The 72,089-nt window shown below is 40.0% G+C and overlaps 1 protein-coding gene and 1 pseudogene across 1 annotated transcript; both read right to left on the bottom strand.

Moving 5' to 3' along the window:
* Positions 1 to 19,729: 19,729 nt before the first annotated feature.
* Positions 19,730 to 20,418, bottom strand: LOC115507797 (diphosphoinositol polyphosphate phosphohydrolase 3-beta). The gene has a single exon (XM_032592174.1). The coding sequence runs from the start codon at positions 20,400 to 20,402 to the stop codon at positions 19,908 to 19,910; it is 495 nt and encodes a 164-aa protein (XP_032448065.1). The 5' UTR covers positions 20,403 to 20,418; the 3' UTR covers positions 19,730 to 19,907.
* An 8,153-nt stretch (positions 20,419 to 28,571) lies between these two features.
* LOC115506769 lies at positions 28,572 to 44,720 on the bottom strand (annotated as a pseudogene).
* Between the last annotated feature and the right edge of the window lie 27,369 nt (positions 44,721 to 72,089).

Below are 72,089 nucleotides of genomic sequence, written 5' to 3'. Positions count from 1 at the left end.
AACAGGCTGTGTATGCTCTGAATCAGCATCCAATATATGATGCTGATTCTCCCATAGCCAGGATTCATAGGTCCAGGAATCAAGGGGTTGAATGGTAGTGGTACTACTCACTATACTCCTGGTGATCCACTAGCAAAACTTTAGCTTCTTCTTCATGCAACCTCATGCTCTGCTGGCCTAGAGGTCTTAGTTCCAAAAAATTGATTTCTTTTTCTTCTAGGAGGCACAACAATAATTTCATTGAACTAGAAACTAAGACTGCAACCTGTCCCTTTTGGACTCATCCCACTGTATCAATAGGAAAAAAAAGGAGTTACTGTGTTGGCTGGGGTGTCTGATCCTGACTATCAAGGGGAAATTGGACTGCTACTCCACAACAGAGGTAAGGAAGATCATGTTTGGAATAAGGAGGTCCCTTCAGGGAGTCTCTTAGTATTACTATGCCCTGTGATTAAAATCAGTGGAAAACGACAACCCAATCCAGGCAGGAAAGTCCAAAAGATTTGGGTCACTATCTTCCAACCCCAAATAAAGAACCACAACCAGCTGAGGTGCTTGTTGAAGGCAAAGGAAATATGGGATGGTTAGAGGAAGAAGGTATTTATAAATACCATTTATAATCATGTGGTCTATTACAGAAATGAGAACTTTAATTATCATGAGTATTTCTTCCTTGTTATGAATATGTTTTTGTGTTTGGGTGTGTATATTTAATACTCATATTTCTTCTCTGTTTTAATGCCTTATCATATAAGATATATTAGACTTTATATCCTACTATTTAACTATTGTATTTAAGTTATGGGATATCAAGGAGAAGAGTAAACATCATTCAAGGACTTTACCTCCTCTTCTAGGGAAGGGGTTAATGTGTTTGTGGTTATATGTAGGATGATTGTATCATGTTAGGTGGAAGGATGATCTTGCTATTGACCTCATTTGGAAATTAAGTATGGCTTAAGGATATGTGTATGGGTGTCATATTGACAAGACATAGACCTGTGATGCTTAATTTTTTTGTGTCAACTTGGAGGTGGTTTTTGGATGGATTAACACTTTATTTTATTTTTTTTATATATATGAAATTTATTGACAAGTTGGTTTCCATACAACACCCAGTGCTCATCCCAAAAGGTGCCCTCCTCAATACCCATCACCCACCCTCCCCTCCCTCCCACCCCCCATCAACCCTCAGTTTGTTCTCAGTTTTTAAGAGTCTCTTATGCTTTGGCTCTCTCCCACTCTAAACTCTTTTTTTTTTCCTTCCCCTCCGCCATGGGTTCCTGTTAAGTTTCTCAGGATCCACATAAGAGTGAAAACATATGGTATCTGTCTTTCTCTGTATGGCTTATTTCACTTAGCATAACACTCTCCAGTTCCATCCACGTTGCTACAAACGGCCATATTTCATTTTTTCTCATTGCCATGTAGTATTCCATTGTGTATATAAACCACAATTTCTTTATCCATTCATCAGTTGATGGACATTTAGGCGCTTTCCATAATTTGGCTATTGTTGAGAGTGCTGCTATGAACATTGGGGTACAAGTGCCCCTATGCATCAGTACTCCTGTATCCCTTGGATAAATTCCTAGCAGTGCTATTGCTGGGTCATAGGGTAGGTCTATTTTTAATTTTCTGAGGAACCTCCACACTGCTTTCCAGAGCGGCTGCACCAATTTGCATTCCCACCAACAGGGCAAGAGGGTTCCCGTTTCTTCACATCCTCCCCAGCATCTATAGTCTCCTGATTTGTTCATTTTGGCCACTCTGACTGGCGTGAGGTGATACCTGAGTGTGGTTTTGATTTGTATTTCCCTGATAAGGAGCGACGCTGAACATCTTTTCATGTGCCTGTTGGCCATCTGGATGTCTTCTTTAGAGAAGTGTCTATTCATGTTTTCTGCCCATTTCTTCACTGGGTTATTTGTTTTTCGGGTGTGGAGTTTGGTGAGCTCTTTATAGATTTTAGATACTAGCCCTTTGTCCGATATGTCATTTGCAAATATCTTTTCCCATTCCATTGGTTGCCTTTTAGTTTTGTTGGTTGTTTCCTTTGCTGTGCAGAAGCTTTTTATCTTCATAAGGTCCCAGTAATTCACTTTTGCTTTTAATTCCCTTGCCTTTGGGGATGTGTCGAGTAAGAGATTGCTACGGCTGAGGTCAGAGAGGTCTTTTCCTGCTTTCTCCTCTAAGGTTGTGATGGTTTCCTGTCTCACATTTAGGTCCTTTATCCATTTTGAGTTTATTTTTGTAAATGGTGTGAGAAAGTGGTCTAGTTTCAACCTTCTGCATGTTGCTGTCCAGTTCTCCCAGCACCATTTGTTAAAGAGGCTGTCTTTTTTCCATTGGATGTTCTTTCCTGCTTTGTCAAAGATGAGATGGCCATACGTTTGTGGGTCTAGTTCTGGGGTTTCTATTCTATTCCATTGGTCTGTGTGTCTGTTTTTGTGCCAATACCATGCTGTCTTGATGATGACAGCTTTGTAGTAGAGGCTGAAGTCTGGGATTGTGATGCCTCCTGCTTTGGTCTTCTTCTTCAAAATTCCTTTGGCTATTCGGGGCCTTTTGTGGTTCCATATGAATTTTAGGATTGCTTGTTCTAGTTTCGAGAAGAATGCTGGTGCAATTTTGATTGGAATTGCATTGAATGTGTAGATAGCTTTGGGGAGTATTGACATTTTGACAATATTTATTCTTCCAATCCATGAGCAGGGAATGTCTTTCCATTTCTTTAAATCTTCTTCAATTACCTTCATAAGGTTTCTATAGTTTTCAGCATACAGATCCTTTACATCTTTGGTTAGATTTATTCCCAGGTATTTTATGCTTCTTGGTGCAATTGTGAATGGGATCAGTTTCCTTATTTGTCTTTCTGTTGCTTTGTTGTTAGTGTATAAGAATGCAACTGATTTCTGTACATTGATTTTGTATCCTGCAACTTTGCTGAATTCATGTATCAGTTCTAGCAGACTTTTGGTGGAGTCTATCGGATTTTCCATGTATAATATCATGTCATCTGCAAAAAGCGAAAGGTTGACTTCATCTTTGCCAATTTTGATGCCTTTGATTTCCTTTTGTTGTCTGATTGCTGATGCTAGAACTTCCAGCACTATGTTAAACAACAGCGGTGAGAGTGGGCATCCCTGTCGTGTTCCTGATCTCAGGGAAAAAGCTCTCAGTTTTTCCCCGTTGAGGATGATGTTAGCTGTGGGCTTTTCATAAATGGCTTTTATGATCTTTAAGTATGTTCCTTCTATCCCGACTTTCTCAAGGGTTTTTATTAAGAAAGGGTGCTGGATTTTGTCAAAGGCCTTTTCTGCATCGATTGACAGGATCATATGGTTCTTCTCTTTTTTTTTGTTAATGTGATGGATCACGTTGATTGATTTGCGAATGTTGAACCAGCCCTGCATCCCAGGAATGAATCCCACTTGATCATGGTGAATCATTCTTTTTATATGCTGTTGAATTCGATTTACTAGTATCTTATTGAGAATTTTTGCATCCATATTCATCAGGGATATTGGCCTGTAGTTCTCTTTTTTTACTGGGTCTCTGTCTGGTTTAGGAATCAAAGTAATACTGGCTTCATAGAATGAGTCTGGAAGTTTTCCTTCCCTTTCTATTTCTTGGAATAGCTTGAGAAGGATAGGTATTATCTCTGCTTTAAACGTCTGGTAGAACTCCCCTGGGAAGCCATCTGGTCCTGGACTCTTATTTGTTGGGAGATTTTTGATAACCGATTCAATTTCTTCGCTGGTTATGGGTCTGTTCAAGCTTTCTATTTCCTTCTGATTGAGTTTTGGAAGAGTGTGGGTGTTTAGGAATTTGTCCATTTCTTCCAGGTTGTCCAATTTGTTGGCATATAATTTTTCATAGTATTCCCTGATAATTGTTTGTATCTCTGAGGGATTGGTTGTAATAATTCCATTTTCATTCATGATTTTATCTATTTGGGTCATCTCCCTTTTCTTTTTGAGAAGCCTGGCTAGAGGTTTGTCAATTTTGTTTATTTTTTCAAAAAACCAACTATTGGTTTGGTTGATCTGCTCTACAGTTTTTTTAGATTCTATATTGTTTATTTCTGCTCTGATCTTTATTATTTCTCTTCTTCTGCTGGGTTTAGGCTGCCTTTGCTGTTCTGCTTCTATTTCCTTTAGGTGTGCTGTTAGATTTTGTATTTGGGATTTTTCTTGTTTCTTGAGATAGGCCTGGATTGCAATGTATTTTCCTTTCAGGACTGCCTTCGCTGCGTCCCAAAGCGTTTGGATTGTTGTATTTTCATTTTCGTTTGTTTCCATATATTTTTTGATTTCTTCTCTAATTGCCTGGTTGACCCACTCATTCGTTAGTAGGGTGTTCTTTAACCTCCATGCTTTTGGAGGTTTTCCAGACTTTTTCCTGTGGTTGATTTCAAGCTTCATAGCATTGTGGTCTGAAAGTATGCATGGTATAATTTCAATTCTTGTATACTTATGAAGGGCTGTTTTGTGACCCAGTATATGATCTCTCTTGGAGAATGTTCCATGTGCACTCGAGAAGAAAGTATATTCTGTTGCTTTGGGATGCAGAGTTCTAAATATATCTGTCAAGTCCATCTGATCCAATGTGTCATTCAGGGCCGTTGTTTCTTTATTGACCGTGTGTCTAGATGATCTATCCATTTCTGTAAGTGGGGTGTTAAAGTCCCCTGCAATTACCACATTCTTATCAATAAGGTTGCTTCTGTTTATGAGTAATTGTTTTATATATTTGGGGGCTCTGGTATTCGGCGCATAGACATTTATAATTGTTAGCTCTTCCTGATGGATAGACCCTGTAACTATTATATAATGTCCTTCTTCATCTCTTGTTACAGCCTTTAATTTAAAGTCTAGTTTGTCTGATATAAGTATGGCTACTCCAGCTTTCTTTTGGCTTCCAGTAGCATGATAAATAGTTCTCCATCCCCTCATTTTGAATCTAAAGGTGTCCTCAGGTCTAAAATGAGTCTCTTGTAGACAGCAAATAGATGGGTCTTGTTTTTTTATCCATTCTGATACCCTATGTCTTTTGGTTGGCGCATTTAATCCATTTACATTCAGTATTATTACAGAAAGATACGGGTTTAGAGTCATTGTGATGTCTGCATGTTTTATGCTTGTAGCGATGTCTCTGGTACTTTGTCTCACAGGGTCCCCCTTAGGATCTCTTGTAGGGCTGGTTTAGTGGTGACAAATTCCTTCAGTTTTTGTTTGTTTGGGAAGACCTTTATCTCTCCTTCTATTCTAAATGACAGACTTGCTGGATAAAGGATTCTCGGCTGCATATTTTTTCTGTCTAGCACACTGAAAATCTCGTGCCAATTCTTTCTGGCCTGCCAAGTTTCAAAAGAGAGATCAGTCACGAGTCTTATAGGTCTCCCTTTATATGTGAGGGCACGTTTACCCCTTGCTGCTTTCAGAATTTTCTCTTTATCCTTGTATTTTGCCAGTTTCACTATGATATGTCGTGCAGAAGATCGATTCAAGTTACGTCTGAAGGGAGTTCTCTGTGCCTCTTGGATTTCAATGCCTTTGTCCTTCCCCAGTTCAGGGAAGTTCTCAGCTATTATTTCTTCAAGTACCCCTTCAGCACCTTTCCCTCTCTCTTCCTCCTCTGGGATACTAATTATGCGTATATTATTTCTTTTTAGTGTATCACTTAGTTCTCTAATTTTCCCCTCATACTCCTGGATTTTTTTATCTCTCTTTTTCTCAGCTTCCTCTTTTTCCATAACTTTATCTTCTAGTTCACCTATTCTCTCCTCTGCCTCTTCCCTCCGAGCCGTGGTGGTTTCCATTTTGCTTTGCATTTCATTTAAAGCATTTTTCAGCTCCTCGTGACTGTTCCATAGTCCCTTGATCTCTGTAGCAAGAGATTCTCTGCTGTCCTGTATACTGTTTTCAAGCCCAGCGATTAATTTTATGACTATTATTCTAAATTCACTTTCTGTTATATTATTTAAATCCTTTTTGATCAGTTCATTAGCTGTTGTTATTTCCTGGAGATTCTTCTGAGGGGAATTCTTCCGTTTGGTCATTTTGGATAGTCCCTGGTGTGGTGAGGACCTGCAGGGCACTTCCCCTGTGCTGTGGTGTATAACTGGAGTTGGTGGGCGGGGCCGCAGTCAGTCCTGATGTCTGCCCCCAGCCCACCGCTGGAGCCACAGTCAGACTGGTGTGTGCCTTCTCTTCCCCTCTCCTTGGGGCGGGATTCACTGTGGGGTGGCGTGGCCCGTCTGGGCTACTTGCACACTGCCAGGCTTGTGATGCTGGGGATCTGGCGTATTAGCTGGGGTGGGTAGGCAAGGTGCACGGCGGCAGGGGGGGCAGGCTTAGCTCGCTTCTCCTTAGGTGAGCCACTTCAGGAGGGGCCCTGTGGCAGCCGGAGGGAGTCAGATCCGCTGTCTGAGGTTTGGCTCCACAGAAGCATAGAGTTGGGTGTTTGCGCGGAGCGAGCAATTTCCCTGGCAGGAACCGGTTCCCTTTGGGATTTTGGCTGGGGGATGGGCGGGGGAGATGGCGCTGGCGAGCGCCTTTGTTCCCCACCAAACTGAGCTCTGTCGTCCGGGGGCTCCGCAGCTCTCCCTCCCTTTGTCCTCCAGCCTTCCCGCTTTCTGAGCAGAGCTGTTAACTTATGACCTCCCAGATGCTAAGTCGCGCTTGCTGTCGGAACACAGTCCGTCAGGCCCCTCCGCTTTTGCAAGCCGGACTCGGGGGCTCTGCTTGGCCGGCGAGCCGCCCCTCTGCTCCGGCTCCCTCCCGCCAGTCCGTGGAGCGCGCACCGCCTCGCCGCCCTTCCTACCCTCTTCCGTGGGCCTCTCGTCTGCGCTTGGCTCCGGAGACTCCGTTCTGCTAATCCTCTGGCGGTTTTCTGGGTTATTTAGGCAGGTGTAGGTGGAATCTAAGTGATCAGCAGGACGCGAGGTGAGCCCAGCATCCTCCTATGCCGCCATCTTCCCTTCCTCCATGGATTAACACTTTAATTAGTGAACTTTGTTTAAGATTGTCTTCCATGATGTGAGTGGGCCTCATTTAATCAGTTGAAGCCTGAATAGGACAACAAGACTGACTTCCTTGAGCAAAAGGGAATTCTCCAACAAATGTTATTCAAACATAATGTAATACCAGCCTTCAGATTGGAACTGCACCATTAGCTCTTCTTCATTTGGCTGTCAGCCCACACTGCAAATTTTGGATTTACTAGTCTCCATAATCTTGTAAGTCAATTCTGTATAGTAAGTCTCCTTCTAAACATATACATATCCTACTGGCTGCTTCTCTGGAGAACCTTGACCAGTAAATATGGTAAGACCTATAATCTTAGGGTAGTTTGTAGAGTTATTTCTAGAGAGTGTAGTATAAGCCCTGCGAAAGTGAATGGGGTAATTGCTGAAACATCAGCGATGTTCTGTTCTCAAGGATGTCAAAAGTGTGATAGCATGATGAGATCCAGAGCCCCATGATCTTCCAGGAGCCAGTTAGGGAACAGACCCACTATAATTGCCTAGCAGTCCTTGAAACTGCACATCTTCCCTGCATGCTTTCCCGTAAACATCAGATGTGTGTTTGGTCTATGTTTGGAGGCTCTTTGTGTTTTCCTCCCACACTTTGACATTCCTCGATATTTATACCTGGCGAACATGAAATAAAGTCTATGTGCAGTTTGCTGCTGCTGCTGTAGGGCAGAGGCAGCCCTACACATCCCCTCATTTTAAGTGTCTGAGGACTTTTTCTTCAGTGCGTGGCTACAGTAGTTACTTAATATTAAATAGAGGACAAATAGGTATGCCTTATTTTAACCATCGTAATTGTTGCCTTGACTAAATTCCCCGTGGTAATAGTACCCGTTGCCCTTAAATATCCAATAGTGGGCATGGACACTCTGACCCATTAATAAACCAAAATTAAATTAAGTCTTTGGCACGTACAAACTGGTTTGAAGAAACAGAATGTTGTGGATATCCTCCTCACCTTTTTCTAGTTAATATGGCCCAATGTAAATTAAAACATAGCCTTTCAAGGATTGAAACCCATTATACAAGACCTATTTAGAGAAGGGTTGAGCCTCAATACCTTTAAAAACTTTTTTTAATGTTTATTTTTGAGACAGAGAGAGACAGAGCATGAGCAGGGCAGAGGCAGAGAGAGAGAGGAAGACACAGAATCGGAAGCAGGTTCCAGGCTCTGAGCTGTCAGCACAGAGCCCAATGCGGGTCTTGAACTCATCAACTGCGAGATCATGACCTGAGCTGAAGTCGGATGCTCAACCTACTGAGCCACTCAGGCACCCTGAGCCTCACTACTTCTTCATTTGGCCTGTTCTTCACTTGGGAAGAACAAATGGGACTTCACAATGGATTACTAGTCTTAATGCCATAGTACCACCCATTAAAAGCCCCCATAATTAATATTATGGAACTTACTGACCTTGTACAATCAGCAACTGATAAATATTTTTCTATTATAGATTTGGCCAATATGTTCTGCTTAGTGCCTATTTCAAATGCTTCTCACCCCAGTTTTCCTTCCCTTTCAAAGGGAAATGATACACGTCTACCTGGCTACCCATAGGGTACCTTGACAGTTCTTCTATCTCACACAGTCTTTGCAGGCAAGACCTTAACTGAACACAGCTTTCTCCATGGGCACAAATATGCCATTGATGCCATTGCATTGATGCCATTCTCTTCTGAGGGGATTCCTTAGAAACACTTATTCAGGATATTTAAATATTCAAAAAGGTGTTCACAAAAGAGTGGGGGCCATTGACCCACACTTAAGTGCAATGTCTCACCATTTCAGATAAGTTCCTGAAAATTAGTAATCCGAGAGCTTCCAATTCTTGACACTGCCAAAAAAGCACAACTCACCCTCTCAGCACTCACATTAAAACAAGCCCAAAATCTTCTAGTCCTTTTTGGGTTCTGGAGGTAACATATTCCTCAAATTTTATTTTAGCCTATTTATGCTGTTATCTGCAAATAGGTTCAACTTGAATGGCATCCCCACCCCCTAACAAATATAGGCACTCCTATTAGTGTCTCCCAGAGACTTTCACTTTAAGGCTTAGCAACCTACTCTTAAGCATCTTAGAATCTCTGCACCAACCATGATAGCCATAAATTGCCTGTGGCATTTTGACACAAGAAACTGCACTACTAGGTCCCATGCTATGTATCATTAGAATGCAATTGCTGGCTGAATACTGGGATCTCCTGGAAGCAGAGGCTCCCACAGGCCCTGAGTTTGTGACCCTCCATATCCAGCTAATTATGCCTTAGGCCTTGGAAGAGATGCCCTGCAGACTCATCAGTCACCAAAGCCTCTTTGCTATGGTATGGGGCCAAACCTGAGTCCTCTAGCATATCACAGTTGCACATGGCAATGGTCTTCCCTGTCTTCAGTCTCTTGCCAGATGTCATGGTACTGGAAGATGTCACCCCTTGGTTTCCTGAAGATCATCTTGGGATCAATTTAGTGGATAGCAGTGGGAGTTTGTACACTTTATGGATACACTGTCCTAATCAAACATGATGGAACTAAGTGGATTATTGCTGCTTTTCATCTCTTAACCCATATGTATCTGACAAAGTACTAGACTCAAAGATCAGCACAATTAGCCAAACCTCAGGCAGTTGTTTTAGCACTGGATGCCCTGGGCAATAATTGGCCCCTTCTGAAAATTTTAAATACTTTAAAAAATGTTTATTTATTTATTTTGAGCTAGGGGGAAGAGGGAACAGGAGAGGGGAAAGAGAGAGAGAGAGAGAGAGAGAGAGAGAGAGAGAGAGAGAGAGAGAATCCCAAGCAGGCTCCATGCTGTCAGCACGGAGCCTAATGTGGGGCTTAATCCCACGAACCATGAGATCATGACCTGAGCTGAGATCACGAGTCAGAGTCTTTACTGACTGAGCCACCCAGGTGCCTCACTTCTGCAAATTTTTAGACCCCTAGGCCATTTTCAATGGTCTGGTTATCTGGTTTGGCCAATGGCAGCAACATAAATTTTTTTTATTCAAGATTGTCCCTTTTGGAAGATGTGGTGTGTGTGTGTGTGTGTGTGTGTGTAATGGAGTATTACTTGGCAATCAAACAAAATGAAATCTTGCCATTTGCAACAATGTGGATGGAACTAGAGTGTATTATGCTAAGCAAGATTAGTCAGAGAAAGAAAAATATCATATGATTTCACTCATATGTGGAATTTAAGATACAAAACAGATGAACATAAGGGAAGGGAAGCAAAAATAATATAAAAACAGGGAGGGGGACAAAACGTAAAAGAGTCTTAAATATAGAGAGCAACATGAGGGTTGCTGGAGGGGTTGTGAGTGAGGGGTTTGGCTAAATGGGCAAGAGGCATTAAGGAGGACACTTGTTGGGATGAGCACTCGGTGTTATATGTAGGGGATGAGTCACTGGATTTTACTCATGAAATCATTATTGCACTATATGCTAACTAACTTGGGTGTAAGTTAAAAAAAAATTTTTAAAAAAAAGGAAAAAAAGAAAAAAAAAGTCCCTTTTGGGGTAAAGACTCTGGGAATCTCTTGCTTCACAAATAAGAAAATATAAGTTAACATCCACACACATCTCTACATATACTGAAGCTATAATACAAGCCCTCATCAATAGAGTCCTTATCCCCTTCAGAGTTCTGGGCATTGCTGACTATGACCAAGGTATTCATTTCATTTCTCAGAATACACAAGCTGGGCAAGACATTTGACGGACGTTTCATTGTCCTTACAGGCCTCAGGCTCCAGACCTCACAGAATACCTTAATGGCTTATTAAACCTGCTCAGATTCAATTAAAGAAACAATACATTTTAGTCATCAAACATCAGGGATTAATTTTAATAAAGTATGTCTCCATTTTATTTTGATGTTTGCTGACAGCTCTGAAACATCACGCCTCACTCTTCCCTTTCAGCTGTACATCTGGGCAAGCTAATAAAAACCCTGGGTGCGCTCTCCTTTGATGGCAGAGAGTTTCAAACCATTTATGCCCCTGGCTGTGTATTAGAGCCTTCACCTCGGTGTCACCCTCTAGCCACAACAAAAATCCAAGCCAATCTCCTTTCCTTGTTTTCTCAAGACATTTTCACACCAGCTTTGGAAGCCTGTTCTGCGTTCCCTGTAAAGCCTCATTATGTGAGTAATAAACCTCCGAATATCCTCTTGGTGTGTAAGTGACATCATCAGTCTAAACATCTGAACTAAATTTTGGATAAGGGTGGGGCCCATTCTGTATCTGTAGAGTAGTCACAACTGGTGGCCTGTTTATAGACAGAATTCCTAGTGGGATATGTGAAAGGAAAGTGGAATTGTGGAATCTCCATGGTGTCTGGCACACTTGCATGTATTCATATAGGTTTGAACTGCAGCTAATCTAAGTTAAATGCCCTGTGGCCTCCCAGAACACAGTCATATAGCACCCCCCTCTTTTTTCTCCAAGTTTTTATTTATTTTTTTTTTAATTTTTTTTTCAACGTTTATTTTCTGGACAGAGAGAGACAGAGCATGAACGGGGGACGGGCAGAGAGAGAGGGAGACACAGAATCGGAAACAGGCTCCAGGCTCCGAGCCATCAGCCCAGAGCCGGACGCGGGGCTCGAACTCACGGACCGCGAGATCGTGACCTGGCTGAAGTCGGACGCTCAACCGACTGCGCCACCCAGGCGCCCCTCCAAGTTTTTATTTAAATTCCAGCTTGTTAACACAGTGCAATATTAGTTTCTGGTATAGAATTTAGTGATTCATCACTTCCATACAACACCCAATGCTCATCAAAACAGGTGTACTCCTTAATACCTATCACCTATATAACCCATCCCCCCACCCACTCCTCCAGTGACCATCTGTTTGTTCTCAATAGCTAACAGTCTGTTTCTTGGTTTGCCTCTTTTTTCCCCATTTGTTTTGCTTCTTAAATTCTGAATATGAGTCAAATCATATAGTATTTGTATGACTTATTTCACTTAGCATAATACTCTCTAGCTCCCTCCACATTGTTGCAAGTGTCAAGATTTCATTCTTTTTTATGGCTGAGTCAAATTCTGTTATATGTATATATATATATATATATATATATAATCTTTATCCATTCACCAGTTGATGGACATGTGGGCTTTTTCCATAGTTTGGCTATTGTTGATAAGGCTGCTATAAACATTGAGGTGCATGTACCCCTTCGAATCATATTTTTGTATCCTTTGGGCAAATAGTAGTACAATTGCTGGGCCGTAGAGTAGTTCTACTTTTAACTTTTTGAGGAACCATACTATTTTTCCAGAGTGGCTGCACCAGTTTGCATTCCCACCAACCATGCAAGAGGGTTCCTCTTTCTCTGCATTCTTGCCTACACCTGTTGTTTCCTGTGTTGTTAATTTTAGTCATTCTGACAGGTGTGAGGTAATATCTCATTGTAGTTTTGATTTGTATTTCCCTGATGATGAGTGATGTTGAACATATTTTCATTTGTCTGTTAGCCATCTGTAGGTCTTCTTTGGAAAAATTTCTATTCACATACAATCCCTTTTATTTCTTTGTTTTCATTTAGGGTATGTGGGACAAGAACCTGGGGAGCTGGCACCATTTGCTCATTCTTCTTTGCATTTTATATTTAAGTAATACACTGTATAAATCTTAAAGTAGCTCATTATATCTTTACCAATAGAATCAGTCAGGCCTTGGACTTGCCTTGTCTTGTATATGTGAATTTGTTACCATATAATCCTAATTGCTATCTTTTATCCATAAAATAATTGGCATAATTATATTCATTTAATAGTTACTAAACTGAATAAATACCAAGGGCTTATCATGTCTTTCAATCATTTGTATTATCCTATAGTACTTTATGAAGCTAAGAAGTTAGGAATAATTGTTACTGGAAGATTCTGAAAAATGGAACCATGATTGATAGACAAAATTTTTTTCCCAATTAAGAGAAATTGGAGTATAGACCAGTCTTATGGCATCTCAATTTTCACATTTTCCAGCAAATACCTGGTAAAATAACACCAATATATTTTTGACAAGTAGGAGGTATGACAATCATTTATATAACAAATGTGTTATGAGCACCTGTGTGGTACCATGTTCCAGGCTCTGTGCCAGACTCTGTGGACACAGAGACAATCTAGTCTCAGTCCCAAAGCCAGGGGACTTCAGAGTTCAGAAGGCAGAAACATTTAGGCTAAGAAGTATAACGTAATTTTGGTAAGAACTATGAAATAACAAAGTAGTGGGGTACCTGGAAACACAGGAGTATACTGTACCCCCAAGAGATCAAGGACTTCTCAGAAGCAGTGCTGTTTGCAAAGGTAGGGTCTATGATTGCCCCCATTTTATGGAAGGGAAAATTGAAGATTACAGAGGTAAAGTAACTTGGAAGAGAGCACACAACCGGTTTTGAGCCATGGCCTATTGGATTCCAAGCCACTGTTTGTTTTACAACCACCACCAACAGTTCCATTCCCCTGGTGCTTTCTGCCTCCAAACTTTAAAAACCTGCTAAAATCAGAGTAAACTCAAGTTAAGAAACAACTTCCAGGAAAATATGGATGAAAAATTTTATGGAATTTTTCTGTTCCTTTTAGCAGAGGAATCCTGGAAGGGAAAGCTCTGTCCAGCTGTGGGGGGAGTAAGGTGCACTCTAAGGTAAACCTTTCATCTCTCCTTTTCCAGGAAACAGCTGTTTCTGGGAAACTGCTTGCTCTTGGAATTGAAACACTTTGAGAGCAGCAGAATGAGCAGCTTCAGCTTTACAGTTCTTCACACGTATAAAGATACTCATCTTTCTTAGAAGGGACCTTCAATATTTTTCTTCCTGTCTGCTCCTTCTTTACCCGCAAAAGTTGGGACAGACCACGTGTCTGTTGATTTCAGCACAGCTTCACTAACTCTGAGTTAGCAGGCTTTAGCCTTCACAGGAATTCTAAACACAGTGCAAAGCAGAAGGAATATCTCCAGTCAGGAGTGTGTGCTTACTTTCCTATGTCACCTACCTTCAAATATACAGTTAATGAGTATGCAACTAACAAGTTTACAGCCACTATTCTCCTAAAAAATACTATTTGAAAATGGCATTTTATTGATTTTTATAAAATTCCATAAATTTGTTCCCTGGAGACTCCATACCTTTGCTCTTTCACAGTGATATGAACTACACTGTGTCAAATATCCTGCTCAATAGGAGAATCCATTCCCATTTTCCAATAAGAATTTAACTCTTCCTATTTAAATGAGCCAAATTAAGAGGGAAAAAAAAACCTCCTGACAGTGGTCTGTAGCAAGATAAACACTAGCCACTCCAGAGTTTGTCAGCCCTCTCTTTTTGGGCATTTGACTTCCTGGCTTAGAAGAGGCACCTGAGAGCAAACATTCTCTACACAATCTAAAATTTTTCTTCCTCCTCTTTTTTCTCTGTGCCTAATATATTAGCTTTAACAAGAACTCTGAAAACTATTTTCATTAACTTTTTATTATGGAAAATGTCAAACATACAAAAGTAGAGAAGAATATATATATAATGAACCATCATTTAACCATCACCCAGCTTTAAATCAAGTCAAGGCCAATCTTGTTATATTGATCTAATGCACTTAACATCCACTTATTATGAAGCAAATTCCAGATATCATTTCAACCATAAATATTTAAGAATGGATCTCTAAAAGTTAAGGACTCTTGTTTTTGACATAATCTCCATTATCCCAATGAATATCAAATATCAAGTCAATTTTATAATTATCTGGATTGTCTCATAAATGTATTTATTTTACAGTTTGGTCAAATCAGGATCCCCAAAATATCCATATATTACAATTGATTTATATGTCTCAAGTCCATTTTAATCTATAGGTTCTTCTTCCATTTCTTTCTTTCATCCTGGCGATCTGTTTACTGAAGAAACTGGATCATTTGTCCTACAGTTTCCTACAGCCTGGATTCTGCAGACATCAACTCTGGGCTGTAATGTTTCTCTATTTCCTGTATTTTCTATAGATCAGGAATGTCTAGAGGCACAGGTTGATTTAGGTTCAAAATTGTGGCAAATATATTTCATAGGTGGTGTAGTATACTACCATTAGGAGGCACATGTCTGGGATGATAGAGACATAGGAGTAAGAAGTTTTGCTTTCTAATATTTCACAGCCTAGAAACGGTATGTGACACCTAATATACAAAAAACATGTATATGCTAGACAGCAATTTAGTGTGCTAACACCAGATTAGAAGGTGAATGCTTTACATGATACTCTGTATCATTACAAAATATTATTTAGACAAATCTTCAGTAATATCTACCATATTTCAAGTGATGTCTTGTATGCTAGATACATAAAAAGACTATGGAAACAAGGCCCTTGCACTATAACCAAGCTGGTGGGAAATACAGATAATCATAAAAGCACAAAAAAAGGCCATAGGTGCCAAATTAGAAGTCCATACAGAGATAGTGGTAGTGCAACAATCTGGAGAACGGTCATTGCAATAAACAGAGAAGTGTTCAAAAGCATAGGATGAGCTTGTCCTCGGGAGTGTGAAAGAGCTCATCTGTGTTTCACAATTCCATTCATCATTGGGTGCACATATTTCTTTCAAAGTACATCTGAATCACATCTGTGCCATTCACCTAAAAAAAAATCTTATTAATAGTTTTATTGGTTCATCAATTCCTCCAGTCAACAAATATTTATTGAGACTCTTGTAAAAGCTTTCAGTGAATTATCCAATGCAGTTCCATTCTGAGGCCAGGTGAAAATAAGAGACTGTCCAGATAAAACATGAAGCTAAGAAATCAAGAATACACTAGTAGTAGACATTTCTAATCTGTGGTTCAGTGACAAATGTCTCCAAACTTTAGCCACTTTTCTAGGCTCTGAGAATATGGACAGGATTCAGGCTGGGTCCTACTCCTCAAAGAGTTCATAGTCTAACAGGCCAACAATCATTCAGAAAGATGGGTACAATACTAGAATGGTCCTGAAAATATTTCCTGTTTCTCTTGGTGCTTCCACAAAAGGGACCCTGAAAAAGAAAACTCTAGCCAGCTGTTAGTACTTAGGCTCTAAGGCAGATTTTTCACTTCACTTTTCCCAGTTAACAACTTTTGATAAAGGAATTGTCTTTCTTACAATTGGACTCCATGTAATGGGAAGTGAGAGGAGCAGCTCCAGCTTCAGAGCCCTTTAAACCATCTGTCCCAGAAAGGCCCTCTAATGTTGCTACCTTAAAAACTGCCTGTTCCTGCTTTTAAACACACACACAAACACTCTCTTTCTTATTTGATGTTTCTTAATACAAAACATTTCTTAATACAAAAATGTTGAAATCTTTACAATTCTCTTATGAAACCCTACAAAGGAATTCATAATATTTATAGCTACCCCCATCCCTTTCAGAGTTAGTTCTTCCAACAGTGATTTGATACACAAAAAAATAGGTTTCTTAGAAAATATAATACTTTATACATCCAGGGAAATTTATATATCAAACATATTGATATTACCTTTACTCCAGCATGTCTTTTAAAAATGTTTTTAAAAAGATAATAGGTACTTGTCCAGGTGGGGGGGGGGGAACCCAGCCTTTACAAAAACATGCTAGAAACAAATTCTACCTCATATTTGAAAGTCTTAATTATCTTTGATCAATGCTCTGTTTATTGGGGGGGAGGTATGAGCAGAAAGATTCATCTGTTCATTTTTTGTAAATCATCACATAAATATGGGTGCTATATACTGACTCTCCAGGGAAAAAATTTCAACTGTGCATCAAACTCTTAAAAGATGTAAGTTATTGACACGATTAGGTTTGTTAGCTCTGTGTCAACTGTTTTGGCCTGAATTGTTTGGATTTCTCTTTTAAAATGAAAGGCTTTTTGGGTTCTTTGGGCGCCCGGGTGGCTTAGTCACTTAAGCATCTGACTCTAGATCTCAAGCCATGATCTCATGGTTCATGAGTTTGAGCCCCGCATTGGGCTCCCTGCTGGCAATGTGTAGTCTGCTTGGGATTCTCTCTCTCTCCCTCTCTCTGCCCTTTCCCAGCTCACGGTCTCTCTCTAAAAAGTAAATAAACATTTAAAAATTAAAAAAAAAAATGAAAGGCTTGGGTTCTTTCACTTAAATTCTTCTAGACTGAACTCCAGAAGTATATATAACAAGAACTGCCTATGTGAATCTGAAAGCTTAACTTATTGTGATAACTGTAAAATGTTCTGCTACAACTTAGAAATGCAAGGCTTGGGGGGAACCTGGATGGCTCAGTCAGTTAAGTGTTGTACTTTGGCTCAGGTCATGAGCTCCTGGTTTGTGGGTTCGAGCCCCACGTCGGCCTCTGTGCTGACAGCTTGTAGCCTGCTTTGGATTCTGTGTCTCCAGCTTCTCTCTGCCCCTCCTTCACTCTCACTCTATCTCTCTGTCATAAATAAACATTACAAGAAAAGAAGTGCAAGCCTTGGAAGTTTTACAAATTACATAAATTAAAGACCTTGGCAGTGAAGAAAATTCTAGCAAGTGACAGACTCAATCCAAATGTTTCTAAATAAAATACAGCAAATATTTACAGGCTAACAATTCTTAAGTCTTGATTAATATCAACACTATACTATCTACACTTGCCAAATACATAGTTCAAAAGTCAAAACATGAGATTGTGCATTATTCTAAGAATTCCATGTATAGGTTATACCCAGGTATTTGTAGCAGTATTTTTATTTATTTTTTTATTTTTTTAAACATTTATTTATTATTAAGAGACAGAGAGAGGCAGAGTATGAGCATGGGAGGGGCAGAGAGAGGAGGAGACACAGAATCCGAAGCAGGCTCCAGACTCTGAGCTGTCAGCACAGAGCCCAACGCAGGGCTTGAACCCACAGACCGTGAGAGCATGACCTAAGCCGAAGTAGGATGTTCAACCGACTGAGCCACCCAGGTGCCCCTGTGGCAGCATTTTAGATGAGGGCAGTCTTATGTATGAAACAGGTGTAAAGCAATGATCCAGTTCCTTTGCTATTAGTGTATACCTTGAAAAATCTCGAGTTACCAGGAATACCTATTAGTTGATTTGGACTACTGTAATAAAAGGCCAAGAGGTAGGATTTAGAAAGTTTTTTTTAAATTATGTCTTTCTGTATAAAGAAATATATTTTTGAAAAACAGATGATCTGCATAATTTACAATATGAAATTATATAATTGTTTTTTAAAAGCCATTGGTTTTCTACTCATTCCTTTGATAATATTAACTTTTCTTAAATATGTGCTTTATTCAGACATATTTATATATGGCAAAGATTTAAAAAAAAAAACAATTGCATCAAAGTTTTAAAAAATATAACAATAGTCAATACTACCAGCCAGCGTTTGTATTCTTTTTAAATGTTACTATGCAAAATAACAAAATATTTGAATTATAGTTATTACCCACTTATATTTATTATTAGCCTATAGAATATTTTCTAGTTGTTAATTATTATATGTAAAAAGATATCACCCACCTATACTCTCTTCACAATATAGACTTTTTCTCAACCTTCCTAAGAGAAGATAAGGAGTTCTAAGAAGAATCAAGACTTTCAAAATTTTTTAATACAGAGTTCATAAAAGTGATCCCCCCAAATTAGCTGAGAGTCGTGGTCCTAGGCAAGTTAACAAGGCAAATGTATGAGTTTTTAGTTTGGCACCCAAAAGAGTTTGTCTTGTGACAGAAAACATTTATCCTAAATCTTTAATAGAGATTGTTCAGGTGTCCTGACAGTTTAAGAAGTCTGTACCAGCCAAGTATCAAGAAAGGTACATCACTGGATTGGAATGTAATCACCATTTAAATCCCATGCCTATGGTTATTGGTAGTCAGGAAGGTTAACTGGAATGTCCACTCAATTCAAATATGTGAAATAACTTTCTTTCAAAGACTAGTTAATATTGGGAGAACCATGGTTATTCTAGGGTATTAAGAAATGGGCAATGAAGTTGCAAGTTGAACACGAATCACTCCCTACGAATACAGTTTTCATGATAACATGTACACATCAGGATGTGTTTGGCTAACAATACTTATCCAAGAAGATATTCACTGTCTAAAGTAATATTTGTTAAAGTACACTTGGGCTGTATGGGAAATGGCCACTTCAAATAAGCAGCAAAAAATTACCACTGGTGAATTTTTTTTGAAAATCAAATTATGTACCTATGAGTAAAGAAACTTCTGAAAAGGCCAAATTAGATCACATCACTAAACACAAAATTATTGCCCAGTAAGGAAAGACCATAAGATGTGAAATTTCTTAAATATTAAAAAAAAAAAATCCATCAATGATCTTTAAACCAACTGCCATCACAGAAGGGCTGGCGCTAATGCTGTGAATGAGAAAGGAGGTCAAGAAAAAAAAAAAAATTAAAGATGCCACACCATCAAGATGTTCAGATTTAAAAGGCCTTCACTACAAAACAAACCGCGAAGCTACGGTACTAAAAATGCACACGTGCATACACACGTGTGTGGAAACGTAAAAGAAAAGAACAACCCACAGCGTGAACACACTTGTACACACACACACACTAAGAGCTGAGCAAGCGGTTAAGGCACCTTAAAAAAAAAACAACAAACAAACCCACGTGGTTTAGGCTTACCGAAATCTGTTACAGTCCTACGAAGCAGCGATTTTCAAAGCATCTGAAAAACGTGCAAATTGTCTGAAAACAGTGCCTGGCAACTGAGACAGTTTGCAAGCGTGATTCAGAGGTCTGCCAAGGAAACAAAAGAAGCCCCCCTCCTCCCCGAGAGACCGCACTAGGCAGCAGAGGTGCTCCGGGCACTATTTATTCTAAGGTAGGCGGAAAGCAGAAGTCTGTGCAGGAGCGGTACATACTAGGGATCGCTCTGTGGCAGAGACGGGGCCACCGAGTTTCCATTGGTTGGGGAGCCGCCCAGCTTTAGTTTCTCCAGATATTCGGCATGCACGGGCTTGTGGCACTGGAGAACCTTGATCGCATCTTCGATTTTGAACCACTCTCGCTTCCTTCCAATGCTAACCGAATCTTCCCAATCCTCCAGAATCTCGGTGACGGTCAGTACGTACACGTACGTTCTGTGCTTGCGGTCTTGGTTCTGTTCGAAAATGCCCAGGAGCCGGCCTAACTTCCCCTTGACTCCCGCCTCTTCGAACACCTCTCGGACAGCCGCACTGCCCGGCTCCTCCTCGGGCTCCATGCCCCCGCCCGGCACGATCCAGCGGTCCGGGTACCGACTGCTACTCACTAACAGCACCTCGTCCTCGCGCTCGCTCCGGAAGCACAGGCACGCCGCCCGCTTCTTGAACCCCTCCGGGTCGTAGGTGCGCGTCTGGTTGGGCTTGCACTTCATCGTCACGGCCACCCGCTCCCGCCGCTGGCTGCTGCTGGGGTCGCTGTCGCCGCTGCCACCGCAGCCGCCCGAGGTGCCAGAGAGAGAAAGGGCCGAAGAGAGGAGCAGCCAGAGAAAGCGCTCTGGCCAGGAGCCCCGGGAGCCCCGGGTAGATGAGGCAGGGGCGGGGGCGGGGACGGGGGCGGGCGAGATACGTCAGTCAGTTCGTCCCCCGTGCGGCCAGAGGGTCCCGAGCGCCGCCGCCTGACTGGACGAGGCGCCGCCGCCCCCGCGCCCGCGCCGGAGCCGGAGCCCGCGACCCCGGCCCTGCGCCGCCGCCAGCGGGTCCGCCACTCCGCACAGAGCCCACCCGCGACTCCCGCGCGCGCCCCCCTCCCTCCTCAGCCGCCGGGCAGGGGTTGAGCGAGGTGAGGCGCATTCGCGTGCGCGTCCGTGTCCCCATTCACGTGCGCGTTCACGTTGGAGGGCGAGGGGCGGGGGCGGGGGTCTCGCGGCTCCCGCAGCGCGCGCGGCGGCGCCGGGGGCCCACTGCGCAGGCGCCCCGCACCTCGCGGGCTGGGAATCTCCTGCCAGCGGGACTTCGGTTCGCCAATCGCTGCACTGTGACTTGGGCCGGGATCGTTTCCACGTGCGCCTTTTGAGTCGAACTTGGCCGTGGCACGGCCAGACGTTTCTCCTCACCCTGCCCAGCAGGTTGCATGAAACACGTGCACTTATTTTACCCGTGATAAGGTAAAGGGCATCATCACCGTCCATAACAAATGGTACCTCCTTACGTTTTAGGAGGGCCCAGGGTTGTCTAAATGATCCTCAGTATTCCTGGCAAAACAGTACCTAATCTTTGCTGAGTCATAGCATGCCGTTTTATTTCTTCAACGGGTTTGTCCACCTTAAAGGTCAAACAGCCAGTTCGTTTATCAGCAAAATGGGGTTATTTGGGAGTAGCAGAGGAATTGCGATTCGGGACACGCAAAGCGTGGCACACCTTGGACAAGTCTGGAGATCCGAGCAGGGGAACCTTCCTTTGTAGGAAAAAGAGGAAGTTGGGAGGGAGTCCTGCGAAGGAAAAGTCCATCGCAGGAAAACGACAGTTCAGAGTGATGACAGTTTCTCAAGTGGCAGAGTTGTGGTATTTTCTTATTGGCTGAGCTTGTTGCTGGGGCAGGAGAAATTCCTCCTTCCTTCTGCTGGAGTAGGAAAGTAAACTTCTTCCTGCTGGGAATGCAAGGCACTGTTTGTCCTTGTTGGGGTCCACAATTGATTGCAGTGGTAGGGTGTGAAAGCTCCCCCTGCTGGCCTATGGACTCCCGTTTTAATAAGGTTTCCTTGAGGCGCTTGGGTGGCAAGGTCAGTTAAGCCTCCAGCTGTGGATTCCCACTCAGGTCTTGATCTCAAGATGGTGAGACCGAGCCACAGTCTTGCTCTGCGCTGAGTGTAGAGACTGCTTACGATTCTCTCTCTCTCTCCCTCTGCCCTGCTCCCCCCACCCCCCACCGCACTCCCCCCCCCCACCTTCCAAAATGAGGTTTCCTTTGTTCAGGGTGGCAGGTTCTTCACCTTGCCTGGCATGTTGGCACAGCCCATCACTTAACACTTTTCTTGAACCCCTACTGACATCTTTCCTCAGTTTCCTATCAGTAAACTTCTCGCCTACTTGTTTCAGCCCTTTGCACTTGGAGTCCTATTCACCCAACAGCTGCAGAACCACCCCAATTAGCCTTTTATTAAATGCCAACAGTCTCCACCCTCCACCGACTCCACCCTCCTCTCTCTTTCTCATTGAGAAGTACCGCTTGGGGTTTTGGAAAACATGCCTATGGAAATCCCTTCTCATTTTACAATGCGATGTTTACAAGCCTTCTGGGGTGGGCCTCCAACAAGGCCACTTGGTGCTCTGTCACCTCTTTGTGTGCTCAAGCTGTCCTCTTGGCCAGGAAGTGGCCCCTCACAGCCCAATATGTAACAACCCCAAAGGCTTCCCCCACTTTTTCATTTTTTCTTACTGTTTCCCTGCTCTAACAGTAGCCTTATGGAGAAGGCCTCTGATGTCCCCCAACTTTTGCCATACTGCAACTTAGGCATCTCTGCCTCTCTCTTACCCACAGACGCTCTGCTGGCATCAAGCAAGCAGGATCTTGAAAACTCACTTTTCCAGTGAAAGAATCCCTGCATCAAAGGGAAACTGAATCTGAAATGTAAGTGCAAAGTACTGAGGAAACATACAGCCCCAGTTTTAAATAACAAGTTAGATCAGCTTTCCAGGGTCTGCTCTACTCCATTTATACCCAGAATAGCTCATACAAACGATCCTGTTCCCAGTGGCAACAGACACCTGTGATATCTAGAGCATAATATGACACAAATGTGTGGGTTGCATATGAAGAAAATGGTAGAATGGAGACATAAAGAGAATGACTTCAACCAATAGAGATACTACTACTACTGACCATATTTTAAGGATAAATGGACGATGAAAGAACATTTGAAGGAATGTGACACCCTGTAATTAAAAACAAACTGGGAAAATAGATATTAGAAGGTTGTAGTCCTCAGTGTGTCTAATACACAAATACACCAGTGATGTTGAACAACTAGAAAAAAATTCCATCACAATCAGGATTTAGGCAAATATACCTATTATCACCAATATTATTAAAGCTCGCTTTAGATCGTTGTTCCAGTGCAATTAGATTGTAAAGAGAAAAAAAAAAGTATTGTTTTAGTAAAGAAGACAACATTTTCATTATTTCCAAGCGATGGGAATATATTCTTGGGAAAAGCCTAAGAAATGATATAAAAGTGAATTCCTTTAAGTGGTAGAATGAAATACTAATATTGAAAATACCAAAGCTTTCATGTATGCCAGCAATAATCATATAGAAAATATAATGGGGAAATGATGGCATTCATAGTAGCAGTTATCAGCCACCACACAATACATAAAATACCAAGGGATCCTGAACAGCGTAGGTAAAGACATTGTAGTAGGAAATGATAGAACTTGGACTCAGCTTTGAAAGATGATTTGAATGAATCAAGAGGAACTCTAGCAAAGCTGGGAGATTGGGCTGGTGTCTGCGGGAAGGGGTGGCCCAACTCGGCCCCAGCCACATCACAAGTTCCTTCACTATTACCAGTACCTATCTCCTTGTCCTTGTCTCAGCAGAGGTGCTGCCTTCTAGTCTAGTCCATCACTTGCACATCAGAGTGTGCCTATGCAGTAGGCTTCTGTTGGAGGCATATTTTTTTGGAAGGGAGAGTAGAGCAACTTTATAGTATGGAGAGAGGTACAGGCTGGGTTCCTACTGGCAAAGTCATAGCACACTTCTGGATAAAGAGATCCACAGCTTACAGATTTAGTACAATTCCAGAATGTTTTCAAATGTGTTTTTTTTTTTAGAATTTCATACAATGATTTTATTATTCACCTGTTAGAGAATAGGGCAAGATAGCTTTGATTTTTTTCTATAGAAGAATAAAAATCCTTTTCGAGAGACTGCATTCTAGTATCTGGTGTACCCATAGTTAACTATTTTTCTGATGATAAACATGGTCATTTCACAAACTATTTTAACAGTAGACTGTTACAGTAACAACTGTAATATGTGAATGCCTGCCTGTATCTCCTCCCACATTGTCCTTGGCCTTGGCGAGGAAATTCGCTATGTCCAATGGAACAATAGCAAGTGTGAAGCAAGCAGAGAATTGAAAACTGCTTGCACACCGGAGTTTGCCCTCTCTTGCTGCTCTTGACACAAGATAACAAGAAGCATGAGTTAGGTGGGTGATGAGAGACCCGGGGCCCATGCATCCCCTTCACCATAGCTGACAGTGAACCAGTTGCCAGAAATGTGGGTGGGTGAAGCCGTCATAGACCATCTAGCCCCCAGCAGAGCCTTCTAGCAGACAGGGCACTGACCACAGATGCATAAACAGACCTTCTGAGAACAGCAAAAGGTCCACTCAGCTAAGCCCAGCTGAAATTGTCGAGCTGCGGAATTGTGACCAAAAGAATTGGTTGTTTACAGTCACTAGATTTTGGATGGTTTGTTGTGCATCAGAAACTGGCTGGTACAACCAGTAACTGCCACCCATCAAAATACAACCAAAAACAAAAGAGAGGGAAAATAAGGTTCATAGTGGAAATTTAACCTCTGCTTGGAAAGGTTGACAGTGAACTTGCCCTGGAAAGGGATGAATTAAAACCTGATAGTTGTCGAGGACAGTCTGTATGCCAAGCCCTGTGTTGATCTCTGTATCCTATTTAACTAACAGCCCATTAAATCTTAAAGAGGAGGTTACTAGTTGCAATTCATAGAAGAGAAAGACTTAGAGTGCAGTTTGTATTTGAATTCAAGCCTTCGTGTCTCTACAGCCTGTGCTCTCACAACATCACCATGTCTTATCAAAAGGATTATTTTTGCCAAGAGCTATGGTTTGTTGTGTCATTTTTTGATGATGTTCAGAGTTGACTTCTTATGTAAGGTGTTCATTTGCTAAGAGTCACTGGGTTCAAAGAAAGGTATTTTCCATTTCCCGCACAATATAGGGAAAAGAACACCTGAGTGCCTACCTCACTCCCAGCAATCAAGTGTGTCACCTTGACATGTTACTTGACAACTTGAAGTTCAATAACTTCTACACACAGAAAATGGAATTAAGTGATACAGAATAGAAGATATTCTATTTTGTCATCACTCTAGACATTGCTTTTGATTTATTGATGGTCTGATTGTTTTTACACACTTAATATTTATCTACTAACAAACCTGAACAATGAGTATCAAAATTCCCCTTCAACAGATTAAGAAACAGGCTGAGATGGGTTTAAGTAAGACAGTAAGTGAGGGAGCCAAGGTTCACACCTTGGTCTGTCTGACTCTAGAGGTAATCCCCTTCCTTTCACTGTGACAAATTTCACGTATGTTGAGAGTTGCTGAGATGCACAGTACGTGCCATTCCTGTGGTACAGACTTACTCTTCTCTCCTTTTTTTTTCCTTCCAGGAAGACCCAGGCACCCAGGAGAACATAGCTGCTCTGTAATGTTCTAACACTGGGGGGATCTGTTCTGAGACCAACAGTCCGATACATATTTCTGCCTTTTTTCTCAGGTAGGAAGGAGCAGGCAGATGGGAAAGTGACAGCAACATGAGAAGCATCGTTGTGGAAAGTCGAGCACCTTACTTAGTGAGATGATAGATTACAATTCTAAGAGAGATGGGCTCTCCAGACCCGCTGTTTCCTGGGATAGAGAATGTTACAGACATTCCCAGAGCCTTTTAGTACCCACAGCTGGAACCAGCTTTCAGGCGAGCGACCACAATATACCTGAAAAGATTGCAAGATGTATTAAAGGGAGAGGAGCATGATTCAGTTGGTTAATAACGTGTCTGACTCTTGGTTTTGGCTCGGGTCATGATCTTACGGTTTCATGAGTTTGAGTCTGAGTCCTGCTCTGTGATGGCAGCATGAAGCCTTCTTAAGAATCTCTCGCTCCCTCTATCTCTGCCCCTCCCCTACTCGCGCTGTCTCTGTCTTTCTCAAAATAAATAAGTAAACTTAAAAAAAAAAAAAGATGTACTAAAGTAAATCGTTTCAGTGATTTTAGTAGTAGTCAATGAGAGAAACATACAGTGTTTTAGAAATCAAATGACCTAGAATTTTAAATCTGGCTCTTTCAAGTAGTTATGCAGCCTTTAGCAAGAGACTATTTCTGACTATGTTATTTCTCGTCTGTGAAGTGGGGATTACAAATGTACCTACTTCACCAACCTCACATTGCCTGGAAAGATATTCCTGACCATGTGTGCTCACCCTCCCTTTACACTGGGATTAAATTATCTCCCTCTTTTTCTTCCTTTCCAGGCTCCCTTGACGTTAATTCTGTCATCACTCTAATCAAGGAGCTCTGTAATGATTGGCCTGTGTGTTTGTAAGAAATTTCAAGACTGGGAGCCAACCTGAAGCATACCTGTTGCCCCTGAGTCAGCACAGTGCCTGGAACTTGGTGTCCAGGAGGGATTCAAAATACATTGTTTGAGCGAGAGAGTGTGCCAGAAGCTACGTGGATCAAAGGCCAGTTATTACTGTACCTGTTAACTCTTTATCGGTGATAGAAAGTGAAAGATGGGTGAACATAGGTATCTCCACATTGCAGAGGTTGGGTGAGTTGTGTCTTTCAAATCACTCCCCATGTGTTCCCAGAGTCTTTGCTTCTTTGTGTATCTTGGATGCTCTGTTTTTCCCTCAAATACAGAATTGGCTTCATAGTGTGTCTGTGCTCGAAAATTCAGTAAAATCTCCCAAATACAAAGTGATCTGAGCAAAAAATACCTCTCAAATTTTTCCCTTTGATCCATGAGTGTATCACAGGGTAAATACAGGACTTTTACTTCTGTGTTCTGTGAGTAATGGCACAGATGGGCAACCAAGGGCGTGAACACAAAGATGAATGGATGTCAAATCCAGGTGAGTCCTTCCGTTCTCTCCAAGAGGCAGCACTCCTTTATTTCTCCTGCTTCTTTGGTCACTACCTCTAGTTCCCTGACTGCTCTGTCTCTCCTTTTCACTGACATTGTCCCTGTGCATTCTTCTCATTCAGCACCTAAACCCTTTCTAGTGTTCCTCTGTCACGTGTCAGAGTGGAATGCTAAATCCTCAGGAAGGAACTGTAAGCACCCTCCACCCCTATTGTATATTGCTAAGTGCATTCATCTCCCCCCCCCCACCCCATATTCCTGATCCCCTTTACCTTGGCCTGAATTGCCTCTTAGTTACACTTATCACCCAAAACACTGTGTTATTTACTTGTTTATTATGTTGATTGCTTATTTCTCTCTCCTCCCCCCACCGTAGCTCCTGCTTGACTAGAACCTCTTGATCTTAGGAATCTTTGTCTCTTGCCCACTGGGCAAAAGCAGCTCAGAACATTGCTGAGCACACATTGTAGTCATCCGGACCCTATCTGTTGGTATAATGGACCTATCTGTCTCCCTTGCTACATTGTGACACCCTTGAAGGCAAGGGCCATGTTTCATTGTTCTTTGTCAGTCCACCATCCAGAACAATTTCTGATACAAGTGGAAAGGCATCGCTGAATATTTGTTGAATTAATTAGTTAATTGATCCTTTGAAAGTGACACTGGTAGGGCAAACATTCTGTTTCCAAACTGCAGTTATTCTAGTAGGTGCCATTGGTGTCAGCACCATGTATGTATCAGCTGCCATGCTAACTAGGCTAGTCAGCTGGGAGATGTCTGCTGGCTAGAAGTCTGCCTCATTTTTTGTGGATCCCTCATAGGGCTAGCACTGTTCTTCCTGCACAGCAGGATGTAGAGTGGTGTTTCCAGATCTTTGTCATTCATCACTGGATGGCTTTATCTGTGCAGGACATGTACCATAATTTACATAATATGTTTCAAAATAAAACTGTATCTTTGGGAATAAAAGATAATTATATAATTAAACAGACAAAATGAAGGCAATGAACTGATGTAGTTGAAATAAATGTTGAGGTTCATGTTAAGTAATAGTGTACATAATGATGGCCACTGCACTAGGCTCTTCATTGATCTTTCATTTGATCCTACAAAAAAATGCTTCAAAGGAAATATCCTCATTCCTATTTCTCTTTTTCAGGGAAGATATTGAGATCAAGGACATAGTGGAAATTGCCCAGGATCTGAAAGCTAATGGTAGCTACATGAGGTGGAAACGTGGGGCTCATTGATGATAACACCCCAGAAAGTCTGCAGTGGAGGCCGACCCTGCTTAACTTGCCCCCAGCAGTCCTGTTTGTTCCCCTTCCATTTTCTGCTGTTTCACCTCCACCATTTCATCCACCATTTCATCGTGTCTGCCAGCATTTCAGAAGCCCTCTTCCCAGGAATCTGTCCCCTGCTTCTTTGGCACAGTGTTGATATATTCAACACTGGTTCTGGTTGTGGCAGATGAAAGTTGACTGTTTTGCGTCCTTCTGAAGGAACAGAGTAATTGTGATTTATAACTCTTTCATGACTTTTGATGATTGTGGATCCTGAGGAAGGTCCTTGGCTGCAGAGCTGGTTTCCTTGTGCAAGAACCCTATTCTTAAAACAAACAAACAAACAAACAAACAAACAAACAAAAACCCTATTTTTGGCAGGACGCCCTTCTCTTCCACAAAGGTATCAGACCTGCCCAGGAGGAAAGATAGCTTCCTTATCAATGACACTGAGCACCCACAGGCCCGGACACCAGGAGACCAGTTCCCCCAGAGGCAAAACAGGTTTCTCAGGGTCACCGAGCTGTTCCACAAATTTCATAGGCTCCTTAGATAAAGATAACAAGGCACATGCAAATGATGTTTGGCATCAATTTGGGAAAAGGAAAACAGCTGCATCCCTTCTTTCAGAGTAAAAGCTTTGAGTACCCCCAGTAAAATCAGCCTGTGTGGAAAGATGCACCGTTAGAGAGCACTGTGGTAGAGTAGCTATGACCAGGGGTTCTGAGCCAAGCACTTTCTCTGAAATTTGATATTGTTAAGAAAACGGCATTTCCTTTTCTTTTTTTCCATCTTCCTTTGGGTTACTTACTTCAAGGCAAGTTAAAAAATTATTGGTTTTGTTCTTTTTCCCAAAGTACAATATTGTATCTCCTAGTAGAGGACACCAATTAGACTCTTAGCTTCTGAAGTTCACTTTAACTTTGATCAAATAGCTTTTTCTACCAGCCTACATCTCAAAGGAAGTATCCTGGATTTGTTGCTTTGGATGAACTTTCTGATGTCTATAATTCTTAAAATCCTCATAAAGGAATCCTACTTGGTTTTTTGTTTCTTAGCTACTATAACAGAAGACCCAATAAAAGCTCTTCGAGGGCCTACCATGTTTCAGGTCTTTTGCTTATCTTGCTGATAATTGTCATACAATTCCTATGACATAAGTACCGTTACTCCAATTTCACAAATGAGGATATTGAAGCCCAGAAAGATAGATACGTTGGCCCTGACACGTGAGTAGAGTGGCAGAGCTGACATTTAGGACTGCAGTCACAATCCATTGACTGCATTGGTCAGCGTATCCTGACATTTAAAAAAAAAATGAAAAAAAAAATTTGTGTTTGTGAAAGTCATCGTTAATTAAAACATTCTCTACTATTGTGATGTTATCACTCTATTTTACTTTTAGAGTTTTGCTCTTGCAAGTAATACTTTTCCTTTACATGAAATACTAAGTTTATAACATTACAGTTGGGGGTGGCAGATATGGAAAGGCGTAGACATGACTAAGTCCTGGGAATTGTTGCTGTAAGCTATATTGTGTGATGAAAAGTATGCTATGTGCTATGTAGAGGCACATGGACAGATGGACCAGATTTCTATTCCCCCAACACATCCCACCTTCTAGAAGGGTTTGCATGGCACCTGACACTCAAAAGCCACACGTATGGTACTAATATAGAAAGCATCTACTGCACTACATCCAGACTGGAAGTGGGTGTTTTTGCTGTCAATGTTTCTGTGTGAAATAGATGAATTCAACAAACCTTCAATGCCTACCATGTTTCATGCAGTGTGCTTCATACAAGATATGCAAAGAAGAAATAAAACATGGTTCCAGCACTTAAGTACATTATAGGATAAAAAACAAAAAGTGGAATGTAATTTGTGAATTAGAAGTCACCACAGGGTACATTTGCAGTGCGGAACAGGAAAAGAGGAAGAGGAGAGAAAGAATTGGACTGAGAAAGAATAAAGGCAATAGGAGCAGGAGTCCGATCAGGGGAACTCAGTCCTTGGGACTGTGAACATGCATGCCTGTAGCTGAAAATTGCAGTCTTTGGGGACTCACAGACTTGATTCCATGTTCCTGAATGTACATAATTTTCACCAAAACAATAATCACATTACCAGTCTTATATTTATTGATTAATTTCTTCAGTTAAATTTCTTGATATGTGTGTTTTTTGTGTATAGATCAGTTTGCATTTGCAAAGCCTAGGGGAATTGCAGAACTTCTCCGACCGAGAGGACGTTTCAGAAACTGAGAGATTATTAGAAAGGCCGACACTGATTATAAGGCCTGGAGGTCATACACTAGTACTAGAAGCTATTGAGCATAGGGAACTGAGATGAAAGTCAGAAAATCCGTATGTCCCACACACTGTGGAAGGCTCTGGGATTAGAGGGATCATTCAAGCTGATCCAGCTGTCTTAGTACAGAAAATCATGCAGGCAGATCTTAACCCCAGGGATCCGTAAAGATTTGTCAACATTGTTTATCAAGGAAGTGTTTTACACACACACACACACACACACACACACACACACCTAACAAATTAGAATTCTGGAACTCAGCTGGGATCACAGAGTGCTGGAGCCAGTCTGTCTGACTCTAAAGCCTCAAAGAATGTCTATGACATCAGACCCTTTTTCATAATAATCTATTTGAAATTAATTCAGAGCCACTACCTGCAATTCCCCTGGCTGTGCATGTCAGTTGTTGCCCCATAAGGGATCCTTGGAACTTAATGTTCTGCCTTATCTGAAGGGCAGGGGCTGAATGGGCAGCTCTAGCGTGCAAGTCCTTCACACTGAGTATGGCACACATCTTGCCAGGAAATGTCCTCGTTGTTACTGTCACACTTCAAGCTGTCTGTTCTTGCCTCTAAATTGCAATTAGTTTTTACTACACAAGAATTAGAATTCTCTGCACTGTGACTCTGGCTGTGCTTATTTTAATTTGCACCTTAGAGCTACATGCAGCTATGGCTGGGTCAGAAATTATTTCTCATTCTCTCCAGGAAGTTGGATGATAGAGAATTACCTTAACCACAACAGATTCAATACACTAATAATTTAAGTGCCTGATACCAGTTTTCTATTGCTGCATAACAAGTTGCCACAACTTTAGCATCTTTTAAATCAACCCATGTGTATTATTTCACAGTTCCTATAGGTCAGACATGTGTGGATCCAGCGAGTTCTCTGCTTAGGGTCACACAAGGCTGAAATCAAGGCGTCAGCTGGGCTGGGATCTTACCTGGAGGCTCTGGAGAGGAAGCTCTTTCCAAGCTCATCCAGGTGGTTGTAGGAATTCAGCTCCTGTGGTGCAGGATGTTGTTGGGGTTGCTCTCAGATTCTAGAGGTTGCCTGTTTCTCCTCATGTGGTTCTCTGCATCTTCAAGCAAGCAATAGTGTGTCAAATCCTTGTGCTTCAGATCTCTCTTGCTTCCCTTCTGCTGCCGGCCACAGAAAAGTGTGTGCCTTTAAGGAGCTCCTGTGATTAGATTAGGCTCTTTTGGATAATCTCTCTCTTTAAGGTCAGTTGTTTAGTAACCTTCATTGTAACTGGAAAATCCCTTTAGCCATGTAACCGAACACAAATATGTACAAAATAACTCGTCTTATTCATGGTACCTGGGATTATGATGGGAAATCTTGGGAGACCATTCTTACAATTCTACCCACCACAACCTTTAATAACCATGAGGAATTACTTATGAAGGCCTTTTTTGTGACCCTGATGATCTGAGTCTTGTGAACATTACTGAGTTACATCATGTCATCATGTAGTTGTACTTCAACAAGTGGCTTGTACCTTCCAAAGTGTAATAATCAGAGTCTTCCAGATGAACTGATTCAATAGGATTACTTATATATTTATACATATACCTATATCTATATCATCTATATCTGTCTATCTGTCGAGAGAGAGAGAGAGAAAGACATTTGTTATAAGAATTTGGCTCACAAGATTATGAGGCTGGGAAGACCCAACACGTTTGTGGGCATGGTGGAGAGCTAGGAGAGCAGGAGTAGTTCCAGTCCAAGTCAAAATTCCTGAGACCCAGAACAGGCAGTGATGTGAGTTGCAGTCCAAAAGCTGCTGGGATCAGGTGTCATGAATTCTGATCTTCAGTTTGAGTCTAGAGGCAGGACAACAAGACCAATGTCCCACTTCAAGCAGTCAGGCAGGAGGGGTTCCCTCCTGCTTGAGGGAAAGTCAGCCTTTTTGTTCCATGTAGGCCTTAAGCTGATTGGATACAGGACACCCACATTAGAGAAGGCAATTTTTTTTTTTTACTTTTTTACTGTTTTACTCAGTATACCTATTCAAATATTACCTTCCCTGCCAGACACACTCAGAATAGTGTTTGACCTAATATCTGGCCACCCTCTGGGTGAGTCATGTTGACATATAATTTTTTTTTAAATTTTTTTCAACGTTTTTTATTTATTTTTGGGACAGAGAGAGACAGAGCATGAACGGGGGAGGGGCAGAGAGAGAGGGAGACACAGAATCGGAAACAGGCTCCAGGCTCCGAGCCATCGGCCCAGAGCCTGACGCGGGGCTCGAACTCACGGACCGCGAGATCGTGACCTGGCTGAAGTCGGACGCTTAACCGACTGCGCCACCCAGGCGCCCCGTTGACATACAAATTTATACATAACATGAAGCCTCTTGACACAGTCCATCGATTAACATTTCTTTTTAAATTTCCTTTGTATCTTAGTTAAATACTCTACTTCCATGTTTCCTAACTATAAAATGCATCTGTTAATGATTTCACATTTAGTTGCATGTTAATTACCTTTAAGGTTATATGTATGAAAGGGAAGATTGATCCACGAGCAGTTTACATTCTTTACTGCAAAGGGGAAATTTGCATCATGTTGCATGCAAATTTAATAATACCGTATATTTAGGACATGTTTACCATATTTGGCAAATCCTTTTTGTAAGCTCCATAGGTGTTTTACCTCATTTGGTCAGCAAAATGCCACGACATATGTGTCATCAGTAGCCCCATTTTCATATGAAGAACCTGAACACAGACATTAAGTAATTTTTTCTGTCATGACAGCTTGTAAGTGACAGGCCCAGGATCGGAATCTATGGCTTCAGTACCGATATTCCTAACTAATTCATGTGACTATGTAATTTGTCATCCAAACTAATTCATAATATTTATCATCTGAGCCAGAATGAGAGTACTTTTATAAATTATACCTGCTCAATAAGCATAAAATAGCAAAGTCCTAGACATACCAGTACATTGCTGACTCGCTTAGTGAATATTCTTTTAGTTGCAAGTATCAGGGAATTCTCATGTAGATTGGCTAAATCAAAAAAGAAATCCATGATCTCATGGCATTTGTATGATATTCATCACTTTTCCACCCTCTGCTAGATTATTCCTGTCAGCATACAAACTGATGTTATTTTCCTCTTAAAAACAAAAGACAACAGGGGCGCCTGGGTGGCGCAGTCGGTTAAGCGTCCGACTTCAGCCAGGTCACGATCTCGCGGTCCGTGAGTTCGAGCCCCGCGTCGGGCTCTGGGCTGATGGCTCAGAGCTTGGAGCCTGTTTCCGATTCTGTGTCTCCCTCTCTCTCTGCCCCTCCCCCGTTCATGCTCTGTCTCTCTCTGTCCCAAAAATAAATAAACGTTGAAAAAAAAAATTAAAAAAAAAAAACAGAAAAAAACGAAAGACAACAAAACCCAAAACTAAACAAACAAAAAACCTTTTTACCTACTCCCTCCACCACCTGCAGGACCTTTTATCCTCCTCTTGATAGCAAACCTCCCAGAGAGAGAGTTTTCTATACTCACTGCTTCCACTTTTCCCATTCTGTCTTAATCACATGCCAATCAGGCTTATACAACTTCTATGGAAAGGAAACTGTGTGGTCAAGGTAGCAATGTCATCAGTATTTCTAAATCAAATGGCTATCCCACAGTCCTCTCCTCAGCTGACTTATCAATAATTTTGGACAGAGTTGATCGCTCACTCCTCCTGGAAGGACCTTCTTTCCTGGTGTACCATTCAGGGCCCTCCAGCGAAACAAAGCCAGCTTGACATATACCCACCTGGGTTCCAGGACAGTACTTCCCTGGTTGTTCTCTGACCTCCTCAATCTGCTTGGCTGGGTCTCCTCCTTTCCTGTGACCTCTTGACATTGACCTGCCTGGGAACTCAATCCTCGATCCCTTTCTCTTCTATGCCTACACTCATTCCCTTGGTGATCTCATCCAGTATTGTGACTTTATATGCCATCGATGCCCTTTTCTCTCTACAATTTACATCTCCAACTTAATTGCCAAAGTCTATATCCAACTGTCCACTTGGCGTGTCTTATAGACCTTTTGGTTTTAACCATGAAAAAACAAATTCTTTTTTCACCCCTCACTTCATCTCCTTTAGCTCTTTCTCATCTCAGTTACCATCAACATTATGCTTCTAGATGCTCACTTAAAGATATTGGGGTCAATTTTAGCATTAAATCTACGCAGAAATCCTGTTGATTCCGTGTTCTAAATAGACTGAGAATGTGAACAAGTTTGCCACCTCCTCTGCTTCCACTTGACTCAAGGCCACTACAGTTTCTTGCCTGGATTATTGTAATAGCATCCTTACTGGTTTATCTTCCTATAACTTTGTCTCTGATGTATAGTCTAATCACACCAACCAGAGGTATCCTTTTATTCCGAGATATTTCAGAATGTAATGAATATCCATGTAAACCAGTGTAGAAATAAATTTTTTTTGCTTTGTTTTTTTTTTTTTTTTCCAATTCAAATTTTTCTTTAAATTCTAGTTAGTTAACATACAGTGCAATATAGGTTTCAGGAGTAGAATTGCAAGTGATTCATCACTTAGTGCTCATCATACCAACAGCCCTCCTTAGTACCCATCAGCCATCTAGCCCATCCCACACCCACCTCCCTTTTAAAATCTAAGTCAGATCCTGCCACTGTTATGCAATTGTTCTCCATCTCACTGAGAGGAGCAAAAATTAAAGTATTTACATGGATTAGAAGTTTGTACATGATTTGACGTTGTGTTACTTGTGTAAAATCCAACTATACTCCCACAGGATCTCTCATGTCTACATTAGCTACAATAGTTACACTTTTACACAAAAGCTTTTTCACTGGCTGTTTTCTTTGCTTGAAATGTCTTTCCTCCATGTATTTAATGGCTCATCCCATCATCTCCTCAAGTCTTTTCACAAATATCACCTTCCAAGGTTGGCTTATCCTGACCGTTTTTTAAAAAAAAATTCCAATTTCTCATCACTCCAGATCTTTCTTAACTTACTCTAATGTTTTTCATAGCTTTATCATTTTCCTACATGTAGTATATCTTAGTTATTTATTTTATTTATTGTTTGTATAATTATCCAAACATATAAGTTCTATGAGGGCAAAGACATTTGTCTCTTTGTCTACAACAGCATTTTTAGGGCCAGTAGTAGTACCTGGAAGTTAGGTATTACTTATTAAATATTCGGTCCATTTGCCAAATAGACTGGAAATCAAAATAAGGTGGGTTCTAGACATGGAGGCCTCTGGCTCATCAAGCTTCAGATTCTTTCCCTCTATTTTCTCTGCCATCCTCAGTGTCCCACCAGACTGGTCCCAAGATGTCTGTAGCAATTTCAGGCCTCATATCTAGGCATGGTGGTATTTAGGCAGAAAAGAAAAATCTCTTCCAGTGTCCCTTTTTTGTGAGACAGAAAGCTGTGACATAATGCTTTCCAGAAGATATACACCCCCATCGTCCCCAGTATATGGGACTGAATTTGGTCACATGGCCAATTCGAAACCAGTGATTATCAAAATATTAGATTTGTTGTGACTGGTTTAGATGAATACAACATCAAATGGATGTAGAGTCACCACAATGTCCCCCTGAAACACATCAGTGCACTGGTGTGATAGGATGTATGTGTGCGTGTGAGTGTTTGTGTACCTGCTTGGGAGATGCATTCTGGTACTCAGTTCTTGCAGAGTGAAAAGAAACAAATTAGTGTAATTTAGGATCCAGAAGATGGGGGAAGAGTAGACATCTTGCATGAAAACTCTCTCTGTCAAGGCATGAAGCTAACATCATCCAGTATGTGCATCTCACACTGAGTAATACTTTAACAAGGAGGCCAGAAATAATCCCAGTCACTTGGTAGAGACAATTTTTACACAGTGCTTAGATAGGCATTAAAAGTATTTCTTTTCAGGGGCGCCTGTGTCACTCAGTCGGTTAATAGTCCCACTTCAGCTCAGGTCATGATCTCATGGCTCATGAGTTCGAGCCCTGTGTCGGGCTCTGTGCTGACAGCTAAGAGCCTGGATCCTGCTTCAGATTCTGTCTCTCTCTGTCTCTCTCTGTCTCTCTCTCTCTCTGCCCCCCTCCCACTCGCACTCTGACTCTCTCTCTCTCTCTCTCAAAAATAATAAATAAACATTTTTAAAAATTTTTTAAAAAAGCATTTCCTTTCATGGATGACCAACCACTCCTCCTGACTGACACATTCTTCATGTAGCCATATAAATACCTTTATTCAGTTTTTGGTGTTTCTCTGAGCTGGGACCTTCCTAATCTATTTTTTAAATTTTTGGTTTCAATTTTGAAATACCATATACATACATACAAAAAAGTGCATAGAATATATATTCAGATATCGATGATGAGCAATATAAAGTGAAAACCTATGTAATCACCACCCAAACCAATAAAATCATATATTATTATACCCCCAGAGTGCATGATGCTCCCCTCCCTCACTACAGCTTTTTAACTCCTGAGCGAGATATCTACCACCCTGACAAATGTTCAGTATCTCTTCCTTGCTGCTTATTGTAGCTTCACCATCTTTATAAACAATGCTAAAATATCTAGTTGAGTTCTTTTCAGCTTTATGGCATCACATCTCTGCTTTGAGTTTTTACTGTACAGTTAGCAAACCACCCTTTTTAAGCTTGTTTTTAGAGACCCCTTAAATGTTTAAAGGCACTCCCTCTTCCCAGGTTAGAGAGAAATCCTCTTCCCAGGTAGGTACTTGGGGACCTACTATGTGCTTAGAAGCAAACTAGATGCCAGGGTAAACATGAGGCCAACTGGTATTCTTTACCTTAAGTGATAAGATAGTCTGTTTGGAAGGTGGTGGTTAATTGATAGTGTACATTGTTAGGACTGAAGACAGCTCAGGATAGTAGTAAGAGCATGCGTATTGTGCTGAGATAGCCTATGTGCCACTTCTTACTGGCTTTGTGTCTGGGGCAAGTCTCTACCTCTCTGAACCTGTGTATTTAATCCTTAAAGAAACAGAGATATTTAAAACCTGCTCCCAGGGTTGTCAAGTATGGTACTTTGTAGGCTGCCAATAAATGGTAGATCCTGTTACTGTAATACATTGTACTAGTCAGAAGGAAGGGTCAAAAATAATTCAGCTCTCCCGGAACAATGTGGAAGGCATATATACAAGTCTAGTGAGTTTAGTACATACTAGATGTTAATGTGAAGATTTCTTGACCCCCAAGAACACACTTAGGCAGCTAAGTGGAGTGGTAAGAGGCTAGGCATTAAGATCAGAAGTGCTGGGATTAATAATTCCAATCGTGATGAAAGCTACCTTTTACTGAGCTCTAAATGCCCCAGGAGCCCATAGAGTCTGACTGCTGGTGGGCACCTCAGTGACATGGTTAGATCTGAGTACTTGGAACCAGAAATGTTAGGTTAATGATGTACTTTTCAGACTTTTTTTTTTTTAAATCAAAAACAGTAGAGAGATTTAATTTTTATTGAGTATTCCCTAGGTCCAAAATACTGCTCAAAACATATTGTATGTATCATTTTATGTAATTGCAATTGGTCAATGATTATCCCTATTTACAGGCCAAAGACTTTGAATCAGAGATCAAGTAACATTTCTGTGATCATAGAGTTAATAAATGAAGGAGCCAGGCGTTTATTTATCCCATCGGTATTCAGAACCCACATACTTTTTGTGGGGGAGATACATTTTAGTTTGAAATAATTACAAACTTACAAAACATTGAAATAATAGGCCAGGAAACTCCTGTTTTTACTTGGCCCAAATACCTCAATTGTTAATATTTTGCATATTTTTTATCTTTCACTATCTTTCTCACTCCCTGTCTTTCACTCTCTTTTTCCCCCTCCTCTTTTTCTTCTCCTTGCACACACTACACAAAGATACACATACATACAAATTTTTCTAATCTCTTTGACAGTAAGCTACAGATACATTAAATATTTAGTATTCTAAATACTTTAGAACAAGGACATCCTTTTGCATAAACACACTACAATTATGAAAATCAACACATGAACATTGGTTATATATCTGTATTATACATCTCATTATAGACCTTATTCAAATATGACCAATTATCTCAATAATGCTATTTGTAGAAAATTTTATAAATTTTATAGTTTGTCCATTCTTCTCTCCAGTCTACTATCATGCATTTTATTTCATTGTTATTACACTTTATTCTTATTCCCTCTGGAATAAGTCCTCAAACTTACTGTCTCGCACAACCATAACAATTTTGAGAAGTATGAACCATTTACTAGAGTGCCCCTCAACTTGGGTTTACCTGATTCTATGCTTATGGTTAGATTCCACGTATGCATTTCTGCCAGGAATACCACAAAGTGATACTATATCCTTCTCAGTGCATTATATAAGTTGGCACCTGATATCCATTTATTCTGTAATTGGCGATATTAAATTTGATCTCTTGGTTAAGGTAGTATTCATCAGATTACTCTAATGTAAAGTTAATATTTTCCCATTGTTCACTTAAATATTTTGTGTGGAGATACTTGAAGGCTATGGTAATATTGTGTTCTATGACCCACTGACGATTCTTGACTGAATCCATTAATATATGATGGTGTAAAAAGTGTGTGTTTCCAACTCCAGTATTTCCCCCCCCCCATTTTACTGGTGAGGATTCTTCTGCAACGAAGAGCTGTTCTCTCTCCCTCATTTATTAATTATTCATGTCTTCATATGTTTCAGTATTGGTTCATGGATATATATTTTATTCAGTGTATAATAACCCATTACAATCATGATTTATTTTGATGCTCGAATTTCCCCAGGTTTGGCCAGTGAAAGCCCCTTGATTCCTGCTCCTGTGTCTTCTTGATATGTGTCTATTTTTCTTTGAAACCGTTTTTGGTGCAGCGAGATGTTCCTGCCTCTTTTTGTACTTCTGCTGTGCCAGCCCTGGAATCAGCCATTTTTCCGAGGAGACCAGGTTTCTTTTAGTATAGAATGGTATTTAGAATTGAGCCTGCACTTTGAACCACCATTTTCTACTGGAACTATAACTTGACAATTCCCTACATTTACCTTAACTTCAGTTACCCAATATGTAGAATTGGCATAAAAAATAGGAATTTCTTAATGGGTATGTGGCAAGGTTTAGACATAGTAAAGAAAGCATTTAGTACTGTGCTTGGCACATGGGTAATGTTTCATTTATTTATTACGTTATTTTTAAGTTTATTTATTTATTTTGAGAGAGAGAGACAGACAGACAGAGACAGAGCATGAGCAGGGGAGGGGAAGAGAGAGATGGAGAGAGAGAGAGAGAGAGAGAGAGAGAGAGAATCCCAAGCAGGCTCCGCACCATCAGCACAGAGCCCGATGTGGGGCTGAAACTTATGAACTGTGGGATCATGACCGGAGCGAACCAAAGAGTCGGATGCTCATCTGACTGAGCCACCCAGGAGCCCCACATGGGTAATGTTTTAAAATGGGACATGTTGAGCATCACAATGAATAATAATAATAATGGATTATAAACCAATGAATAAAATAGGAATCTATAAGTATATTTGAAAACAAGCGGTAGCTGATATTATCATTATTTTTTTAATTATTATTATCAAATACTCTGGATGTTGATAAGATCCACCTCTGGCAAAAAACCTCAGGATTCCAGTATTTGTCTTGTGAAATCCAGGCCAGATCAAGCATTGCAGAGCCTGCAAGAATAGAAACATGAAGAATGATTCCAGAAGGATGCCTCAGGACTTGATGACTGAGGCTTCAGTATTAGAGACAAACAGCATGAAATGAAGAACACCAACCACTCCTAGAGCCTGATACTAGAACCCAGTACTTTCCTTGTCATGGTCCTAACAGCACCGTGTTATAAGCAGACAGGTATTTGTCTGCCCGTTCATTCACCTGTGGCTTCATAGAAGTAACTTGTTTATGACTTATCCTTGACCCCTAAATCAGTGCCTATCAGTATAGGAGACATCCAAGAAGTGTGTGCTGAATAAATGAATAAATGAATGAATGAATGAATGAATGAATGTGTTGAGCAGTTTCTAATAGCTCGTCACGATAACTAACAAGAGGAGGAGATAAAGGCTGACCTATTCCATAGTGGTCTGAGTCTAGAAGCCTGAAGCCTTAGTTGTATTGCCTCTTTGGATGATAGGCGTTCCCAGAAAGATAACCCTCCCCAGTTTCCATGTTTCCCAGAGTTGAAGTGGAAGCCCCATATGCACCAGACTGTGTATCCTAGACTGGTTCAAGGGACAGATAATTAATTCATTAAATATTTATGGATGATCATTTACTATAGGTCTTTCAGGGTTTGGGGGTACAGCTGAGAGCACAATAGTCAGATCCCCTGCTTTCATCAGTATTTGGTTCTAGGGGGAGAGACAATGAACAAAGGGACTCATAAAATTTAGAATGGTGGAGAAATTAAAGCTTGATTAACAAATAGAGAATCATCCAGCATGTGTGTGTACAGAAGAAAGAGTGAATGTGGAGGTGAGAACTTGCTGGTTTCAGGGAACTTGGAGTAGTTTGTAATGGCTGGAAGTAGAGTAGGATACAGGCTGAGGGTTCAGGCAGGAAATTAGAAAGTAGAATCCACAAGAAAATGTCACCTAACTTCTCTGGGCCTAGTGGTTTTGACAAGAAAAGAGGGTTTTAAACATCTGAGAAAATGTGTGACAAATGTGTAAAGCTCCAATCTAAAATCATTAATGTTCTTTTCTGTTTTTAAACAATAATGACAATAATTATAGCTGGTAGTTTTGAGTATTGCTATTTGTTAGGCACTGTGCTAGTTGTTTTACATATTTATTTATTCCTCTATGAGGAACATTAGTGGGGATTGTCATACTTTACAATGTTGGATAGCAGTAGATGGCAGGTATTAGGATTAAATCCTGTCTAATTTCAAAGAGCTTGTTCTTTTGTTTGAACATTCGTTTTTCTATTTTCTTTATATATATATATTTTTTTTTCTTTTAAGTTTATTTAATTTGAGAAAGACAGAGACAGCACATGCCAGTGAGGGGCAGCGAGAGAGGGAGAGAGATACCCAAGCAGGCTCCATGATGTCAGCTTAGAACCTGATGTGGGGCTTGAACTTATGAAACGTGAGATCTCGACCTGAGCTGAAACCGAGAATTGGACGCTCAACCAACTGAGCCACCCAGGCACCCTTTTCTATTTTCTAAAAGTGGCACTCAGACAAGAGGTGGAAACAAAGAACAATTGAGTGGTACACAAAATGGCTATTAGGAAGATCAAATGACACAGCATTTACAGAATGCTTAGTAAAAGGGAAATCAGTTACATGTATTATTTATATTTTATTCTTTTTTTTATATATGAAGTTTATTGTCAAATTGGTTTCCATACAACACCCAGTGCTCATCCCAAAAGGTGCCCTCCTCAATACCCATCACCCACCCTCCCCTCCCTCCCACCCCCCATCAACCCTCAGTTTGTTCTCAGTTTTTTTTTTCCTATACCCAAATTTTTATTTATTTATTTATTTATTTTTATATATATGAAATTTATTGACAAATTGGTTTCCATACAACACCCAGTGCTCATCCCAAAAGGTGCCCTCCTCAATACCCATCACCCACCCTCCCCTCCCTCCCACCCCCCATCAACCCTCAGTTTGTTCTCAGTTTTTAACAGTCTCTTATGCTTTGGCTCTCTCCCACTCTAACGTCCTTTTTTTTTTTTTCCTTCCCCTCCCCCATGGGTTATGACCCAGCAATAGCACTGCTAGGAATTTACCCAAGGGATACAGGAGTACTGATGCATAGGGGCACTTGTACCCCAATGTTCATATATTTTATTCTTAATTTTAAACTTTTATAATTTTTTATTTCACGGAGTTAAATTTTTTATCCCTCATGATTTTATTTATAATAATTTCTATTAAGCCTAGAGAAGTTGAATTATGCTTAATGAAATATATATTTTGGGACAAAAATTTAAATGTCTAAGATGGTGGTATTTACAGAACGTTATAGGATGAAGACCTCGGATGATGTCATGTGCCATTCCCATTAATAAAAAGAAGTTCTTCCTGAACCCATCTTCCTCAATGTGGAAACCCTTGAGAGGTGCTGATTGTGCACTAGTGAGAATACCAGGTATAAATGGACATGTGTGTTTGTGATGGTGGTTTTAGTATATGAACATGAATTCTTAGATTCTCCTCCCTTCTAAAGGTAGAAAAGGTGGAGCTTAATCCCCTCCCTCTTGACTGTGAGATGGACTTAGTGACTTGCTTCTAAGAAATAAAATGAAGTGGAAGTGATGGTGTGCAACTTTAGGGATTGAGTCCTTCCTCACTTGGATCTGAAGGAAGCTGAGGGAAGCCAACTGCCATGTCATGAGGATACCCACCAGCCCTGTGGAGAGGCTCACCTGGTACGGAACTGAGGCCTCCTGCCAACAGCCCTGTGAGGCAGTCATGTTGTACGTGGACCATCCAGCCCCACTCAAGTCCTCAGATGACCACCGGTCTGACTGACTTCTTGAAAGAAACCTCATGAGGCACACTGAGCCAGAACTGCCAGCTGAGCCATTCCTAGATATTTGATCTGCAGAAACTGTGTAAGATAGTAAATGCTCAAAAGATAATAAGCTTCTACATTTTGGGGGTAATCTTCTACACAGCATAGATAACTACTATACTGTGTGTTCATGGATGAATAAGAGAACAGTGTGAAGTACCCTTTCTAGACTTGATACTATTCACCTGGTGAAAGTCTATTATCTTGACTCAAGAGCTATGGCCACATTGCAGTAAGTTGCTATTGATAAAATCATTTCTGTCTTCCTGCCAGTTGCTGCTTTTTATGTCACAAGCATGTCAGGGCCTGTCCTACCGCTTAGCATAATTGCCTAGAATGTCTGTGATGAAGTTTGAGTTCAGTTTCAGTGAGATAGTTAGTAAGAGAAGGCTGTTAGTCTGGCTGTGGAGAAGCCCCAAAGAGTGATGTCTGCACAATACACTGTCTGGGTTTTGATTGGTTCTTTGTCCTAAAGAGTCAGAAACTATTTTATCAAAACATTTAGAACTCATAGACAATTGGCAGACTTGGGGGCCACACTATACAAACCATATTCATATTAGACTAATGTATAAATAAGAAAGCTTCTCTAAATTTACTATGTGCAGAGTACAATTCTGGTGCTCTCATCCAGAGTTCCTCCTTTCTCTGAATGATAGCTTGGAGGCCATATTAGCAAATCAGAAGGTGGTTCAGTTAAGCTTGCAACTGAACCAAAAGTGGTGAGTCTTGGGGCGCCTGGGTGGCGCAGTCGGTTAAGCGTCCGACTTCAGCCAGGTCACGATCTCGCGGTCCGCGAGTTCGAGCCCCGCGTCGGGCTCTGGGATGATGGCTCAGAGCCTGGAGCCTGTTTCCGATTCTGTGTCTCCCTCTCTCTCTGCCCCTCCCCTGTTCATGCTCTGTCTCTCTCTGTCCCGAAAATAAATAAACGTTGAAAAAAAAATTAAAAAAAAAAAGTGGTGAGTCTTGAGGTACTGTAAGTCTTGATAGATAAACTGATACTACCTTGCCACATGTTGACTTAAGTAGTTTAACTCTCTGGGGGTATCTTATAACCAAGTCTTTAGGAGGTATCTCACTGTTGTCCTCACACATTACTGGTGTTGACCTTCCTTTCATAGTCTTCTTTAGGTCGTGGTAGGTTGGCAAGGTTATCTTCAGGAAATCCAGCTGTGGTATCTGGGGCTGTGGTTGCTCAGTCTGCACCCCATGAAGGCAATCTGCACCACAGATCACTGTATTCTCAAGGATGACCTCAAATGTATTCAGGTTGCAACAAGTCCCAATGATGCAACCACTTCTCAATATTACCTTTCTGCCCACACTGGCTTTTGATTCAATAACATTATTATCTTCCATTTTCATGGCTTGGGAATAACAGCCAATTTCAAACACATTATTAGTGCCAATGATCATAGATATTTTAGTTCCAGATCTTCAGCATTAGGGGTGATATTATCAGGTTGAGCATTTATGATAAGCACCTACCTGTTCTTCTATTAGGTAACCCTCACCAATAACTATTAGCCTGGCTTCTGCAATAATTTGTGCTTTAGAGTGGATCACTGTCTTAGGTCCTATAGTTACATCACCCACATTTCACTTTCTACACACACAACTGCTCCAAGAGCAAACTTCACAGTCTTTTCAGCCTTCTCCACCATAGTCTGGCCCCTGTCTTTTATGGAATTAGTTTCTGAACATATTTACCATAGCATATAATGCATGTTTTGTATTTTCAGTAGTGATATAAAATTTCCTTTACATTGAGTTTGACTAAAAGATGATAGATAGAATATAAATGAAAGTATTAAGAAATACTAATATGGATTTGAGTATATCTTTTAAGTCCTAAATTTATATCATATGAATGATTGAGGTGTTGGGAAAACACTGTTCTAAGTCAGGCTTTATAATGAGAGCTTTACTAGATAGCAGGTGGTGCTGCTAAAAAATTTTTTAGTTAATGAGATTATCCCAGAAAGCCTCACAGTACCCTACAAGTTTGCTTGAGAAGATATACCTACAAAAATATCATCCACTATATTAAGTCCTATTGCAAGTGCACATTTTCCCTATCTGAGTCATCTATAAAATATTAATTTATTATGAGAGCAAATATTTCTGCCTACCATATTTTCATAGGTGTTCTGGACCCCGGATATGCCAAGATGAAAGAAACATTGCCATAATCATGGATTTCACAACTTCATGTTGGAAGCAGACAAATAAAACCAAACTCATACGTAGAATTTAAGAAACAAAACAGATGAACACATGGAAAGGGGGAAAAAAAGAGAGAGAGAAACAAACCATAAGAGATTTTAACAATAGAGAACAAATGGAGGGTTGATGGAGGGAGGTGGGTGGGGAATGGGTTACATGTGTGATGGATATTAAGGAGGGCACTTGTTATGATGAACATTGTGTGTTATGTGTAAGTAATGGGTCACTAAATTCTGCTCCTGAAACTAATATTACACTATATGTCAACTAACTAGTATATAAATAAAATTTTCAAAATAACAAAGACAAAAAAAAACTGTAGGCTCTGAAATGAAAATGGGACTATAGTGGGAATACTGTGGAAGGGCGCAGGGGAAGTGGACCACAGGAATGCACAGAGCAGGGGGAGATTGTCAGAAGATGGCGGCATAGGAGGACGCTGGGCTCACCGAGCGTCCTGCTGATCACTTAGATTCCACCTACACCTGCCTAAATAACCCAGAAAACTGCCAGAGGATTAGCAGAACGGAGTCTCCAGAGCCAAGCCCAGACGAGAGGCCCACGGAAGAGGGTAGGAAGGGCGGTGAGGCGGTGTGGGCTCCACGGACTGGCGGGAGGGAGGCGGGGCGGAGGGGCAGCCTGCCGGCCAAGCAGAGCCCCGAGTCTGGCTGGCAAAAGCGGAGTCGCCCGACGGAGTGTGTTCTGACAGCAAGCGCAACTTAGCATCTGGGAGGTCATAAGTTAACAGCTCTGCTCAGAAAGCGGGAAGGCTGGAGGACAAAGGGAGGGAGAGTTGCTGAGCCCCGGGACGACACAGCTCAGTTTGGGGGGGAACAAAGGCACTCCCCAGCGCCATCTCCCTCGCCCATCCCCCAGCCAAAATCCCAAAGGGAACCGGTTCCGGCCAGGGAAATTGCTCGCTCCACTCAAACACACAACACTGTGCTTCTGCGGAACCACCCCTCCTGCAGCGGATCTGACTCCCTCCCGCTGCCACAGGGCCCCTCCTGAAGTGGCTCACCTAAGGAGAAGCGAGCTAAGCCTGCCCTTCCTGCCCCCATGCACCTTGCCTACCCACCCCAGCTAATACGCCAGATCCCCAGCACCACAAGCCTGGCAGTGTGCAAGTAGCCCAGACGGGCCACGCCACCCCACAGTGAATCCCGCCCCTAGGAGAGGGAAAGAGAAAGCACACACCAGTCTGACTGTGGCCCCAGCGGTGGGCTGGGGGCAGACATCAGGTCTGACTGCGACCCTGCCCACCAACTCCAGTTATACACCACAGCACAGGGGAAGTGCCCTGCAGGTCCCCACCACTCCAGGGACTATCCAAAATGAACAAACGGAAGAATTCCCCTCAGAAGAATCTCCAGGAAATGACAACAGCTAGTGAATTGATCAAAAAGGATTTAAATAATATAACAGAAAGTGAATTTAGAATAATAGTCATAAAATTAATCACTGGGCTTGAAAACAGTATAGAGGACAGCAGAGAATCTCTTGCTACAGAGATCAAGGGACTAAGGAACAGTCACGAGGAGCTGAAAAATGCTTTAAACGACATGCAAAATAAAATGGAAATGACCACGGCTCGGATTGAAGAGGCAGAGGAGAGAATAGGTGTACTAGAAGATAAAGTTATGGAAAAAGAGGAAGCTGAGAAAAAGAGAGATTAAAAAATCCAGGAGTCTGAGGGGAAAATTAGAGAACTAAGTGATACACTAAAAAGAAATAATATACGCATAATTGGTATCCCAGAGGAGGAAGAGAGAGGGAAAGGTGCTGAAGGGGTACTTGAAGAAATAACAGCTGAGAACTTCCCTGAACTGGGGAAGGAAAAAGGCATTGAAATCCAAGAGGCACAGAGAACTCCCTTCAGACGTAACTTGAATCGATCTCCTGCACGACATATCATAGTGAAACTGGCAAAATACAAGGATAAAGAGAAAATTCTGAAAGCAGCAAGGGATAAACGCACCCTAACATATAAAGGGAGACCTATAAGACTCGTGACTGATCTCTCTTTTGAAACTTGGCAGGCCAGAAAGGATTGGCACGAGATCTTCAATGTGCTGAACAGAAAAAAATATGCAGCCGAGAATCCTTTATCCAGCAAGTCTGTCATTTAGAATAGAAGGAGAGATAAAGGTCTTCTCAACTAAACAAAAACTGAAGGAATTTGTCACCTCTAAACCAGCCCTACAAGAGAACCTAAGGGGGATCCTGTGAAACAAAGTACCAGAGACATCACTACAAGCATAAAACATACAGACATCACAATGACTCTAAACCCGTATCTTTCTATAATAACACTGAATGTAAATGGACTAAATGTGCCAACCAAAGACATAGGGTATCAGAATGGATAAAAAAACAAGACCCATCTATTTGCTGTCTACAAGGGACTCATTTTAGACCTGAGGACACCTTTAGATTGAGAGTGAGGGGATGGAGAACTATTTATCATGCTACTGGAAGCCAAAAGAAAGCTGGAGTAGCCATACTTATATCAGACAAACTAGACTTTAAATTAAAGGCTGTAACAAGAGATGAAGAAGGACATTATATAATAGTTACAGGGTCTATCCATCAGGAAGAGCTAACAGTTATAAATGTCTATGCACCGAATACGGGAGCCCCCAAATATATAAAACAATTACTCATAAACAGAAGCAACCTTATTGATAAGAATGTGGTAATTGCAGGGGACTTTAACACTCCACTTACAGAAATGGATAGACCATCTAGACACACGGTCAATAAAGAAACAACGGCCCTGGGGCGCCTGGGTGGCGCAGTCGGTTAAGCGTCCGACTTCAGCCAGGTCACGATCTCGCGGTCCGTGAGTTCGAGCCCCGCGTCGGGCTCTGGGCTGATGGCTCGGAGCCTGGAGCTTGTTTCCGATTCTGTGTCTCCCTCTCTCTCTGCCCCTCCCCCGTTCATGCTCTGTCTCTCTCTGTCCCAAAAATAAATAAACGTTGAAAAAAAAAATTTAAAAAAAATAAAAAAAAAAAAGAAACAACGGCCCTGAATGACACATTGGATCAGATGGACTTGACAGATCTATTTAGAACTCTGCATCCCAAAGCAACAGAATATACTTTCTTCTCGAGTGCACATGGAACATTCTCCAAGATAGATCATATACTGGGTCACAAAACAGCCCTTCATAAATATACAAGAATTGAAATTATACCATGCATACTTTCAGACCACAATGCTATGAAGCTTGAAATCAACCACAGGAAAAAGTCTGGAAAACATCCAAACGCATGGAGGTTAAAGAACACCCTACTAACGAATGAGTGGGTCAACCAGGCAATTAGAGAAGAAATTAAAAAATATATGGAAACAAACGAAAATGAAAATACAACACTCCAAATGCTTTGGGACACAACGAAGGCCTTCCTGAGAGGAAAATACATTGCAATCCAGGCCTATCTCAAGAAACAAGAAAAATCCCAAATACAAAATCTAACAGCACACCTAAAGGAAATAGAAGCAGAACAGCAAAGGCAGCCTAAACCCAGCAGAAGAAGAGAAATAATAAAGATCAGAGCACAAATAAACAATATAGAATCTAAAAAAACTGTAGAGCAGATCAATGAAACCAAGAGTTGTTTTTTTGAAAAAATAAACAAAATTGACAAACCTCTAGCCAGCCTTCTCAAAAAGAAAAGGGATATGATCCTAATAGATAAAATCATGAATGAAAATGGAATTATTACAACCAATCCCTCAGAGATACAAACAATTATCAGGGAAGACTATGAAAAATTATATGCCAACAAATTGGACAACCTGGAAGAAATGGACAAATTCCTAAACACCCACACTCTTCCAAAACTCAATCAGGAGGAAATAGAAAACTTGAACAGACCCATAACCAGCGAAGAAATTGAATCAGTTATCAAAAATCCCCCAACAAATAAGAGTCCAGGACCAGATGGCTTCCCAGGGGAGTTCTACCAGACGTTTAAAGCAGAGATAATGGGGCGCCTGGGTGGCTGAGTCGGTTAAGCGGCTGACTTCAGCTCAGGTCATGATCTCGCGGTCTGTGAGTTTGAGCCCCGAGTCGGGCTCTGTGCTGACAGCTCAGAGCCTGGAGCCTGTTTCAATTCTGTGTCTCCCTCTCTCTGACCCTCCCCCGTTCACGCTCTGTCTCTCTCTGTGTCAAAAATAAATAAACGTTAAAAAAAATTAAAAAAAATAATAAAATAAATTTTTTTTTTCAACGTTTATTTATTTTTGGGACAGAGAGAGACAGAGCATGAATGGGGGAGGGGCAGAGAGAGAGGGAGATACAGAATCGGAAACAGGCTCCAGGCTCTGAGCCATCAGCCCAGAGCCCGACGAGGGGCTCGAACTCACGGACCGCGAGATCGTGACCTGGCTGAAGTCGGACGCTTAACCGACTGCGCCACCCAGGCGCCCCCAAAAAAAAATAATAAAATAAAAAAAATCAGAGATAATACCTATCCTTCTCAAGCTATTCCAAGAAATAGAAAGGGAAGGAAAACTTCCAGACTCATTCTATGAAGCCAGTATTACTTTGATTCCTAAACCAGACAGAGACCCAGTAAAAAAAGAGAACTACAGGCCAATATCCCTGATGAATATGGAGGCAAAAATTCTCAATTAGATACTAGCAAATCGAATGCAACAGCATATAAAAAGAATTATTCACCATAATCAAGTGGGATTCATTCCTGGGATGCAGGGCTGGTTCAACATTCACAAAACAATCAACATGATACATCACATTAATAAAAGAAAAGATAAGAACCATATGATCCTGTCAATCGATGCAGAAAAGGCCTTTGACAAAATCCAGCACCCTTTCTTAATAAAAACCCTTGAGAAAGTCGGGATAGAAGGAACATACTTAAAGATCATAAAAGCCATTTATGAAAAGCCCACAGCTAACATTATCCTCAATGGGGAAAAGCTGAGAGCTTTATCCCTGAGATCAGGAACACGACAGGGATGCCCACTCTCACCGCTGTTGTTTAACATAGTGCTGGAAGTTCTAGCATCAGCAATCAGACAACAAAAGGAAATCAAAGGCATCAAAATTGGCAAAGATGAAGTCAAGCTTTCGCTTTTTGCAGATGACATGATATTATACATGGAAAATCCGATAGACTCCACCAAAAGTCTGCTAGAACTGATACATGAATTCAGCAAAGTTGCAGGATACAAAATCAATGTACAGAAATCAGTTGCGTTCTTATACACTAACAATGAGGCAACAGAAAGACAAATAAAGAAACTGATCCCATTCACAATTGCACCAAGAAGCATAAAATACCTAGGAATCAATCTAACCAAAGATGTAAAAGATCTGTGTGCTGAAAACTATAGAAAGCTTATGAAGGTAATTGAAGAAGATATAAAGAAATGGAAAGACATTCCCTGCTCATGGATTGGAAGAATAAATATTGTTAAAATGTCCATACTACCCAAAGCTATCTACACATTCAATGCAATCCCAATCAAAATTGCACGAGCATTCTTCTTGAAACTAGAACAAGCAATCCTAAAATTCATATGGAACCACAAAAGGCCCCGAATAGTCAAAGTAATTTTGAAGAAGAAGACCAAAGCAGGGGGCATCACAATCCCAGACTTCAGCCTCTACTACAAAGCTGTAATCATCAAGACATCATGGTATTGGCACAAAAACAGACACACAGACCAATGGAATAGAATAGAAACCCCAGAACTAGACCCACAAATGTGTGGCCAACTCATCTTTGACAAAGCAGGAAAGAACATCCAATGGAAAAAAGACAGTCTCTTTAACAAGTGATGCTGGGAGAACTGGACAGCAACATGTAGAAGGTTGAATCTAGACCACTTTCTCACACCATTCACAAAAATAAACTCAAAATGGATAAAGGACCTGAATGTGAGACAGGAAACCATCAAAACCCTAGAGGAGAAAGCAGGAAAATACCTCTCTGACCTCAGCCGTAGCAATCTCTTACTCGACACATCCCCAAAGGCAAGGGAATTAACAGCAAAAATGAACTACTGGGACCTTATGGAGATCAAAAGCTTCTGCACAGCAAAGGAAACAACCAACAAAACTAAAAAGCAACCAACGGAACGGGAAAAGATATTTGCAAATGACATATTAGACAAAGGGCTAGTATCTAAAATCTATAAAGAGCTCACCAAACTCCACACCCAAAAAACCAATAACCCAGTGAAGAAATGGACAGAAAACATGAATAGACACTTCTCTAAAGAAGACATCCAGATGGCCAACAGGCACATGAAAAGATGCCCAAAGTCGCTCCTCATCAGGGAAATACAAATCAAAACCACACTCAGATATCACCTCGCGCCAGAGCGGCCAAAATGAACAAATCAGGAGACTATAGATGCTGGAGAGGATGTGGAGAAACGGGAACCCTCTTGCACTGTTGGTGGGAATGCAGACTGGTGCAGCTGCTCTGGAAAACAGTGTGGAGGTTTTCAGAAAATTAAAAATAGACCTACCCTATGACCCAGCAGTAGCACTGCTAGGAATTTACCCAAGGGATACAGGAGTACTGATGCATTGGGGCACTTGTACCCCAATGTTTATAGCAGCACTCTCAACAATAGCCAAATTATGGAAAGAGCCTAAATGTCCATCAACTGACGAGTGGTAAAGAAATTGTGGTTTATATATATACACAATGGAGTACTATATGGCAATGAGAAAGAATGAAATATGTCCCTTTGTAGCAACGTGGATGGAACTGGAGAGTGTGATGCTCAGTGAAATAAGCCGTACAGAGAAAGACAGATACCATATGGTTTCACTCTTATGTGGATCCTGAGAAACTTAACAGAAACCCATGGGGGAGGGGAAGGAAAAAAAAAAGAGGTTAGAGTGGGAGAGAGCCAAAGCATAAGAGACTCTTAAAAACTGAGAACAAACTGAGGTTTAATGGGGGTTGGGAGGGAGGGGATGGTGGGTGATGGGCATTGAGGGGGGCACCTTTTGGGATGAGCACTGGGTGTTGTATGGAAACCAATTTGACAATAAATTTCATATATTAAAAAAAAATTGCACAGAGCAGGAATATGCCAAAATGTAAATCGGAGCCAGTGAACTGTCTGTTCCTTGCTCAGGTTGATGTATTCACTTGTACGTGACTATTACATTCATCTTTGAAATCATATTCTTGATTCTGTGAGAATAAACTTAAGTAAAATGTATCTTTACACTTTGAAATAAAATAATGTAATTATCAGATACATTCAACTGGTTCTTATAGCAAAAAAGGAAAAACTACTTAAGGAGCTATGTTAAAAACTAATCACTTTGTGTGTGTGTGTGTGTGTGTGTGTGTGTGTGTATCTCACATTTTCTTTATCTATTCATGTATCGATAGACACTTGGGCTGTTTCCATAATTTGGCTACTGTAAATAATGCTGCAATAAACATAGAAGTGCATGTATCCTTCTGAGTTCGTGTTTTTGTATTTTTTGGAAAAATACCCAGTAGTGCAGTTACTGAATAGTTGGGCAGTTCTATTTTTAAAGTTTTGAGGAACGTCCATACTGTTTTTTAGAGCAGCTGCACCAGTTTGCATTCCAACCAACAGTTCAAGAGGGTTCCTTGTTCTCCACATCCTTACCAATACTTGTTTCTTGTATTTTTGAGTTTAGCCATTCTCTTATATGTAGTGTGTCATTTTTGTTCTGTCTGCTTTAATATGTTTTATTTGTGCTGTTTTTCAGCAGTTTAATTATTGTGGGTATGGGCATGTATTCCCTGATCTTCTTAAGTTAATTGGTTTGTTATTGTTACCAATTTGGAGAAGTTTTCAGCCATTAGTTTATCTAATAATCTTTCAACACTGTACTCTTTCCTCTATTTCTGGGACTCCAATGACCGGAATATTAGGCCTTCGATATTATCTCCAAGCCTCTGTTTTCTTTTAAATGGCATTCCTCCTAAAAATTAATTGAATACCTACTAAACAACACTTGGGTATGAGAACTACAATGCTAATTATGGAATTTAAAAAGAGATATAGTGAAATTAGTATATATATATCAGAATCTTTGTCATACATGAAAACCATGGTCAGAGGAGAATTCAACGTCTTACTCTTTTATCAATAACAAACAGTAATAAGAAGTGAATTAATTTTATATCTCAAAAAGTTAAGAAAACAGGAAGGTAAAATTAAAAACTACAAGGAAGTACATAATAAATATAAAACAAGGAAGTAGAAAGTAGTAATGATATATAAAAGATAAAAACATTGTTTTTCCTGGTTTATTGAAAAATATTAATAGGCATACCACTAGCTAACACAGTCAAGAAAAAAAAGGAGAAAGCAAAGACAATACAAAACAAGAAATTACAAGGGGGGAAATAACTATTAAATTAGCATGTTAAAGAAAATCATTCATTCTACTTTGCAGACTTCTATGAAAGTACACTTTAAAACTTTATGAGATGAAAAATTTCCTAGGGAAATACTTGTTAACAAAATTGGCACTATTAGTGATATAATGCCTAAACATGCCAATTTTCCTAGAAGAAAGATAAAGTTATCAGCTATTCCATCAAAAAAACTCAAGGTCCAGATGGCTTCACAGGGGAATTCTACCAAACTTTCAAAGACCAGAGTGTTCTATTGATGTATAATTGTTTTACAGTATTTCATAGTATTTAAAACTAAGGAAAGCTGCTTAGTTTTTTAGATAAAGCAAGTCTAACTTTAATATTTAACCCTGATGTGAACAGTATGATTCAACACCCATTCTTGATATAATAGAAATACGTACATAGTTTTTCAATGGAAGAAAATTTAGATGCACTTTCACTAATATTAGTAACAAGTTAAGGTTGTTAACAGTCTTCTCTGTCATTCAAAATTTTACCAGAAGTATTAGCCAATGCAGTGACAAGAGAAATTTATTAATGGCTTAGAGATTAGAAAAGATGATATAATATTTCTATTTGCAGATAATATGAAAGTACACCTAAAAAAACAATCGTACCTGGAAAACTCTATAGAGAGCCAATGGTAAAAATAATTCAAACAATAACATTTCATTAGAGGAACAGGCTATAAAATTGACATATGTAAGTCAATAGCCTTAATTTACACAAATAATTAGAGGATATACCATGGTAGAGAAAACTTCATTTACAAAAGTTACAAAGAAAATAAAATACTTAGGAATACATTTAACAAAAAATGTGCAAAACTTTTATGAGATAAGCTTTCGAACCCTCATAAAAGGCACTGAGGGGGCACCTAGGTGGCTCAGTGGGTTAAGTGTCTGACTCGATTTCGGCTCAGGTCATGATCTCACAGTCCGTGAGTTCAAGCTCCACATCAGGCTCTGTGCTGACAGCTCAGAGTCTCAGCCTGCTTCGGATTCTGTGCCTTCCTCTCTCTCCGTTCTTCCCCTCCTCATGCTCTGTCTCTGTCTCTCAAAAATAAATAAATGTTAAAAAAAAAAAGGCACGGAGACTCTAACAAATAGAAAGACATCCTTTGTGATGTAAGACTCATCATAAAGATGTCAGTTCACCCTGGGGCGCTTGGGTGGCTCAGTCAGCTGGGCACCCTGCTTCGGTTCAGGTCATGATTTCACAGTCCATCAACAGTCTGTGAGTTGGAGCCCTGCGTCAGGCTCTGTGCTGACAGCTCAGAGTCTGGAACCTGTTTCATATTCTGTGTCTCCCTCTCTCTCTGGCCCTCCCCCGCACACTCTCTGTCTCTCTCAAAAATAAACATTAAAAAAAGTCAGTTCACCCTAAGTTAATTTTTAAATTTAATGCCATATCAATAAAAATACCAACATGCTTTATGGAATTAGACAAATTGATACTAAACTTCATCTGGAAAAATAAACATTCAAGAATCTCCAAGAAAACACTAAAAAAGGAAAGCTAAAACCAGATGCCAGCCCCACTATATATTAAAACACACCATAGAGCCTCTATAATTAAAACGATGTGGAACTAGCTTATGAATAGACACACCAGTGAAATAAAATAGAATATCCAGACATAGACCTAGATAAAAATGGAATAGAATTTGGTATATGATAAAGGTGGGATGTCAATACTCTAGTACAAATGTGGACTTTTAAAATAAATTGTGCTTGGACAACTGGATAGCCATGTGAGGAAAAAAAAGAAAAGATAAAATTAAATGCTTCACACCATATAGAATAAACTTCAAATAGATCAGTAATTTAAATGTAAAAAAATACCATGCAGTGCTAGAGGCAAATATGGGTGAATGAAATTTGACTACATAAAAAATTTTTTAAATACAATTTCTGCATGGCAAAAAAAACCCATAATAAATAAAGTTAAAATTAAAGTGGAAAATATATTTGCAACATAAATAATGACAAAACGTCAAAATCCCCTATATACAGAACTCTTAAAACTTTAGGGGGCAGGAAATGAGAGAGTGTTTTTCCTTCTGAAATTACACTTATGATTCTGGAATAATTTGATTTTGTTTACTCAACAGTACAGTTTGGGGTTTATCACTCTCAAATACAAATAAAACTACTTCATTTTGTTTACTCCCTTCATGGCAGAGTATTCCACAGTGTGTCATAGTTATTGCACCACTTTGCTTTTGGAGTATTAATTGATTCAGGACATATCTATTAAGCAACTACTAGGTCAGTCACCGCTGGATATCTTAGAAAATAATAAGGAAAAAGTAACTCTTCCCCTCATGGAGCTGATAGATATTTTTAATTTTTTAAAAGTTTTATTTTAATTCCAGTTAGTTAACATAAAGTGTTATATTAGTTTGAAGTGTACAATCTAATGATTCAATGATTGTATACATCACCCAGTTCTCATCACAACAAGTGTACTCCTTAATTCCTATCACCTATTTTACCCATCCCCACCCCACCTCCATTCTGGTAACCATCAGTTTGTTCTCTATAATTAAGGGTCTGTTTCCAGCTTTAGCTCTCTCATTTTTCCCCTTTTGCTTGTTTGTTTTGTTTCTCAAATGCCACATATGAGTGCAATCATAAGGTATTTGCCTTTCTCTGGCTTATTTCACTTAGCATTATACTCTCAGCTTCATCCATGTCATTGCAAGTGGCAAGATTTCATTCCTTTCTAATTTTTATTTATTTAAAACTTTTTTAATGTTTATTTTTGAGATAGAGAAACAGAGTGTGAGTGGGGTGGGGGCGCATAGAGAGGGAGACACAGAATCTAAAGCAGGCTCCAGGCTCTGAGCTGTCAGCACAAAGCCTGACCCCGGGCTCAAACTCGTGAGCCTTGAGATCATGACCTGAGCCATATTGACGCTTAATTGAGCCACCCAGGCACCCTTTGTTCTTTTTTAAAATTCTTTTTCTGTCTTCTTCCTTTCTTTCTTTTGAGAGGGAGGCAGAGAGAGGGAGAAAGGAGAGAGAGCGCAGAGCCCGATGTGGGGCTTGATCTCATGAACCACAAGATCATGACCTGAGCTGAATTCAAGAGTCAGATGCTTAACTGACTGAACTACCCAGGTGCCCCAAGAGTTCATTCTTTTTTATGGCTGACAGTGTACAAGGATTCCTTTTTCTTCCCGTCCTCACCAACACCTGTTGTTTCCTGTGTTTTTTTTATTTTAGCCATTTTAACTCATGTGAGGTTTCGATTTGTATTTCCTTGATGATAAGTAAATGATGAGCATCACTTCATGTGTTTATTGGCCATCTGGATGTCTTCTTTGGAGAAATGTCTATTAATATCTTCTGCCCATTTTTTTAATTGGGTTATTTGTTTTTGGGATGTTGAGTTTTGTATGTTCTTTACATATTTTGGATACTAGCCCTTTATTTGATATTTCATTTGCAAATATGCAAATATTTTCTCCCATTCGGAAAGCTACCTTTTAGTTTTATTGATTGTGTCCTTTGCTGTGCAGGTTTTTATTTTGATATAATCTCAATAGTTTATTTTTTGCTTTTGTTTCCCTTGCCTCAGAAGACATATCTAGAAGAATGATGCTATGCCCAATGTCAGTCAAATTACTGCCTGTGCTCTCTTCTAGGACTTTTGTTGTATCAGGCCTCACATTTAAGTCTTTAATCCATTTTGAGTTTTTGCATATGGTGTATGTAAGTGGTCCAGTTTCATTCTTTTGCACGCTATTTGTTGACAAGACTGTCTTTTCCCCATTGGATATTCTTTCCTGCTTTGGTATACCTTTGAAGTATAACTTGAAGTCCAGAATAGTGATACCTACAGCTTTGCTTTGTTTTCCAAGATTGCTTTGTCTATTTGGGGTCTTTTGTGGTTCCATAAAGTTTTAGAATTGTTTGTTCTAGTTCTGCGAAAGATGTTGTTGGGATTTTGACAAGGATTGCATTAAATGTGTATATTGCTTTGGGTAATAGTATAGACATTTTAACAATGTTTGTTCTTCCAATCCATGAGCATGGAATATCTTACCATTTCTTCGTGTCGTCTTCAATTTCTTTCATATTTTTTTTCATAATTTTGAGAGTGTTTCACCTCTTTAGTTAGGTTTATTCCTAGGTATCTTATTATTTTGGGTATAATTGTAAATGGAAGTGCCATCTTCATTTTTGTTTCTGCTGCTTCATTATTGGTGTATAGAAATGCAACTGATTTCTGTGCATTTAGATTTTGTGTCCTGTGACTTACTGAATTTTTTTTTTACCAGTTTTAGAAGTTTTTGGGTGGAGTATTTCAGGTTTTCTATATATAATATCATGTCATCTGCAAATAGTGGAAGGGTTTTTTTTAATTTAATTTTTTATTTTTTAAAAATTTACATCCAAATTAGTTAGGATACAGTGCAAAAATGATTTCAGGAGTAGATTCCTTAGTTTCCCTTACCCATTTAGCCCATCTACCCTCCCACAACCCCTCCAGTAACCCTGTTTGTTCTCCATACTTATGAGTCTCTTCTGTTTTGTCCCCCTCTCTGTTTTTATATTAGTTTTGTTTCCCTTCCCTTATGTTCATCTGTTTTGTCTGTTAAACTCCTCATATGAGTGATGTCATATGATTTTTGTCTTTCTCTGACTGACTAATTTCACTTAGCATAATACCCTCCAGTTCCATCCATGTAGTTGCAAATGGCAAGATTTCATTCTTTTTGATTGCCAAGTAATACTCCATTGTGTGTGTGTGTGTGTGTGTGTGTGTGTGTGTGTACCCCACATCTTCTTTATCCATTCATCAGTCGATGGACATTTGAGCTCTTTCCATACTTTGGCTATTGTTGATAGGGCTGCTGTAAACATAGGGGTGCATGTGTCCCTTCGAAACAGCACACCTGTATCCCTTGGATAAATACCTAGTAGTGCAATTGCTGGGTCGTAGGTAGTTCTATTTTTAGTTTTTTGAGGAACCTCCATACTGTTTTCCATTGTGGCTGCACCTGCTTGCATTCCCACAAACAATGCAAAAGAGATCCTCTTTCTCTGCATCCTCACCAACATCTGTTGTTGCCAGAGTTGTTAATGTTAGCCATTCTGGCAGGTGTGAGGTGATATCTCATTGTGATTTTCATTTGCATTTCCCTGATGATGAATGATGTTGAGCATTTTTTCATGTGTCGGCTGCCCATCTGGATGTCTTCTTTGGGGAAGTGTATATTCATGTCTTTGCCCATTTCTTCACTGGATTATTTGTTTTTTGGGTGTTGAGTTTGATAAGTTCTTTATAGATTTTGGATGTTAACCCTTTATCTGATATGTCATTTGCAAATATCTTCTCCCATTCTGTAGGTTGCCTTTTAGTTTTGCTGATTGTTTCCCTCACTGTGCAGAAGCTTTTTTTTTGATGAGGTCCCAGTAGTTCATTTTTGCTTTTGTTTCCCTTGCCTCCAGATACGTGTTAAGAAGTTGCTGCGGGGGCGCCTGAGTGGCTCAGTCAGTTAAGCCTCCGACTTCGGCTCAGGTCATGATCTCACGGTCCGTGAGTTTGAGACCCGCGTCGGGCTCTGTGTTGACAGCTCAGAGCCTGGAGCCTGTTTCGGATTCTGTGTCTTGCTCTCTCTCTGACCCTCCCCTGTTCATGCTCTGTCTCTCTCTGTCTCAAAAATAAATAAACGTTAAAAAATTTTTTTTTAAAAGTTGCTGTGGCCAAGATCAAAGAGGTTTTTGCCTGCTTTCTCCTCGAGGATTTTGATGGCTTCCTGTCTTACATTCATCCATTTTGAGTTTATTTTTGTGTATGGTGTAAGAAAGTGGTACAGGTTCATTCTTCTCCATGTCGCTGTCCAGTTTTCCCAGCACCACTTGCTGAAGAGACTGTCTTTATTCCATTGGATATTGTTTCCTGCTTTGTCAAAGATTAGTTGGCCATGCGTTTGTGGGTCCATTTCTGGGTTCTCTATTCTGTACCATTGATCTGAGTGTCTGTTCTTGTGCTAGTACCATACTGTCTTGATAGTTACAGCTTTGTAGTATAGCTTGAAGTCTGGGATTGTGATGCCTCCTGCTTTGGTTTTCTTTGTCAAGATTGCTTCGGCTATTGGGGGTCTTTTCTGGTTCCATACAAATTTTACGATTGTTTGTTCTAGCTCTGTGAAGAATGCTGGTGTTACTTTGATAGGGATTGCATTGAATATGTAGATTGCTTTGGGTAGTATTGACATTTTAACAATATTTGTTCTTCCTGTCCAGGAGCTTGGAATATTTTTCCATTTTTTTGTGTCTTCTTTAATTTCTTTCATAAGCTTTCTATAGTTTTCAGCGTATACATATTTTCACCTGTTGGTTAGATTTATTCCTAGATATTTTACTTTTTTTTGGTGCAATTGTAAGTGGGATCAATTCCTTGGTTTCTTTTTCTGTTGCTTCATTGTGTATAGGAATGCAGCCAATTTCTGTGCATTGATTTTATATCCTGCAACTTTGCTGAATTCATGGATCAGTTCTCACAGTATTTTGGTGGAATCTTTTGGGTTTTTCATATAGAGTATCACGTCATCTGCGAAGATTGAAAGTTTTACTTCCTCCCGGCCAATTTGGATGCCTTTTATTTCTTTGTGTTGTCTGATGGCTGAGGCTAAGACTTCCAATAGTATGTTGAATAACAGTGGCAAGAGTGGACATCCCTGTCGTGTTCCTGACCTTAGGGGGAAAGCTGTCAGTTTTTCCCCATGGAGGATGATATTAGCAGTGGGTCGTTCATATATGGCTTTGATAATCTTGAGGTATGATCCTTCTATCCCTACTTTCTTGCGGGTTTTTATCAAGAAAGGATGTTGTATTTTGTCAAATGCTTTCTCTGCATCTATTGAGAAGATCATATGGTTCTTGTTCTTTCTTTTATTCATGTGATGAATCACGTTAATTTTTTTGCAGATATTGAACCAGCTCTGCATCCCAGGTATAAATCCCACTTGGTCTTGGTGAATATTTTTTTTCATATATTGTTGGATCCAGTTGGCTAATATCTTGTTGAGTATTTTTGCATCCATGTTCATCAGGGAAATTGGTCTATAGTTCTCCTTTTTAGCGGGGTCTCTGTCTGGTTTTGGAATCAAGGTGATGCTGGCTTCACAGAAAGAGTTTGGAAGTTTTCCTTCCATTTCTATTTTGGAACATTTTCAAGGGAATAAATGTTAACTCTTCCTTAAATGTTTGGAAGAATTCCCCTGGAAAGCCATCCGGCCCTGGACTCTTGTTTTTTGGCAGATTTTTGATTATTAATTCGATTTCCTTACTGGTTATTGGTCTGTTCAAATTTTCTATTTCTTCCTGTTTCAGTTTTGGTCGTGTATATGTTTGTAGGAATTTGTCCATTCCTTCCAGATTGCCCATTTTGTTGGCATATAATTGCTCATAATATTCTCTTATTGTTTTTATTTCTGCTGTTTTGGTTGTGATCTCTCCTCTTTCATTCTTGATTTTATTTATTTGGGTCCCTTCCTTTTTCTTTTTGATAAAAATGGCTAGTGGTTTATCAATTTTGTTAATTCTTTCAAAGAACCAGCTTCTGGTTTCATTGATCTGTTCTACTGTTTTTGTTTGTTTGTTTGTTTGTTTGTTTGTTTTGATAGCATTAATTTCTGCTCTAATCTTTGTTATTTCCTGTATTCTACTGTTTTTGGGTTTTATTTGCTGTTCTTTTTCCAGTTCGTTAAGGCGTAAGGTTAGGTTATGTATCTGAGACCTTGCTTCCTTCTTTAGGAAGGCCTGGATTGCTATATACTTTCTTCTTATGAACGCCTTTGCTGCATCCCAGAGGTTTGGGGCTGTGGTGTTATCATTTTGATTGGTTTCCTTGTACTTTTTAATTTCCTCTTTATCTTCTTGGTTAGCGTATTCATTCTTTAGTAGGATGTTCTTCAGTCTCGAAGTATTTGTTACCTTTCCAAATTTTTTCTTGTGGTTGATTTCAAGTTTCATAGCATGTGGTCTGAAAATATGCATGGTATGATCTCGATCTTTTTGTACTTGTTGAAGGCTGATTTGTGTCCCAGTATGTGGTCTATTCTGGAGAACGTTCCATGTGCACTGGAGAAGAATGCATATTCTGCTGCTTTAGGATGAAATGTTCTGAATATATCTGTTAAGTCCATCTGGCTCAATGTGTCATTCAAAGGCATTTTCTCCTTGAGTAGCTGATCTGTCCATTGCTGTGAGTGGGGCGTTGAAATCTCCTACTCTTATGGTATTACTATCAATGAGTTTCTTTATGTTTGTGATAAATTTATATATATATATATATATATATATATATATATGGGTTCTCCTACATTTGGAGCATAAATGTTTACAGTTGTAAGGTCTTGGTGGATAGACCTCTTAATTTGATATAATGTCCTTCTTCATCTCTTTTTACAGTCATTATTTTAAAGTCTATATTGTCTGATATAAATATGGCTACTCCGGCTTTCTTTGTTCAACCATTAGCGTGATAGATGGTTCTCCATCCCTTACTTTCAATCTGAAGTTGTCTTTAGGTCTAAAGTGGGTCTATTGTAAACAGCATATAGATGTATCTTGTTTTCTTATCCATTCTGATACCCTACGCCTTTTGATTGGAGCATTGAGTCCATTGACGTTTAGAGTGAGTACTGAAAGATATGAATTTATTGCCATTATGATGCTTGTAGAGTTGGAGTTTCTGGTGGTATTCTCTGGTCCTTTCTAGTCTTTGTTGCTTTTGGTATATATATATTTATCTTTTCTCCCCTCAGATAGTCCCCTTTAAAATTTCTTGCAGGGCTGGTTTAGTGGTCACAAACTCCTTTCATTTTTGTTTGTCTGGGAAACTTTTAATCTGTCCTTCTATTGTGAATGACAACCTTGCTGGATAAAGAATCCGTGGCTGCATATTTTTCTCTGATTCAGCACATTGAATATATCCTGCCACTCCTTTCTGGCCTGCCAAGTTTCCGTGGATAGGTCTGCTGCAAACCTGATCTGTCTTCTCTTGTAGGTTAAGGACATTTTTTTTTCCCTTGCTGCTTTCATGATTCTCTCTTTGCCTGAGTATTTTGTGGATTTGACTGATAACCCTTGTTGATGGTGGGTTTCTGTTGAATCTAATGGGGGTCCTCCATGCTTCCTGGATTTTGATGTCTGTGTCTTTCCGCAGGTTAAGAAAGTTTTCCACTATGATTTGCTCACATAACCCTTCTATCCCTATTTCTCTGTCTTCTTCTTCTGGGACCCCTATGATTCTGATGTTATTCCTTTTTAATGAGTCACTGATTTCCCTAATTCTTAAATTGTACTCTTTTGCCTTAATCTCCCTCTTTTTTTTCTGCTTCATTATTCTCTATAAGTTTGTCCTCTATATCGCTGATTCTCTGTTCTGCCTCATCCATCCTTGCCGCCGCTGAACCCAGCTGTGATTGAAGCTCCATTACAACATTTTTAATTTCATTCTGGCTATTTTTTACTTCTTTTATCTCTGCAGAAAGGATTCTCATCTATTTTCGACTCTAGCTAGTATTCTTATTATCGTGATTCTAAATTCTTGCTTGTATCTGTGTTGGTTAAATCCCTGGCTGTCGTTTCTTCATGCGCTTTCTTTTGGTATGGATTCTTTTGTTTTGTCATTTTGAAGGGAGAAAGGGAATTAATGAGGTACAAATATTAAAATTAAAAAAAAATTAAAATTAAAAAAATATTAAAATTAAAAAATTAAACACACACACACAAATTGAATAAATGATGCTAGTTCCTAGGTGTGTTTTTGTCTAGGTGCTGAAAGTGGCTTGACAGATTAGAGAAAAAAAAAGGCGGGGGGAGAAAAAAAAGGAAATCGTTTGAGAATTTGAAAAAATGAATACACTGAAGTAGACTAAAATGAGATGATGGAGGTAAAATAGAATTTGAAAAAATATACACAGAAGTAAAAATATAGTAGAAAAAATTAAAGAAAAATATTTTTGATAAAAATTTTAAAAAATGAATTTTTTCTTTTTCTATATTCAAGAAAAAGAAAAGAAACAAAAAGGGGAAAAAAGAGAAGAAAGAAAAAAGAAAAAAAGGGAAAAAAGGAAATCATTTGAAAATTTGAAAAAGTGAATACACTGTAGTAGACTAAAATAACATGATGAAAGTAAAATAGAATTTGAAAAACTTACATAAAAGCAAAAAATGTGAAAAAAAGAAAAAATATTTTTAATGAAAATTAAAGGTAAAAATGAAATTTTTCTCTTTCTGCATTCAAGAAAAAGAAAAGAAACAAAAAAGAGAAAAAAAAGAAAAAGAAAAAAAGATCATTTGAAAATGTTAAAAGGTATATACACTGAAGTAGACTAAAGTAAAATTATGGAAGTAAAATAGAATTTGAAAAAAGTTACACAAAAGTAAAAAATATAGTAATAAAAGTTAAAGAAAAATATTTTAATAAAAATTGAAACTAAAAATGAATTTTTTCTTTCTGTATTTAAGAAAAAGAAGTGTAAAAGGGAAAAAAAGAAAGAAAATTGAATAGATGTACCTGCTAACAAATTGAAATAGGAGTGAAATTCCTTCGTTTTCCCCTAGAATTCAGTCTATGTAGCGCTTTATAGTCCATAAAGTAAGCCGGTGGTGAAACTTGTGTTCTTGAAGAGCAAAGTTGGCCCAGCTGGATGGAGTTCTGTGTAACAGCTCCGCTCTCCACTAGATGGCGCTGCTAGCCTACTGTGGTGGAGTGTTGTGGTGCACATAGGTGCATATGCGCATGCGCTGGAGTGGTGAAAATGGTGCCACCCAGTCTGTTCTCCAGCATCAACAGTCACCCACCCTTCCTCTGTCTTCAGCTTTCGTCCACTCCCTGCTTTTTCACTCTCTGTGACCAGGCCCCAGGCAGTACCTCTTTTCCGAGTTTTGTCTCAGATGCGGCTGTTTTCCCCAGACCCTTCTGAAGGACTGCGGCTTTGACCTGTTCCACCACTCTGTGGAAGGGTCTCACTGAGCAATGGCTGAATGAGTAATGGCCAAATGTTGACCGCACCCAGGAACGCTTGTTGGACCCTGCTGCTGCCAGTGCCCTGAGACTGCGGCCAGGTGGTAGCCCGCCCCAGAAAATGTTCACGAGATAGTGTAGCAGCAGCGTTTCAGGGATTACGGAAAATCACAACACACATCTGGCACCAGGCTTCACCCTTAACAACCTTGTTCCAGCACCAGCGAATATGGCCGTTTTCTGGGGTCTGCTGGGACCAGGTGGCTTCAACAGTCTCTACCAAATGTCCTTCCAGCAGTGGAACCACTTTTTCCTGTGTGGCCTGATATCCTCCTGAACCCCACTCTGCTCCTGGGGATTTGCCCTTCCCACCAGAGCACCACCAGTTATTGAGCTGTGGAGTTGCAGGCTTTGCACTCCCCTTGTTTACAGTCTTAATGGAATTTAAACCCTCTCCTTTCTCCTTTCTCCCCTTTTAGTTTAGTCCCTGTAGCTGTTTCCAATTTTCTACTTTCTCTCCAGCTGCTTTTGGGGAGGGATGCTTTTCCCGGATTCTCCCCCCACCCCGTCTCCATCCTCTCTCTGCTCACAAAAGCACCTCCCTTCCTGTGCCTTCTCCCCAAGTTCACTTTTCCGTGCCACGTACCTGCTGAATTCTGTGGTTCAGGTTGTTGTGTTGATCCTCCAGTCAGTTTTCTAGGTGTGTAGGATGGTTTAATGTCAGTCTGGCTGTATTTCATGGATGCAAGACATACAGAAAGCTTCCATGCTGTTTTGCCATCTTGGCTCCTCCTCCCTGGAAATAGTGGAAGTTTTACTTCTTCCTTACTGATTTGGATTCCTTTTATTTCTTTTTGTTATCTGCTTGTTGTGGCTAGGACTTCTGGTACTATTTTGAATAAAAGTCATGAGAGTGGACACCGTTGTCTATTTCCTGACCTTAGGGAAAAGCTCTCAGTTTTTCCCCAATAAAAATGATGTTAGGTGTACCTAATATGGCTTTTATTATGTTGAGGTATGTTCTCTCTAAACCTATTTGTTGAGGGCTTTTGGTGGGAATGCAAACGCTGGAAAACAGCATGGAGGTTCCTCAAAAAGTTAAAAATAGAATTACCTTACTATCCAGCAATTGCACTTGAGGTGCAAATGACAAAATTGTAAGGTATTTAATGTGTACAATGTAGGGGCGCCTGGGTGGCTCAGACAGTTAAGCAGCTGACTTTGGCTCAGGTCATGATCTCGCAGTTCGTGGGTTTGAGCCCCATGTCAGGCTCTGTGCTGACAGCTCAGAGTCTGGAGCCTGCTTCAGATTCTGTGTCTCCTTCTCTCTCTGTCACTCCCCTACTCGTGCTGTCTCTCTCTGTCTCTCAAAAATAAATAACCGTTAAAAAATAAAAAAAAAATAAAGTATACAATGTAATGATTTGATACATGTATACATTGTGAAAGGATACCCCTCACTGAGTTATTTAACACATCTACAACCTTACATATTTATTCTCTCCCTTCTTGGGGGAATAGTATTTAAGTTCTACTTTATTAGCAAATTTCAGTTATACAGTGTGATGTTATCACCTATAGCCACCATGTTATATTTTAGATCCTCAGATCTTTTTCATCTTATAACTGAAAATTTTTACCCTTTTACCAATCTCTCCCTATTTTCCTTCTCCTCCACAAGCCTCTAGCAACCATTTTCTACTCTCAGTTTTTACAAGTTCTATTTTTTCTTTCTTTTTCCTTTTCCTCCTCCTCCTCCTCCTCCTCCTCCTTCTTTTGAATAATCCACATATAAATGATATCATGCAGTATTTGTCTTTCTCTGCCTGGCTTATTTCACTTAGCATAATGACCTCCAGGTTCATCTATGTTATTACAAATGAGAATTCCTTTCATTTTTATGGTTGAAATATTATTCCATATTCCATTGTGTATACATATACACCACATCTTGTTTATCCATTTATCCACTGACAGACATTTAGATTCTTTTCATACCTTGGCTATTATGAATAATGCTGCATTAACATGGGAGTGCAAATATCTCTTCAGAACAATGGTTCCGTTTCCTTTCCCAGAAGTGGTTCTACTTTATTTCACTAACAGACTCTGGAAATAACCAGACTCCAACATTTTTTAGGATTGACATCAGCACAGATCTCACCCAGGGGATGGTGACTTTGACACATGTTACCCAAAGACAAATGAGTATACAAGATTGTGGAAGTGACATCACAAGGACTTCATACATTGCAGAAATTCAGATTTCAACTCCACCCTCAGGTCTCAGATGGAGGCTGGCTTGGGAAGGAGTGATTGAGGCTATTGGCTTCTCCATATCTGGGATATATGCCTAAAAATGTAGCTGACAGTTCATACGTTAAGTCCTTTAAGGGTTTTAAAAGAAATTGTCAGACTACTTTCCTGCCATTTAAATCCCAATAAGCAATATATGGATGATCAAGTTTTCCCAAACCCTTGCTAGCATTTCATGATATCACTTTTTTCTTTTATTTTACTCATTCTGATGAGTATAATGATATATCATTGTGGTTTAATTTCCATATCTGTAATGTTTAATGATGTTGATCATTTTTCACATCATTATTTGCCATCTGTATTATGGTCTTTGGTGAAATGTCTGTACATGTCATTTTCATGTTCCCAATTTCAATCATTTGTTTTTAGTGTTGAATTTTGAGTTATTTACATATTTAAGACACAAATCCGTTGCCAGATTTGTTGTTTGCAAATTTTTTCTCTCAGTTGGTAATTTGTCATTTCATCCTTCTTTTTTTTTTTTAATTTTTTTTTCAACGTTTTTTGTTTATTTTGGGACAGAGAGAGACAGAGCATGAACGGGGGAGGGGCAGAGAGAGAAGGAGACACAGAATCGGAAACAGGCTCCAGGCTCCGAGCCATCAGCCCAGAGCCTGACGCGGGGCTCGAACTCACGGACCGCGAGATCGTGACCTGTCTGAAGTCGGACGCTTAACCGACTGCGCCACCCAGGCGCCCCTGTCATTTCATCCTTCTTAAAGGGATCTTTTACAAGGAACAAGTTTGAAATTTGAGGAAATCCAGTATATCTGTTTTTTTTTCTTTATATATCATGTTGTTAGCGTGAAGTCTAAAAACATGTCACCCAGTCCTAGGTCCTAACAATTTTCTCCTACTTTTTTTAAGAAGTGTTTTGTTTCCTTTTTTACACTTAAGTCTATGATTTATTTTGAGATACCTTTTGTATAGGTGTAAAGTTTAGTTTGGGGATCTTTTTTTCCCCTACGGATGCACAATTTCTCCAGCATCATCATGGGCATTAAAAACGGCACTTGTGATGAGCATTGTGAGTAAGTGATGAATCACTGGGTTCTACTCCTGAAGCAAATACTACATGGTATATTAACTAACTTGAATATAATAAATTAATTAAATGGGACACTTGGGTGGCTCAGTTGGTTGAGGGTCTGACTTCGACTCAGGTCATGATCTCATGGTTTGTGAGTTTGAGCCCCACATCGGGCTTGCTGCTTTCAGGTATCAGTGCAGAGTCCACTTCAGATCCTCTGCCCTTCCCCCATTTGCACTCTCCCAATAAATAAATAAATATTTTAAAATTAATTAATTAATTAATTAATGATTTAAAAAGGCAATCCCTCCTCCAGTGGATTTTATCCCTTTGTCAAGAATTAATCTGGTATATCTATATGGAACTATTTACGTGTTCACTATACTGTTCCATTCATATATGGGTCTATCTTTTGGCCAGTATCAAATTGAGTTGATTACTGTAGCTCTTCTGGTGAGAAGGGTGAATCCCCAGGAGCAGAGTGAAGTCCAGGGGTCTTCAGGCCACAAGGGGAGAGGCGGTTCCCCTGCTGGGAGGACAACTGGTAGAGGCTGTGTGACACCCCCACAGGCAAAGACCCCAGTGGACTGGGGAGAACAACCACATTCGCTGGTGCTGGAACAAGATCATTGGGGGTGAAGCCTGGTGCCAGATGTGTGTTGTGATTTTCCATAATCTTTGAAACACCACTGCTACATGATCACTTGAACTTTCTCTGGGGCGGGCTGGCACCCAGCCACAATCTCTGGGCATCAGCAGCAGCACAGTCCACGAACGTTCCTGGGTGTGGCCTGCCACTGTTTGGTGAGACCCTCCTGCAGAGGGGCATAAAGGGTCAAAGCCACATTCCTCAGAAATAAAGGGGTTTGGAAACACAGCCACATCTGAGATAAAACTCAGGAAGGAGGGGCTGTCTGTGGCTTGGTCACGGACACTGTGAAAGCAGGGAGTGAATAGAAGCTGAAGACAAAGGGCGGGTGCACAATTGCTGACTGGGGAGAACAGAGTTCTGATATTAGAGACTGGGTAGCTGGGTAACGCCATTTTCACCCTTCCCATGCATGTGCATAAACACTTACAAGCACCACAATCCACCCCAGTAAGCTAAACAGCGCCATCTAGTGGAGAATGGAGCCATTGCACTAAGCCCCGCCCAACTGGGCCAACCTCCCTCTTGAGGAACACAAATCTCTCTGTCTGCTTAGTTTAAGGACTGTAAAGCACTTCATAGTTTCACTGCTAGGGGAAAACGAACTAATTTCTATCATATTTCTGTCTGTTCACTGGTCCATTTATTCAATTTTCTTTTTTCCCCCTCTTTTGTTTCTTTTTTTTTCTTGAATACAGAGAGAAAAAATTTATTTCTATTTTCAATTTTTATTAAAAATATTTTTCTTTAATTTTTTTCTACTATATTTTTTACATTTGGGCAAATTATTTCAAATTCTATTTTACTTCCATCATTTCATTTTATCCTATTTCAGTGTATTCATTTTTTCAAATTTTCAAACAATTTTCTTTTTCTTCCTTTCCCCTTTTTTCTCTAATCTATCAAACCCCTTTCAACACCTGGACCAAATCACACCTAAGTTCTAGCATCATTTATTTGATATATTTTTTCTGTGTGTGTTGTTTTTAAATATTAATTTTAATTTTTTTAATTTTATTTTTTTACCTCATTAATTCCTTTTCCCCCTTCAAAATGACAAAATGAAAAATTCAACCCAAAAGAAAGAGCAGGAAGAAATGACAGCCAGGGACATAACCAACACAGATACAAGCAAATGTCTGAATCAGAAATTCGAATCACAATAATAAGAATACTAGCTGGAGTCAAAAATAGATTAGAATCCCTTTCTGTGGAGATAAAAGAAGTAAAGCTAGTCAGGAAGAAATAAAAATGCTATAACTGAGCTGCAATCTCAAATGGATGCCATCACGGCAAGGATGGATGAAGCCGAGAAGCGAATCAGCGATATAGGGGACAAACTTATGGAGAATAATGAAGCAGAAAAAAAGAGGGAGACTAAAGCAAAAGAGCATGATTTAAGAATTAGAGAAATCAGAGACTCATTAAAAAGTCAATTAAAAAAAACTCATTAAAAAGAACAACATCAGAATCATAGGGTTCCCAGAAGAAGAGAGAAAAAGGGGTTGAAGGGTTATGTGAGCAAATCACAGTGGAAAACTTTCCTAACCTGGTGAAAGACACAGACATCAAAATCCAGGAAGCATGGAGGACCCCCATTAGATTCAAGAAAAACCGACCATCAACAAATCATATCATAGTCAAATTCACAAAATACTCAGGCAAGGAAAGAATCATGAAAGCAGCAAGGGGAAAAAAGTCCTTAACCTACAAGAGAAGACAGATCAGGTTTGCAGCAGACTTATCCACAGAAACTTGGCAGGCCAGAAAGGAGTGGCAGGATATATTCAATGTGCTGAATCAGAGAAAAATATGCAGCCAAGAATTCTTTATCCAGCAAGGCTGTCATTCACAATAGAAGGAGAAATTAAAAGTTTCCCAGACCAAAAAAAAAAAAAAATTAAAGGAGTTCATGACCAATAAACAGCTCTGCAAGAAATTTTAAGGGGGATTCTGTGAGGGGAGAAAAGATGAATTAATTAATTAATTAATTAATACCAAAAGCAACAAAGACTAGAAAGGACTAGAAAACACCACCAGAATCTCTAACTCTATAAGCAACATAATGGCAATAAATTCGTATCTTTCAGTGCTCATTCTAAAGTCAATGAACTAAAGCTCCAATCAAAAGACATAGGATAATAGAATGGGTAAGGAAACAAGATCCATCTATATGCTGTTTACAAGATACCCACTTCAGACCTAAAGACACCTTCAGATTGAAAGTAAGGGATGGAGAACCATCTATCACGCTAACGGTTGAAAAAAGAAAGCCGGAGTAGCCATACTTATATCAGACAATATAGACTTTAAAATAAAGACTGTAAAAAGAGATGAAGAAGGACATTATATCAAATTAAGAGGTCTATCCACTAAGACCTAACAATTGTAAGCATTTATGCTCCAAATGTAGGAAAACCCAAATATATAAATCAATTAATCACAAACAGAAACTCATTGATAATAATACCATAATAGTAGGGGACCTCAACACCCCACTCACAGCAATGGACAGGTCATCTAATGAGAAAATCAATAAGGAAACAATGGCTTTGAATGACACAGTGGACCAGATGGACATAACAGATATATTCAGAACATTTCATCCTAAAGCAGCAGAATATACATTCTTCTCCAGTGCACATGGAACGTTCTCCAGGATAGACCACATACTGGGACACAAATCAGCCTTCAACAAGTACAAAAAGATTGAGATCATATCATGCATATTTTCAGACCACAAACTGAATGAAACTCAAAATCAACCACAAGAAAAAATTTGGAAAGGTAACAAATACTTGGCGATTGAAGAACATCTTAGTAAAGAATGAATGGGCTAACCAAGAAGGCAAAGAGATTAAAAAGTACAAGGAAGCCAATGAAAATGATAACACCACAGCCCAAAACCTCTGGGATGCAGCAACGGCAGTCATAAGAGGGAAGTATATAGTAATCCAGGCTATCCTAAAGAAGGAAGCAAGGTCTCAGATACACAACCTAACCTTACGCCTTAAGAAGCTAGAAAAAGAACAGCAAATAAAACCCCAAAACAGCAGAAGACAGGAAATAATAAAGATTAGAGCAGAAATCAATGTTATCGGAACAAAAAAAGAAAGAAAGAAAGAAAGAAAGAAAAGAAAAAAAGAAAAAAAAACCAGTAGAACAGATCAATGAAACCAGAAGCTGGTTCTTTGAAAGTATTAATAAAATTGATAAACCACTAGCCAGTTTGATCAAAAAGAAAAAGGAAAGGACCCAAATAAATAAAATCAAGAATGAAAGAGGGGAGATCACAACCAACACAGCAGAAATAAAAACAATAATAAGAGAATATTATGAGCAATTATATGCCAATAAAATGGGCAATCTGGAAGAAATGGACCAATTCCTAGAAACATATACATCACCAAAACTGAAA

This window comes from Lynx canadensis, chromosome X (genome assembly GCF_007474595.2).
Source record: "Lynx canadensis isolate LIC74 chromosome X, mLynCan4.pri.v2, whole genome shotgun sequence".
Lineage (NCBI taxonomy): Eukaryota > Metazoa > Chordata > Mammalia > Carnivora > Felidae > Lynx > Lynx canadensis.
The sequence above is the reverse complement of the archived record's forward strand: the minus strand, read 5'-3'. Positions and strand labels throughout refer to the sequence as shown.

Excerpts from the sequence above, each read along its gene's own strand:
- LOC115507797 (XM_032592174.1), bottom strand. The coding sequence starts at position 20,402 with ATGAAGTGCAAGCCCAACCAGACGCGCACCTACGACCCGGAGGGGTTC.